The sequence below is a fragment of the Lampetra fluviatilis genome, chromosome 52, assembly GCF_964198595.1.
Source record: "Lampetra fluviatilis chromosome 52, kcLamFluv1.1, whole genome shotgun sequence".
Taxonomy (NCBI): Eukaryota; Metazoa; Chordata; class Hyperoartia; order Petromyzontiformes; family Petromyzontidae; genus Lampetra; species Lampetra fluviatilis.
Window position 1 is genome coordinate 8,411,710 of NC_136326.1, and position 71,430 is coordinate 8,483,139.

The 71,430-nt window shown below is 55.3% G+C and overlaps 1 protein-coding gene across 3 annotated transcripts; it reads right to left on the bottom strand.

Moving 5' to 3' along the window:
* Positions 1–4,700: 4,700 nt before the first annotated feature.
* LOC144949140 (leucine-rich repeat transmembrane protein FLRT1-like) lies at positions 4,701–46,993 on the bottom strand. Of its 3 annotated transcripts, none has more exons than XM_078879016.1 (5): positions 46,627–46,993; positions 44,940–45,400; positions 17,637–19,860; positions 16,740–16,991; positions 4,701–9,370 (listed from the first exon to the last, which is right to left on the bottom strand). In XM_078879016.1, exons 3-5 carry the CDS (start codon positions 18,186–18,188, stop codon positions 7,244–7,246), a joined length of 2,931 nt encoding a protein of 976 aa, XP_078735142.1. In that variant the 5' UTR covers positions 18,189–19,860; positions 44,940–45,400; positions 46,627–46,993; the 3' UTR covers positions 4,701–7,243. The 3 variants fall into 3 exon arrangements, with proteins under 3 accessions (XP_078735142.1, XP_078735141.1, XP_078735143.1); XM_078879015.1 differs by having other exon boundaries at positions 17,637–18,630; positions 18,705–19,860; positions 44,940–46,993; XM_078879017.1 differs by lacking the exon at positions 44,940–45,400.
* Between the last annotated feature and the right edge of the window lie 24,437 nt (positions 46,994–71,430).

Below are 71,430 nucleotides of genomic sequence, written 5' to 3' on the forward strand. Positions count from 1 at the left end.
GATCATTCAATCCAGGCTGACTAAACAGAGACATTTTATCACAATCTGCATCGGATGGCGTATATTCGATCTGCGCATCATCATCATCATCTGTAGAAGCAGGTAAACTGAGGGATTCAACATCAATCTCTGGTAACTCAGTAAATACAGGCACAGGTATTTCCTCACAGTGCTCAACTAGTCGTCTGGCAGATGGGATATCTGGGTATTGTAAGTGTGGTTTGTTTTTCTTATTGAAACCTTTTACATTGACAAGGCAGAAAAGTAGCAGTTATCCAAATGGTTTGTAGGTTCTCTCCAAACCATTGGCACACCAAACTTCAGCTTAGCATTCTTTCCTTTAGACCATGATCGCAAAGTTTCAACACAGGTTTTACACACTTTGTGAGGAGCCCAATTTTTGTCTTGGTCTCCAAGTCGTACTTTAAAGTAGGCAAGATAAACCTTCTTGATAGAGGTATTGATGTTGCGCCTTTGATCCTGAAAAGTGAAGCTGCCACAGATGTAGCAGAAGATATCTGGGTCATTACTGCATTTCCTTCTTTCGGATGTTGTAGCCATTGTTAGATCACGCCCTGCAGAAGAAAAATATTAAATAAATGTGGATATCTACATTAAACCATATTTTAACACTAAAGCAGTCACTGACTCGCAACAACTTAATTTGACTCGCAACAACTTAATTTCGGGTAAAATGAATGAAAATGGGGTATGCCTATAGCATAAAAATGAGATGTGATAGAGCAAATTTGAGATCAGATTTGGAATCAGAACCCTGAAATTAGTCTAAAACAGCTGCAAAAGTCCAGGCCAGAATCTTGTTTTGTTGACCAGTGTAATGCTGCTGATGCTGATCCTACTGATGATTCTGCTGATGATTCTGATTCTGCTGCTGATGATTCTGCTGCTGCTGATGATCTTGCTGCTGCTGATGATGTTACACTGACGACGATTATTATTATAATAATTGTTATTAACGACCTCGCGATGCCCCTCACGAAACTCGTGACGGGCGGACTGGTTGGGTGGAGGGCGAGAAGGGAAGTGTAAAAAATTGAATCTTCCCGCACGACCCGAATGGCAAGAAGCGACTAACTCGGAGAGAAAGCAGAGGAGGGAGCGAAAGAAGTAAGGAAGGAATTAAGTAAGGGAGCAAGTAAGAAAGAAAGTAAGGAAGTAATGGAGGAAGTAAGAAAGTAAGAAAGGTATGGAGGAAGTAAGAAAGTGATGGAGGAAGTAAGAAAGTAAGAAAGTAAGAAAGTAATAGAGGAAGTAAGAAAGTGATGGAGGAAGTAAGAAAGTAAGAAAGTGATGGAGGAAGTAAGAAAGTAAGAAAGCGATGGAGGAAGTAAGGAAGTAACATATAAAGTAAGGAAGTAATGGAGGAAGTAAGGAAGTAAGAAAGCGATGGAGGAAGTAAGGAAGTAATGGAGGAAGTAAGGAAGTAAGATATAAAGTAAGGAAGTAATGGAGGAAGTAAGAGGAATTTAACTGGGGACGTGGCACGAGAGGAGTTATTGACGCGTGGGAGAGGGTAGGGCGCGAGTCCCGACCGCGACGTGGTGATGCCTCGCTCGGTTCCTATAACGGAGGAGGAAGTGAGACATTGGGGTGGGGAGGGTGGAGGTGGGAGGGGTGGTGGGGAGGGGGGTGCAAAGTGCTGGGGGGGGATATCAGAGTCATGGTAGGTTTTGGTAGCAGAGGAAGACTGATTTTGAGATGGAAGCTTTAACATGGATAGGGGTGGGCGAGGAGGGGGGGCATGACAGTGGTAGGGGGCTGTTGGAAGGAGGGGGTCTGGGGGGAGAGGAAGGGAGGGGGGGCCCCGTTCACAGATAGAAGTGGCGGAAAAGGACTGACCCCCCGGCACCCCAAAAGCCACGTGGGAATCACTGCGACCACGAGACGACTATGGGGAGGGAGGGATGCGATGAGGAAGATTACGGGGGGGGGGGGTGGCGGGGGGGGGAGGTGGTAGATTTGGGGGGTGCCAGGGAAGGTAGGTTACCTGCAGGCAGCTGGAAGAGTAACGTCACCCCACGCCCCTGTTATCAATATGATAACATCCACAACACACACACAGTGAGAGCCGCCCCACCCCCACCACCGCCCCCCCCCACTACCAGCACCGACCCAGAACTCGGCTTCTCCACAGGCTGCCGGCAATCGGCTGGATCCAATCTGATAGTTGCCCCCACCCCGCCCCCCCTCCTCCATCAATCATCACCACCGCCACCACCCACAGCCGTTGACACTGCTGAGACCATACTTCACCGCGCTGGTCAACACGGGCGTTTGGATGAAGGCGGGCAGCGTCGGTGACATAGGTGCGCAGCGGTGCAGTACAACGGCGGCGAGTGTCGCTTGTCTGCACGTCCCTGCGTTGTATTGGCCATGATCGCATCCCGCTGAGCCTGGCCACCAAGGTCTGGCGAGGTTGGGGCGCGTCGCGGGACGCGAGGGGTTGGTGGCTCACACACGGATGGTGTTTGTGAAACTCCCTTCTTGACCCGTGGGTGGGGGTCGAGGAGGAGCCGCCCCCCTGGCTCTGACAGGAGAAGGCGGTAGGGCAGAGAGTGTGGGCTAATCTCCATCCGTTCCATCCATCTGTACACGGCGGAGGGATAGAGCGTTGCACCCTCGTACGTGGCGGGGGGTTTCCCTCCGGGGTTGCTGCGGTTTCTCTCCTCCCCACGTGAATAACAAACGCGACCTCGTCATTCGTTGAGGTCTGAACGCATCATTACAAATAAAATAATAAAACACCAATGTAGTGGTGGCAGGACCCTCTTGAATAAGAGTCTTTACGGCTCGCCGTTGCCTCTACCAGGATACATAACTAAGTAATTACGTAATATAGTTGTTATAATCGAACTCGACCACCAGTGGCTGCTGGGTGAAATTCACCCCCCTCCCCCCAACACCCCCCATCACCACCAGCCTCGTAATCGATTCCGCGGTCGCGATCCGATTCGCCATCTCGTTCAGCGTCGCCGGTCCCGCCGTGCCCAATCCAGTGTCGCGTCTCATTTGCATCTCATTTGCATACGAATCGATTCACTCGGAAAGGTTTGCAGGGGAATCGGATCTCAAGAAGAGGAAGAGCCGTTGTAGATGATGGGAGGGTGGGAAAGGGAACAAGGGGGGGAGAGTAGGGAACGGAGGGAGGGGGGTTAGGGAGAGGAGGCAACATTGGACGAATTCCAGAAATCTACTGCCCCCAGCGGAAGCGACGTCAATTGCAGGTGACGTCACGGCTCCTGCAATGTGGCCAACGCGGGGGGAGGGGGTCTGCGTTAACCACGTGCGCGTGCGTTAACCACGTGCGCGTGCGTTAACCACGTGCGCGTGCGTTAACCACGTGCGCGTGCGTTAACCACGTGCGCGTGCGTTAACCACGTGCGCGTGCGTTAACCACGTGCGCGTGCGTTAACCACGTGCGCGTGCGCGCGTGTTTAAGGACAGAACAAAGCAACCACGAGGACTTCCCGAATGGCCGATCTGCAATGGCGGAGCCAGGATTTTCAGGTCAGGGGGGGGGGGGGGGGGGGCAACCCCTCCAGCAATGAAAAATGATGGAGGAGTTGTTAGTAAGTAAGGACCTGTCCTTTGATTTTTATTTGACGCGTGTGCGGCGATGGCGCAGCCATCGATCGAGGGTCGAATTGGAACCGCGTTGTGTGATCGGCATCGCGCTCGCTGAAGGTGAATGCCTTCAGGGAAGTCGTGTCCTGTATGCGCAACTGCGCACAATTCTGTGAGTCACTTATAACTGCTTTGCCGTTACTTATTGCCTATTATGGACTCAGACTATTGTCCTATCATCTCATCGAGTCCCTGGCACATAATAATAATATGCTACACAGTGGCAGTGGGGGTCGCAAAATGCCGCTTTATTACTAATAAACCCCAATGATCTGATCGAAATCCCTAATTTCGATCGGATCATTGGGGGGGGGGGTAACGTGCCACCCCACCCCCCGCTGGCTCCGCCAGTGCCGACCTGGCCCATCGGGAACTCGTTGTTTTTAAATAAACCCTGCGCTTGGTGTTGGCGGTGGCCATGTTGGTGATCCGATAGGTCACGTGGTGAGCCCCCCCCCCCAGACCACCTCCTCGCACCCCCCTCACCCCCCATTTGTCCCAGGGAGGAAGTGAACGAGCGACTCCAGGAAGCCCCTCCCTCCTCCCACGTGCTATGCTCACGGAAGCGTCTCCCCGACTACCAGAGTCACGTGGTGTACAGCGTCACACACTCAGTCGTCACGATCCGCCAGGTGTGCTGTGTCCGCTACCCCCCCCCCGCTCCCCCCCCAGGTGACCTGCCCGAGCCGATGTCCCAGTGGCGCCGCGAATCGCGTTTGTGCATCGTTTTTTTTCAATTCGTCACTCCGTGCGTTCGGTGCAGTGGTCGTCGTTGTAGCAATATCTGTATTTGTTGTTAGTTCTCTCCCGTCGTTTTGGTGGGCTGGTTCACTCGACCGGCTCTTGCTTCATGATGGACGACGCTCGTCCCGGCCCCTTAAGAGTCCTCACTTTTTCACTGTGGGTGCCTGTGTGTGTGTGCCTGTGGCTGCTTGTGGGTTTGTGTGTAGGTGCCTGTGTGTGTGTGCCTGTGGCTGCTTGTGGGTTTGTGTGTGGGTGCCTGTGTGTGTGTGCCTGTGGCTGCTTGTGGGTTTGTGTGTGGGTGCCTGTGTGTGTGTGCCTGTGGCTGCTTGTGGGTTTGTGTGTGGGTGCCTGTGTGTGTGTGCCTGTGGCTGCTTGTGGGTTTGTGTGTGGGTGCCTGTGTGTTGATGACTGTGGGCGCCTGTGGGTTTGTGTGTGGGTGCCTGTGTATGGACGCCTGTTTGTAGGTGACCTATGGATTTGAATGTGGTTGCCTGTAGGTTTGTGTGTGGGTGTCTGTGGCTGCTTGTGGGTTTGTGTGTGGGTGCCTGTGTGTGGATGACTGTGGGTGCCTGTGGGTTTGTGTGTGGGTGCCTGTGTATGGACGCCTGTTTGTAGGTGACCTATGGATTTTAATGTGGTTGCCTGTAGGTTTGTGTGTGGGTGTCTGTGGCTGCTTGTGGGTTTGTGTGTGGGTGCCTGTGTGTGGATGACTGTGGGTGCCTGTGGGTTTGTGTGTGGGTGCCTGTGTATGGATGCCTGTTTGTAGGTGACCTCTGGATTTGAATGTGGTTGCCTGTAGGTTTGTGTGTGGGTGTCTGTGGCTGCTTGTGGGTTTGTGTGTGGGTGCCTGTGTGTGGATGACTGTGGGTGCCTGTGGGTTTGTGTGTGGGTGCCTGTGGGTTTGTGGAAGGCATCCGGTCACCCGGGTGAAGCCCACACACAACACAAAGCGTAATCAATAGTCAACACAAATATGCTGCAATAACCTATTTGTTGCACTGTCTTCTACAGGCATTATCACGTAACCCTGCAGAGTAATTCAAGTTATACATCATTATTGTAAAGGTTGTATTCTTGTAAAGATGATCATCCATTCCTCTCTAATACCAAGAATGGGTCTGTCCGGTGACCTCCTGCCAGCAGAGAGCCTTCGGGCACTTGACGTGGCCTCAAGGTGCACCCAGCCTGGCACACGCGCTGTGGTCACGTCACCACCACTTAGTGGCAAACGGCGGCGGAGTTACGCGCGTGTGTGTGGGATGATGCTTCCGTGGGGAGCGCTAGTGTAGCAGTTAGCGCGCTGTGCTACGAACCTGGTGGCCAAGTTTGATTCCCGCTCACGGCCAACACCAGTGACGATTATCTTAACCGGCCCTGGGCCTCCCCTAGATTGACTCAGCCTCAAATGAGTACCTGGTGTGGTGTGTAAACATCGCCACTAGGGAGACAAAGGCGGCCGGGGGTTGTGTTGGCCACCCACCCCCTCGTGGTCCGTGCCAGCCTTCATAGGTGCTCGCGAACAGCACTTGCCCCAACAGTCTGTTCAGGGTATACGGAGGATCTTTGTCTTTGATGACGCGTAACTCCGTTTACAAGAAGGGGGACCGCACCTGCTGGGGCATCTCCCTCCTCAGTGTGAGGCCGGGAAATGTTCTGGCAAGGATTATTCAACATCGCCGCCCTTGCCAGGCAGCGCGCTGAGGAGAGGCTTGCGGAGGCCCCGCTGTGGTTTCAAGACGGTGATGCCGCATTCTCTGTTCCGCTGCTACAACAGAGTTGTCAACAAGACGGATGTCTCTTCTGTATTGACCTGACCAGGGCCAGGGCTCTGGGTTATTCTTTGTGCTTTCGGCATCCCTCAATCTCACAGTCATTACGGACCTTCATGATGGTGGTGGGCAGGCCCAGGTCAAGCTGCGTGGCCGGGAGTCAGAGCCATTTCCTGTTCACCTTGGGGTTGCGACAGGGGATGTCCTCTGGCCCCTACATTATTGAACGTCTTCTTTGACCACGTAGTGGGAGAAGTTTTCCATGGCTGTAGCAGAGGAATTTCCATCTGGAGCAGCAGATACAAGGGGAGGCTGATCGATGCCCGGGTGCGGTTAAGGAATGACTGCCCTGCTCGTCAATCATAGAGTATTATGTATGATGATGAGCTGCCAAATCCTGCTCATTCTGAGGATTTATAGCATCTTCTGAAGCTGGAGCGTGTTACTAAGAGATTGTTCGCGTGTGTATGTTTGCGTGCGATTATTTGTATGGGCATCCGAGAACGTGTGAACATCTATTTGCGTGTGTGTATTCATGTGTAAGTCTGCACGTGCACATATGCCTGTGTGTGTACGTTTCTTATGGACTTCGAGTGTATGCACACCTGTATGTCCGTACGTTTATATGTACGTTTATAACATGTATTTCTCCAGCCTCTGTGCACACCATGTGTATGCATACACTGTGTGTGTGTGAATGCATGTCTGTACACTGTGCCTTGCCGACACAGTGGGGAGCACAGATGATTGCATCATCCCAGTCAGTCAACCCATGGCACCTGGGTCTGTCCCGTGACTTCATCCCACCAGCATCAGCGACAACCTTCCGCACTTCTCGTGATGGCCTCTGGGGCGCACCTAGCCTGGCACAAGCACTGTGGCGACGTCACCGCCACTTAGTGGCGAACGGCGGTTGTTGTGAATGATATAGATGCACTTGTGCATGACGAGCGCGTGAGTGCGCACTGCCTCTAACTATTCCAGAGCTGCCCACGCACGAATTTAAATTCACCAGAGATTCAGCCTCAACAACCTCCTCCACCTCCCCAACCTCGGCCCACCAACAAATCCCCGTCCGCCTCTCGTCACGTCAACCTCGCCATACCCATGTCGCCCACCGCCCCTTCATCCATGAACATCGCTCTGCTGACCGCGCCGCCGACTCCTCCGTGTCCTCCGCTGCCACCTCCTCCTCCGTTGCGCCCGTCGTTCTTATACAGGATGGTCCCGTTTGTGGGGAAGATCGTCCGGATGGCCACCGCCTCCTTGTGCAGGCCGCACCGCTCTCCATGCCGGCAGCAGCAGACCCCGACCCCGGACACGATGTGGGGCCTCCCGCCACCCACGATGCCGGTGGCGCCGGTCGCTGCCGATGTCAGCGGGACGATTTGGAAGTTGGCGCGAGGGCCGATCTCCAGGATGGAGTTGTCTTTCTTGGTGCCGCTCTCCACGTAGTCATCGGCTTGCTTGCGCGGGCGCCCATAGCCTCGCGCGGACCCAATGCCACCGCCACCGCCACCGCCGACACCGCTGCAGCCACCAGCGAATGAACCGGCTCCGAGCCCGAGTCCGTCCTCGCCTCCCAGCCTACCGACCGCCGTTCCCCCAACCGTTGCCCCAATTCTGCTTCCTTCTCCTCCTCCGGCACCACCTCCTCCTCCCTTCCTCCGCTTCCCATGCGGCCTCCCGGTCCGGTGCACGAAGCAGCAGGCACTGGCGAGCAGCGCCACGAGGAGCACAGAGGCGGCCGCGCCACCGACGATGGCGGCGAGGGGCAGCGTCCAGCCCTGCGAGGGCTCGCCGCCACCTTCCAGGCCCGGCCGCGGGCCCGCGGGCCCTTCCCCCTTCTTCTCCTCCTCCTCCCCCTCTGCCTCCTCCCCCTCCTCCTCCGTGCCTCCTCGTCCTCCCTCGCCACCATCGCCGCCGTTGGGGAACTCGGCGATCCTGGCGGTGACGGGAGCCATGCCCGCCGTGGCATTCACATCCGCGCACGTCCTGCGGGACGGCGGCGGCGGCGCCCGCGCCCGGTGTGGCCGCCGCAGCGGTGCCAGGCACAGCGTGTAGAGGGCGGCCCTCTCCAGGCCCGTGACCACGTAGCGCGAGCGGTCGGCCGCCACCAGGGCCTCGCGCACCGGCGCCGCCGCCGGCCTCCCGGGGCTGCCGTCGCCTTCCCGGTGGCCACGCGGCGATGGTGGCGGCGGCGGCCTGCGCTGCGGCGGCGATTTGGACCACGTGAGCTGGTAGGCCGTCACGTCCGGAGGGCCGTGCCAGCCCACCACCACGCTGCCCTCGCCCGCGGGGTGGACGGTCATGGTGAAGTTCCCACCGCCAACACCGCCGCCGTTGTTGCTGAACGCGGCACCTCTTCTTCCGCCACTTCCACCGACTTTACCGCTCGCTCCACCTCTCCCGCCACCAGTACTGGCACCGGCACCGGGACTACCAGCACCGCCGGTAGCGGTGGCGGACTCGGTGAGGGACTGCGATGGCAGCGGTTTTGCGGTGGCCGGGGCCGATTCGGCGCCATCGGATGGCGAGGGGCGAGACGCCTCCCCGGACAGCCTTGGCCCCGACGGCTGCGGCTGCTGCTGCTTCGTGAGCCGCGACCGATGCCTCCCGGCTCCCCCTCCGGCGCCGTCGCCTCCCGAGCTCGCGGAGCACGAGAGCGACTCGGGTGCCAAGTCCTTGATGGACATCCCGCGCACCTCGTCGGGCCCCTGGCACATGAGGCCGCGGGCGTTGACGGGCCGCGAGTTGAGCCAGCGGCGGACCCACTCGATGGAGCAGTCGCAGCGCCACGGGTTGTTGCGCGCCAGCAGCTGCACAAGCGAGTCGAGGCCCTCGAAGGCGCCGGGCTGCAGGTGGCTCAGGTTGTTGCTGGAGAGGTCGAGTCGCCGTAGCTGCCCGAGGCCCGCGAAAGCGCCCGCGGGGATGCGGCTCAGCTGGTTCTCCTGCAGGTGGAGGCGCTGGAGGCTTGCGCCGGGCAGGCCGGAGGGCGGCGCCGCCAGGGAGTTGCGCGTGAGCGAGAGCTCAGCGAGCGAGCCGAGGCGGCGGAAGGTGTCCGCCGCCAAGGCGCCGTCGCTCAGCAGGTTGCCGTCGAGGACGAGGCGGCGGAGGCTCGCCAGGCCCGCGAACGCCTCGCCGTCGATGTGGCCGATGCGGTTGTCGTCGAGGCGGAGCTCCTCCAGGCCGGTGGGGAGGCGCTCCGGCACCTGGTGGGGGAGGGGGGGGTGGAGAAGTGTGGTTCGCTCCGTTAGCGGCGGTGGTGGTGTTGGGGGGGGGGGTTTGTTTGTTGTTGGTTAGTCTGTCACGCGCTAGACCCACGTTGTAGCGAGTAGTCCATCACACGCTAGACCCACGTTATAGTGAGTAGTCCATCACACGACAGACTCGCATTGTCACGAGTAGTCCGCCATGCGTTAGACTCGTCGCGTTACAGCAGGCGTGGTGTGCATTAAGCAAAAACTTTGCATGAAAGAAAAACCACGATAAAGCGAAAACAGGGAGTTACTGTTTAGCACCGCATCGCGTGCAATAATTAACTTTCACGTGACCGTGATCTATCAGACAGAACATGATCATTACGTCAAACTCGGGCGTTGATTGGGTCATGAAGATACGAGGGGTGGCGTAGGGAGATAAACGGAGGTGAGCATGTATGTGTGTACAGACACAATACCCATACACAATACACACATCAATGCACACAATACACGTAATACACGCACATATACGATGCACACAATACACAAGACACACACCACACACACACACACGATGCACATAATACACAAAATGCACACACCACACAATGCACACACAATAGAGACTATACACACCTCGAATTATCACGGTTGGCTACGTATAGTGCAAAAGAAGTACAGAAGACACAGTACACACACACATGATGGACACAATACACATACAATACACAAAATATATACATACACTTTACACAAGACAATATACACACAGTACACACACTACACACATAAATACACACACAATACACACGCACCTCCGATTGGCACGCTTGGCTATGTGCAGTGTGAAAGAAGTTCAACATATAGTACATGCACAATACACAATACACACACGATACACACACAATACACACCACACGCCAAACACACACAATACACACATATATACCGAACACAATACACACGATGCGCAAGCACAATACACACACCACAAACACTCAACACACGGAGAGCGACTCATCACCCTTCATCACGTTAACAGGGCGCTCATTTGTAACCGAGACGGGGTTATCTCGCTCGCGTGCTCTGTGGGCCCGACGAACTCGATCAACATCGTCCGAGATCGTGACCTCGTCCGTGATGTTTACTCACGGAACTTTGCATCAAACGTGATCACCGCATCGAGCAGCACTTTCAGATGCGCTTCTGCGGCCGACTGGAAGCCACTGAAGCTACGCACTTTAAATTCATTATCTCGATTGACAAACTCGTTCCTTTAGAACATCTCTTTGTATTTAGTTTGTTGTGCTTGCCGTCCGCACCTCAGGTTAGCACGGTTGGCTATGTTTCAAGTTTCAAGTTTCATTTATTAGGTATAGCCCTGTGAGCCATTCGGCTCTTGGAAGAAGTTCAACATCCATGCATAAAAATGAGACGGATCAATCAAACAACTTCTCGTGAGAATTTATTCCCTCTCTTTCCTCAGGCAGCTAGATTCGAGAGCCTCGACCCTAAACACAACCCTTGACCCTAAACACAACCCTTGACCCTAAACACAACCCTTGAACGTAAACACAACCCTCGACCCTAACACAACCCTCATCCAAAAACACAACCCTCAACGCTAAACACAACCCTCAACCCTAAACACAACCCTCGACCCTAAACATGGCCCTCGACCCTACCCACGGCCCTCGAGCCTGAACACAACCCTTAATCCTACACATGGCCATCGAAGCTAAACACGACCCTAGACTCTGTACACAGCCCTCGAACATAGACAAGGCATTTGCCTGAAACACGGCCCTCGACCCTAAACATGGCGCTAGACCCTGAACACAACCCTTGACCCTGAACACAACCCATGATCCTATCCACAACCCTCTACCCTAAACAAGGCCCTCTACCCTAAACAAGGCCTTTGACCCGGAACACTGACCTCGACCCAGAACAAAACCCTTGACCCTAGCACAGCCATAGACCCTGAACACAGCCATAGACCCTAGCACAGCCATAGACCCTGAACACAGCCATAGACCCTGAACACAGCCATAGATCCTGAACACAGCCATAGACCCTGAACACAGACATAGACCCTAGACATGGCGCCCGGCCATAAACATGGCCCTAGACCCTAAACATGGCTCTAGACCTTGAACACAACTCTTGACCCTGAACATGGCCCTTGACCTTACACATGGCCCTCGCCATGAACATGGCCCTTCACACTAAACAAAGCCCTTGACCATGAACACAGCCCTCGACGCTAAATACGCCTCTTGGCCCCAAACACGGACATCGACCCTGAACACGGACATTGACCATGAACTCAACCCTTGACCTTGAACATGGACCTCGATTCTAAACACAACCCTTGACCCATAACACAACCCTTGACCCATAACACAACCTTGCCCCTATACACAACCTTCGACCCTAAGCACGGCCCTCAACCCTAAACACAATCCTCGACCCTAAACACACCCTCGACTCTACACAGGGCCCTCCATCTTGTACATGACCCTTAACAGTGAACACAGCTCTCGAACCTATACAAGGCCCTGCACCCTACACACGGCCCTGAAACCTAAACACAGCTCTCAACCCTGAACATGGCCCTTGACACTAAACACGGACCTCGACCCTAAACACAGCCATAGACCCTGAACACAGCCATAGACCCTGAACACAGCCATAGACCCTGAACACAGCCATAGACCCTGAACACAGCCATAGACCCTGAACACAACCATAGACCCTGAACACAGCCATAGACCCTGAACACAGATCTCAATCCTGAACATGGCCCTCAACGCTGAAAACGGATCTCGACCCTGAACACAGCCAAAGACCCTGAACACAGCTATAGACCCTGAACACAGCCATAGCCCCTGAACACAGCCATAGACCCTGAACACAGCCATAGACCCTGAACACAGCCCTCGACCCCACACACGGCCCTTGGCCATGAACATGACGCTCGACCCTAACATGGCCCTTGACCCTAAACAAGCCCTTTGACCCTAAACACGGCCCTCTACCCTAAACACAACACTCGATGCTAAACACAATCCATGACCATAAACACAACCCTTGACCTTAAACACGGCCCTCAACCCTAAACAAAAACCTTGACCCTTAACACAACCCTCGACCCTTAGCACAATCTTCTACCCTAAACACAACGCTCGACCCTTAGCACAACCTTCTACCCTACACACAGCCCTCGACACTGAACATGACCCTCGCCCTACGCACTGCCCTTGGCCTTAAACACGGACCTCGACCTTGAACACGGTCCTCAACTCTAAACACAACCCTCGACTTTAAACTTGACCCTCGATCCTAAAGATGACATTCGAATCTAAAAACAACCCACGACCCTAAACACGACCCATGACCCTAAACACGCCCCTCGACCCTAAAAACAACCCTTGACCCTAAACACAACCCTCGACCCTAAACGCGACCCTTGACCCTAAAAACGAACCTCAACCCTAAACACAACCCTCGACCCTCCACATGACCCTAGACCCTAAACACAAACCTTGACCCTAAACACAACAGTTGAATACACAACCCTTGATCATAAACACAACACACGACCCTAAATACGGCCCTCCACCCTAAACATAACCCTCGACCCAAAACACCACCCTTGATCCTAAACACGACACTCGACCCTAAAAACAACCCTTGACTCTTAACACAACCCTTGACCCTTCACACTGCCCTCAACCCTGAACACAACGCTTGAACGTAAACACAGCCCTCCCCCCTACACACGGCCCTCGACACTGAACATGGCCCTCGACCCTACGCATGGCCCTTGGCCCTTAACACGGACCTCGATCCTAAACACGGACCTCGATCCTAAACACAAGCCTTGACCCTAAATACAACCCTCGACCATGAACACGACCCTCGACCATGAACACGGCCCTGGACCCTAAACATGACTCACGACCCTAAACACGGCTCTAGACCCTGAACACAACCCTCGACCCAAAACACCACCCTTGACCCAAAACACACGACACGACTCTAAACACAACCCTCAACCCTAAACACAACCATCAACCGTACACAAGGCTCGCGACCCTGAATATGGCCCTCGACCCTCAAATTAAGAATTGACCATGAACACAACCTCGACCCTTCACACAGCCCTCGACCCTGAACACAACACTTGAACGTCAACACAGCTTTTGATCCGACACATGGCCCTCCACCCTACACACAGCCCTCGACGTTGAACATGGCCCTTGAACCTAAACACAACCCTTGACCCTAAATACAGCCCTCGACCATTAACACGACCCTCGACTATGAAACAGCCCTGGACCCAAAACATGACTCACGACCCTAAACACCACCCTTGACCATAAACACAACCCTCGGCATTAAACACAGCCCTCAACTATACACATGACCCCCTACCCTGAACACAGCCCTCAACCCTAAACGCAACCCTCGACTCTAAACAGGGCCCACAACCCTTGACTCTAAACACAACCCTCGACCTTAAACACAACCCTCGGCCCTGAACACGGCCCTTGACCCTAAACCCCGAACTCCATGACTCTCTGCTCGCCATTAGTCGCCTGCCCCCTGACCAGAGTGCTACCCACAAAATGCTGCCTGTAGGTGACCCTGCTAGGCATGACCGTGGTGACCCTCGCGGTGAGCCTCACGGTGACCCTCACACTGACCTTAACCCTCACGGTGACCCCAACCCTCACGACGACCCTTGCATTGACCCTATCCCTCACGGTGACCGTCACGGTGACCTTAATGCTCACAGTGACCCTAACCCTCATGGTGACCCTAACCGTCACGGTGACCCTCATGGTGACAGGAGACAAAGGCGGTCGGGCGTGGAATTGGCCACCGACCCCTCGTGTGGCATGCCGGCCTGCATAGGTGCTGCTTGTTAACAGCACTTGGCCCAACAGTCTGTTTAGGCTATACTGCGCAACTTTGTCTTTGGGGTGTGTGAGTGGATTAGTGAGTGGTTGAGTGGTTGAACAAGTTCGTGGTTGAGCGGGTGGGTGAACGAGTGAGTAGCTTAGTGGGTGGTTGAGTGGGTGACTGAGTGGGTGACTGAGTGGGTGGCTGAGTGGGTGGCTGAGTGGGTAAAAGAATGGGTGGTTGAGTGGGTGAACGAGTGGGTGGTTAAGTTTCATTTCAAGTTAAATTTATTAGGTAGAGCCCTGTGAGCCATGCGGCTCTTGAGTCGGGTGCAACCGCAACAAACAAAATTTGAACAGAGAACATCTTAAAGCGACGACACGCAACAGAAACATCCTGGATAAACCAGCACATCTTCCAGAAAAAAAACACCGTATTACAACGCTGTGTGCAAAAATCCCAGTGTGATGCAAGTCAAACAATAACAACCATAACACAATTTAGATTACAGTTTTCAGGCCAACTCCGCACTTCCGCAAGAAACATGGCTTCACCAAATGTTTTCGAAATCACCAAAATAAAGTTATAAAAACAATGTAACAACAGTAGTCATAGGAACTGTGATTCAAATTTCACAATAAACGATATACATGACATGTACGAGTGGAGTAGCTGGCAGCATGACACTCCCAGTGTATGATGTATGAGTGAGTCAGCGTATGATGAGTGAGTCAGTGTATGATGTGTGTGTGAGACAGTGTATGATGTGTGAGTGAGTCAGTGGTTGTGTGAGTGAGTGTATGATGTGTGAGTGAGTCAGCGTATGATGAGTGAGTCAGTGTATGATGTGAGAGTGAGTCAGTGGTTGTGTGAGTGAGTGTATGATGTGTGAGTGAGTCAGCGTATGATGAGTGAGTCAGTGTATGATGTGTGTGTCAGACAGTGTATGATGTGTGAGTGAGTCAGTGGTTGTGTGAGTGAGTGTATGATGTGTGAGTGAGTCAGCGTATGATGAGTGAGTCAGTGTATGATGTGAGAGTGAGTCAGTGGTTGTGTGAGTGAGTGTATGATGTGTGAGTGAGTCAGCGTATGATGAGTGAGTCAGTGTATGATGTGAGAGTGAGTCAGTGGTTGTGTGAGTCAGTGTATGATGTGAGAGTGAGTCAGTGGTTGTGTGAGTGAGTGTATGATGTGTGAGTGAGTCAGCGTATGATGAGTGAGTCAGTGTATGATGTGAGAGTGAGTCAGTGGTTGTGTGAGTGAGTGTATGATGTGAGAGTGAGTCAGCGTATGATGAGTGAGTCAGTGTATGATGTGAGAGTGAGTCAGTGGTTGTGTGAGTGAGTGTATGATGTGTGAGTGAGTCAGCGTATGATGAGTGAGTCAGTGTATGATGTGAGAGTGAGTCAGTGGTTGTGTGAGTGAGTGTATGATGTGAGAGTGAGTCAGTGTAAGATTATTGAGTGTATCACGGCCTCCTCCCCAAAAATCACGACCTCCTCCAAGCCATCACGGCCTCCTCCACGCCATCACGGCCTCCTCCACGCCATCACGGCCTCCTCCCCCCCTTCACGCCCTCTTTCACGCAATCATGACCTCCTCCACGCCATCACGACCTCCTCCACACCATCACGACCTCCTCCACGCCATCACGGCCTCCTCCCCCCCTTCTCGCCCTCTTTCACGCAATCATGACCTCCTCCACACCATCACGACCTCCTCCACGCCATCACGGGAAAACCCGTCCCGAGTTGACGCAGAAAAAAACCGCGCGCAGGTGAAGGACGCGGCGCGAGGTCGAGCGCGACGCTGAACGCCGCCCGCGCGGACCCCGGCGTGAAGTGGTTGAGTGGGTGGCTGAATGGGTGGCTGAGCGCGTGAAAGAGGGGTGGTTGAGTGGGTGAACGAGTTGGTGATTGAGTGGGTGGTTGAGTGGGTGGCTGAGCGCGTGAAAGAGTGGGTGGCTGAGCGCGTGAAAGAGTGGGTGGTTGAGTGGGTGAACGAGTTGGTGATTGAGTGGGTGGTTGAGTGGGTGGCTGAGTGGGTGGTTGAGTGGGTGACTGAGTGAGTGGCTGAATGGGTGATTGAGGGAGTGGTGGCTGAGTGGGTGATTGAGTGGGTGAAATAATGGGTGGTTTAGTGGGTGGACGAGTGGGTGGTTAAGTGGGTGAATGAGTGGGTGGCTGAGTGGACGAAATATTGGGTGGCTGAGTGGGTGAACGATTGGGTGGCTGATTGGATGGCTGAGTGGGTGGCTGAGTAGATGGCTGATTGGGTGGCTGAGTGGGTGGCTGAGTGGGTGGCTGAGTGGGTGGCTGAGTGGGTGGCTGAGTGGGTGGCTGAGTGGGTAGCTGATTAGGTGGCTGAGTGGATGGCACAGCGGGTGGCCGAGTGGGGGGTGTCCGAGTGGGCGCGTTCGAGGTGGTGGCTGGGGGGGGGGGGGGCAGGTGTGCGGGGTTGGTGGCACCTGGCTCAGGTGGTTGCGGGAGAGGAAGAGGAGGCGGAGGGAGCGACACTCGAGGAAGGCGCCACGCTCCACGCCCACGCTCGAGATGGAGTTGTCGTCCAGGTGGAGGCGCTCTACCCTCTGGAGGTGGGCGAGCGCCTCGCGCGACACCGTCTGGATGTTGTTCTCCTGCAGGTGGAGCTCGCGCACGTTCCGCGGCAGGTTCGAGGGGAAAACCTCCAGCTCGTTGCCGTACAGGTAGACCATGTCTACCTGCAGGGGCAGGGAGGGAGGGGAGGGGGGATGTGAACGGGCGGCAGCCCTCTGCGCGCATCGAGCAATCCGCTCAGACAACCGTCCACTCGCTCGGCCACTCGACCACCCACTCGCCCACTCGCCCACCCACTCGACCGCCCACTCGTTCACCCATTCAACGACTCAATCAACCACTCAGTCGTTCACACACTCTTTCGCCCACTCGTTCACCCACTCGTTCACGCAGTCAACCACAAACTCAGCCACTTTGTCAACCATCAATTCACCTCGCCCCTCCCCCACCCAGCCTCCTCCATCTCCCTCTCACCACCACCTCCCCCACCACCACCTCCCCCACCACCACCACCTCCCCCACCACCACCACCTCCCCCACCACCACCACCTCCCCCACCACCACCACCTCCGCCACCACCACCACCTCCCCCACCACCACCACCACCTCCCCCACGACCTCCCCCACCACCACCACCTCCCCCACGACCTCCCCCACCACCACGACCTCTCCCACCACCACCACGACCTCTCCCACCACCACCACCACCTCCCCACCACCACCACCTCCCCCACCACCACCTCCCCCACGACCTCCCCCACCACCACCTCCCCCTCCCCCCCACAAGCCCCCCCCCCACCCCTGCGCACCTGCAGCAGGCTGCTGAGGTCGGCGGGCAGCCCGCTGCTGTTGACGAGGTTGTTCTGCAGGTAGAGGGTGGTGGCGCCCCGCGGCAGCCCCGACGGGATGGCGGCGAGGCCGCGGTCGTTGCAGTAGACGAAGCTGCGGTCGCAGCGGCACGGCGCGGGGCACGAGGAGGCGGCTGCGGCTGCCGCCACCGGCCCGCAGGACACGTGCGGCAAGCGGAGCAGCAGCAGCGGCAGCACGAGGAGCGGCAGCAGCTGCGGCAATGGGGAGTGGAGAGCGCGGGGCCGATGCCGGTGCAGCTGGTGGCTGTGGAGTTGGTGGTGGTTGTGCTGCTGGTGGTTGTGCTGCTGGTGGTGATGTTGGATGTGGTGGTTGTTGTGGTGGTCGTGTTGGCTGTGGTGGTGGTGGTGATGGTTGTGCTGGTGGTCGTGTTGACCGTGGTTGTGTTGTTGGTGGTGTTCGTGGTGGTTGTGTCGGTGGTGTGGATGGTGTTGGCTGAACTGTTGTGGCTTGGAAGCTGCGTTGGGTGTTGTGGCTTCGACTGGAGATGTCATTTTTGTTGTTGGTGTTGTCGTTGATGTTGGTGTTGTCGTTGATGTTGTTGTTGGTGGTGGTGTCGATGTTGTTTCTGAGACTGATCGCTATCCGGCTGTGGCCGATATCCGCTGACAGAGCGCACAGAACAACGACCCATCCGCTGCTGCTGCTGCCTGGCGATAATGATCTTGATGATGTCGATGATGTTGATGATTAATATTCGCACTTAAGACGGCTGCAACAGCAACAGCAGTGACGCGACTGCCAAACCTCATCATCGCCGCGGCTTGCACGAATTCTCTCTGCGCAGTGCATCGTCTTGCCGAGCAGCCTTCTCTCGAGTGGTCGACATCGCTCGCGAGGAAGACGAAGTTCGTCAGAAGGTGCTGGGACATGGGGCCACGCGGGTGACAGCCTCCTCCTCCTCGTCGACGTGGTGACCTTGAAGTGACTGGGGACCTCGAAGTGACTGATGACCTTGATGTAGATGTTATTAGTGACCTTGATGGGATTGCTGCCCTTCAAGTGATGACCTCGAAGTGACTGATGACCTTGATGTTATTAGTGACCTTGATGGGATTGCTGACCTTGAAGTGATGACCTCGAAGTGACTGATGACCTCGAAGTGACTGATGACCTCTGTGCGTCTGGGGCCAAAGTGAAAAAGGGCCCAACAGCTTCAAGCCCGCCCAGCCATCGCGACGTCTTCGCCGCCACAAATCTCGAGGCGCAGCCCCTGCAATCGCCCTCGCTCACCCGCCTGCTGGCGGAAGCGGGGGGACCTCCATCGACTCTCGACCAGACGGTGGGGGGCTCACAGCCCCCCTTCCTCCCCACTCCTCTAGCCTCGACCACAGTGGCGTCTGTCTCGCTGACGACTCCCACCCGCCCTGTCCTGTCTGTCTGTCTGTCTCCCTCCCTCTCTCTCTCGCTCGCGACCAAGCTGACGTCCAGTAAACGTCGGGATGACTGCAGTTGCCCCCCCCTCCCCCACACTTTACACCGCCGCAAGCGACAACAGCTGCTTTGCAGAGAGAGTATTACTTCACCTATTTGTGGCGGTGCCGATCGATGTCTGTCGGTCTCTGTATCTCTTTCGCTCTCTCTTGGTCTCCCTCTGTCTCTCCCTCTGTCTCTCTTTGCTTTTTATCTGTGTGTCTCTCTCTGCGTCTCTCTCTGTCTCTCTCTCTATGTCTGTATCTGTGTCTCTCTATGTCTGTATCTGTGTCTCTCTCTCTGTCTGTATCTGTGTGCCTCTCTCTGTGCGTCTCTCTCTCTCTCTCTTTGTCTATCTCTCTGTCTCTCTTTGTCTCTTTCTCTGTCTCCCGACGCGGCCTCCCTCTCCCCGTCACTGCAGGGACGAGCTGTCTGCCGTCTCCTCGTCGTCTCCACCACGGAGCGAGCTTCCTCGAGACGTCCCACGTCGCCTGGCGTCTCCCCGTGCTGCAGGTGGGCGGGCTACTCACCTCGGTCACACGCAAGGGGCTGGTGACACGAGTCGAATTGTTTGAGGATGACAATAAACGGATTATAACAAGGTTGCTTTTGTCGTTATCTTCTAGCGTCGTGTGCACATTTGAGTGGCCGAGTTCAAATTCTCAGCCCCATCACCCCCACGACCCCCATCGCCATCATCATCGCCATCATCACCATCATCTTCCCTCGTCCGCCACTCCTCAGCGTCAACACCTGACGACAAGGGGACAAGGGCTCAGTGTTATTGTTGTTGTTTATTAGTCGCAGCGATATGCAGAGAGGCTGGTTAGGTCATCAATTGATGTTTTCACACGGAAATGTATACATTTTTTTCATATATATGGGAAGAAAACACAGCGTCAAGAAATTAAATGGCAATGACTCCCAGCCTCGCCAGCGCGTTCCCAAACCCCCTGCGTGACGTCACCAACCCCTGCGTGGCGTCACCAACCCCTGCGTGACGTCACCAACCCCTGCGTGGCGTCACCAACCCCTGCGTGACGTCACCAACCCCTGCGTGACGTCACCAACCCCTGCGTGGCGTCACCAACCCCTGCGTCGAGATCCTTGTTTTTGTTTCAGAAGCGACCTGGCGATCACAAATGACAGCTCAACTAAGTGGGCCCATCATCATCGTCGTCATCGTCATCATCATCGTCATCATCGTCGTCGTCGTCGTCATCATTGTCGTCATCATTGTCGTCCATCATCATCATCATCGTCGTCGTCATCATCGTCATCATTGTCGTCATCATCATAATTATCATCGTCATCATTGTCGTCATCATCATCGTCGTCGTCGTCGTCATCATCGTCATCATTGTCGTCATCATCATCGTCATCATCATCGTCGTCGTCATCATTGTCATCATCATCGTCATCATCATCGTCGTCATCATTGTCGTCATCATTGTCATCATCATCGTCGTCATCATCGTCATCATCATCGTCATCATCATCGTCGTCATCATTGTCATCATCATCGTCATCATCATCGTCGTCATCATCGTCATCATCATCGTCATCATCATCGTCGTCATCATTGTCGTCATCATTGTCATCATCATCGTCATCATCATCGTCGTCATCATTGTCATCATCATCGTCATCATCATCGTCGTCATCATTGTCGTCATCATTGTCATCATCATCGTCGTCATCATTGTCATCATCATCGTCATCATCATCGTCGTCATCATTGTCATCATCATCGTCATCATCATCGTCGTCATCATCGTCATCATCATCGTCATCATCATCGTCATCATCATCGTCATCATCATCGTCATCATCATCGTCGTCATCATTGTCGTCGTCGTCATCGTCGTTCGAAGAAAATAACAATAAAAGAACAAAAAAACGACGACGTTTCGATCGCAACACAAGCGGTCGTCCTGCTGATGACGATCGCTTGTGTTGTGATCGAAACGTCGTCGTCGTTTTTTTGTTATTCTCTTTGAACCTATCCACGTTACTTTACCGAAAGACCCAAAGATTGTGAACCTCGCCCCAATCTCGCGTGACGTCGATACCGGCACCCCCCCCCCGCGGTTTTGACGTCAAAAACCCCTCCCCCTCCCCTCCACCTGGCCCCAATCTCTCGAGTGACGTCATCCCGGTGCGTTACAGACAAAGATACCCCACCCCCCTCCACCCGTGTAGCCTCAACAGACTGTCGGGGCAAGTGCTGTTAGCGAGTAGCACCTCTGAAGGCCGCCACGGGCAACACGTCTCCCCGGTGGCGATGTTTTGACAGACTGCAGCAGGCACTCATTTGAGGCTGAGTTGACCTAGGGTAGGTCCGGGACCGGTTCAGATAATTATCGTGACCGGGTCGCCGGGTTCGTAGCGCAGCGCGCCAACCGCTCCTCCACCGCTCCCTACTCTCTGCTACACACGCACACACACGCACCGTGTTTATTTGGGCAAAGACGGTATGAGTCTCAAGAATCAGACGAGTTTTGGGACGCCACGGTGGCGATGAGATGTTAACTCCCTCCTCGCCTGGTGTGCAGGAGGTCGTGGGTTCGATCCCGACCCTGACGCCTGCTGCTGTATATTTGGAGTTCGCGTGTCTCTCTCTCTCATCATCATCATCACGGTGGCTATGATATGTTAACTACCTCGCCTGGTGTGCAGGAGGTCGTAGGTTCGATACCGACCCTGACGCCTGCTGCTGTATATTTGGAGTTTGCGTCTCTCTCTCATCATCACCACGGTGGCTATGAGATGTTAACTACCTCGCCTGGTGTGCAGGAAGTCGTAGGTTCGATTCCGACCCTGACGCCTGCTGCTGTATATTTGGAGTTTGCGTCTCTCTCTCTCCCTCCACGTGGTAGCGTGGATTTTTCTCCGGGTCCTCGGGTTGTTCCCTCCACATGTAGAATGAACATCGCCACGCGTTCCGAGTGTTTGGCTGCTATGAATGTCCACACAGATGATGATGATGAAGAGTCCACTTCGTTGAGCTATCATTTGTGATGGCCAGGTCGCTTCTGAGAAAGAGCTACACAGCTCAGTGGGGCCTTACCTGGTAAAATAAAAAGTTGGAATAGTTTAGTTTAGTATGCATATGGATATCCTGTATGTTGAACTCCTTTCGCACCGTACGTAGCCAACCGCACTAATCGGAGTTGCGGTGAAAGGACAACAAACTAACCTCAACATCGATCAGTTCTAAAGAAATGACTCGTCATCTCGATGATGGTGATGATCATGATTTCAAAGTGCCAGAGCTCCACAGTAGCTTCCTAATATCGGAAGGGAAGAGCGTTCCAGACGGCCGCTGGAGCAGCGCCTCTGAAATCGCCGAGCGATGATGATGATGCGGTGGTCACCGTCTTTGTTCCGATAGTTTGATAGTCGAGCCCAACGCCGCTGCTGCTGCTGCTGCAGCTGCTGCTGCTGCTACTGCGAGGTTGTCGGAATGGTGCCGCATCTCCGATGTGCACGCTCGTCTATGTACGGTGCCCAAGAAGTCCAGCTGACACGCATCAGCGGCGTAGTCAGGACATGAGTGGTGGAGTGGCCGATTGATCAGCTCAGGGGGTGGTGTGGCAATCGGGTCCGGCGAGGCTTTCCCACATCGCGGCCTCCGCTTTGCCCAACTCGCATCATCGTCATCGTTCCGCTCACGGGTCTCTCTTTGTGTCTCTCTCTGTCTCTCTGTGTGTCTCTCTCTGTGTCTCTGTGTGTCTCTCTGTGTGTCTCTCTGTCTCTCTGTGTGTATCTTTGTGTGTCTCTCTGTGTGTCTCTCTCTGTCTCTCTGTGTGTCTCTCTCTGTCTCTCTGTCTCTCTGTGCGTCTCTGTGTGTCTCTCTCTGTCTCTCTGCGTGTCTCTCTCTGTCTCTCTCTGTCTCTCTCTGTCTCTCTGTGTGTCTCTCTCTGTCTCTCTGTGTGTCTCTCTGTGTGTCTCTCTCTGTCTCTCTGTGTGTCTCTCTGTGTGTCTCTCTCTGTCTCTCTCTGTCTCTCTGTGTGTCTCTCTGTGTCTCTCTGTCTCTCTCTCTCCGTTGTTGCGTGGTTTTTTTCCGGGTCCTCCCAAGTGTTGATCTCCCCCCACACCTAAAACCGACATCATCATCACCGCGTCCAGAGTGTTTGGCTGCTGCTCAACATTTCCACACGACGACGACGACGATGATGGAGACCCGCCACTTCGTCGAGCTACCACATCCGTGACGGCCACAGCCGCTTCTGAAAGACAGCTACACAGCTCACCTGCCAGAATAAATGAAAAAATAGATTTTAGTTTGTATTTATCTCGTGGTGATTGTCGGCGGAATGGGGGGGGGGTGCAAGGCACCACCCCTCCCCCCACCACTTCTGCTACGCTGCTGATAGGGCAGTGGGGGAGTCCACGCGTGACCCTGGGACACTCGCGTGGGACGGAGGAGGGACCCCCCCTTTCACTGTCCAGCAGAGGGCGCCAGACTCCCACGGCGACGGGGGAGAGGGGGGAGAGAGGGGGGAGAGAGGGGAGAGAGAAGGTGTGGGAGAGCGTGGGGGGAGAGAGAGGGGAGAGAGATGGTGTGGGAGAGCGTGGGGTAGAGAGGGGGAGAAAGATGGTGTGGGAGGAGAGAGAGGGGAGAGAGAGGGGAGAGAGATGGTGTGGGAGAGCGTGGGGGTAGAGAGGGAAAGAGAGAGGGAAGAGAGAGGGAAGAGAGAGGGAAGAGAGATGGTGTGGGAGAGCGTGGGTAGAGAGCGGGAGAGAGGGGAGAGAGATGGGGGAGAGAGATGGTGTGGGAGAGCGTGGGGTAGAGAGGGGGGGAGAGGGGGAAGAGAGAGGGAAGAGAGATGGTGTGGGTGAGCGTGGGAGGGCGTGGGGGGAGAGAGGGGGGAGAGAGGGGGGGAGAGGGAAGAGAGATGGTGTGGGAGAGCGTGGGGGGGGGGGGGAGAGGGGAGAGAGAGGGAAGAGAGATGGTGTGGGAGAGCGTGGGGAGAGAGGGGAGAGAGGGGACAGAGAGGGGAGAGAGGGAAAGAGAGATGGTCTGGGAGAGCGTGGGGGGGGGAGATGGGGAAGAGAGATGGTGTGGGAGAGCGTTGGGTGGGGAGGGAGAGAGAGGGAAGAGAGATGGTGTGGGAGAGCGTTGGGGGGAGAGAGAGGGGGGAGAGAGATGAGTGATGGGGAGTCCGAGCGAGAGGGAAAAGCGATAGAGGAGAGAGGGCGGCGGTGGTTGTGGTGTGGAATAGATGAAAGCGGGAAGAGAGATTTTTAGGGGAGAGTTAAGGGGGAGGGGAGGGGAGAGAGAGTGGTGAGTGATGGGGAGAGATGAGAGCAGAAGTGACAGAGCGGGGAGGAGAGAGAAACAGAGCGGGGAGAAAGGAGAGGGAGACGGAGGGAAGAGAGAAGAGAATTCAATAGTGGAGTGACGGAGAGAGGGGGAGATTGCAGGGAACTCGCATTCATCACGTTATTCATCGATACTCGAATTGCGACGGAAATTTTTGATCATTTATCGAATCGGGGGGAGGGAGGGTGGAGGAGGCGGGGGGGGGGATAGTCACACATTTAACCCGGCCGCCTTTGTCTCCCCACTACCCACAGACAAAGACATGTCTTTGTACAAAAAAGCCCGGACGCTTTAAGAGCCATTCCCAGCACGTTCCCGCTACGAGAACATTGGGATGCGTTGGCCATGACAATGTATCAGTTCGTTATAATGTATTACTACTTAATTTTATTTGACCAGTTAATGCCCAGTGAGCTGTGTAGCTCTTCAGAAGCGACCTGGCAGTCGTAGATGATAGCTCAACGGAGTGGATTAAGATCATCATCTCGTGGACATTTATAGCAGCCAAAATACTCTGAACGAGTGTAGTCAATTATAAATGTGGAGGGGAGAAAACCCGGAGGACCCGGAGAAAAATCCACGCGGCCACGGGGAGAGAGACACTCAAACTCCAAATATACAGCAGCAGCAGGCGTCGTCAGGGTCGGGATCGAACCCACGACCTCCTGTATACCAGGCGAGGTAGTTAACATTGCATAGCCACCGTGATGATGAGAGAGACACGCAAACTCCAAATATACAGCAGGCGTCGTCAGGGTCGGGATCGAACCCACGACCTCCTGTATACCAGGCGATGTAGATAACATCTCACCACGGGGAGAGAGAGACACGCAAACTCCAAATATACAGCAGGCGTCAGGGTCGGGATCGAACCCACGACATCCTGGATACCAGGCGATGTAGTTAACATCTCACCACGGGGAGAGAGAGACACGTAGACTCCAAATATACAGCAGGCGTCAGGGTCGGGATCGAATCCACGACCTCCTGCACACCAGGCGAGGTAGTTAACATCTCACCACGGGGTGAGAGAGACAGGCAAACTCCAAATATACAGCAGGCGTCAGGGTCGGGATCGAAGCCACGACCTCATGTAATGAAAACAATTAATTAGAATAATTAGAATCATGTATTATTTACGCAGGAGAGCCGGGAGGGTACCGCTGCTGCCGCTACGTTGGGTATTTATTTTACGTTTATATTTATTATTATAATATATGTATTTATTTTAAAGACGAGTTCAGCCCCAATCAATGACGAGGACGCGTTTATAATTCACGTGCAACCCCGGAGAAAACCCCACGGCTCGCGCGAGGGAGCAACACTCAGAGCGTGGAGAGAGAGCGTGGAGAGAGCGTGGAGAGAGCGTGGAGAGAGCGTGGGGAGAGAGTGGAGAGAGTGGAGAGAGCGTAAAGAGAGAGAGTGGAGAGAGAGTAGAGGGAGAGTGGAGGGAGAGAGAGAGGAGAGAGCCCAGTACAATGGGAGATGGGCTTCAGAAGGAGGGCTCAGAGTGAGGGGAGCGTTTCAAGACGTTATCACACACACGCCATGCCCATCACCCCGGCTTAATGTGGGACATTAGGAGGGCGGGGGAAGGGGGGGGACCGTTTGATGTGGACGCATGAGAACGTGGTGCAGGGTGCAGGAGGAGGGGGAGGGGATTGGTGGCGTGGGGGCTGTGGGCAGGAAGGCAGGGAGGGAGCTGTGAGTGAGTGATGGCCTGCGTGGGTGAGTGGATTTGCGGGTGAATGTGTGGGTGGGTGGGTGTGTTGGCGTGTGAGTGGAATGATGTGTGTGTGTGAGTGGGGGGGTATAGGTGAGGAGCGGTAGTGTAGTAGCGATTAGCGCTGCGCTGCGCTAGGAACCAGGCGACCCGAGTTCGTTCCTGCTCACGGCCACCACCAGTGACAGTCCTGGGCCTCCCCTAGGTCGACTCAGCCTCAAACGAGTACCCGATGCGGTGTGTAGTAAACATCGCCACTGGGGAGACAAAGGCGGCCGGGCGTGGTGCTGGCCACCCACCCCCTCGTGTGCCGTGCCGTCCTTCATAGATGCTCGCTTACAACACTTGCCCCTACAGTCTGTTAAGGCTACACGGGGGATCTTTGTCCTTCTGTTGTGAGTAGAATGATGTGTTGGCGGATGGGTTGTGTTGTTGGGTTGCTAGGTGGGTTGTTGAGGGGGAGGTGGATGTGTTAGTGGGTAGATGGATAGGTGGGTGGGTGCGTGGATGGGTGGATCGGTGGTTGGGTGGGTGGATCGATGGGTGGATGTGGAGTTGGTTAGATTGGCGGATGTGTGTATGGATGGATCGGTGGGTGGGTGGATGTATTGGTGAGTTGGTGGGTGGGTAGATTTGTTGGGGGGGGGGGTGGATAGGTGTGTGTGTGTGGTTGGAAATTTGTGATAGGGTAGTTGTTGAGAGAGTGGAGAGTTTCCCCTACCTGGGCAGTGTGCTCATGACCGGCTCCGGTTTAACAGCAGAGGTCTCACTCCGAATCAGTCGAGCGGCATTATCTTTTTATCGGTTGCGTAACGCTGTGTGGAAGCTACCTGGTCTGTTGCTCCGCACGAAGCTTCAGGTCTTTTCGGCCACGGTTATTCCCTCCCTTCTTTACACTTGCGAAACGTGGACCCCCCCCCCTAATAGAACATCTTCGCCGGTTAGAAACATTTAGGCTGGCCCCCCGACGATCCATCCTGGATTTAACCTGCAGGCTGGGTTGTGTCAGGAGCTCACAAATCCTTGAAAGATCTGGACAAAGTCCCATCGGCGAGCTCCTACGGCAGGCAAGGCTGCGTTGGCTGGGTCATGTTACTCATGTAGCCCGCATGCCCAGCCACCGCATGCCTAAACAGCTTTTGTTTGGCCGGATCGAGGGGGCGAAACGGGCGCGGCACGTGCTAGAGAAGAGATGGAGTGATGTGGTACAGGAGGATGTGGAGCTGAGTGGACTTGCCGATGACTGGTAACAGCGGTCTCAAGATCGGCCTCAGTGGAGGAGGCTCGTGAAGGACGCTACTGGGCAGTTGGAGGCAGTCGCCCTCCAACAACAACGGAGGGCGGAGGAGCGACGCTCACAACAACGAGCGGAGCGCCGGGTGACTACAGCACAGCACGTTGGCACAGTAGGGGCACAGGTGGTGCATCAGCCAGTTATCTCGGTCATCTCGGTCAGTCGACTGGGCCATCTAGGTCTGCCCCGTGACCTCCTGCCAGCGGGCGTTCGACACTTCACGTGGCCTCAAGGTGCACATAGCCTTGCACAAGCATCGTGGTGACGACACCGCTACTTAGTGGCGAATGGCGGTGGTTGTTGTTGGCTAGATGGGTGGGTGGATGTGTGGGTGGTGGATGTGTGTGTGGATGGATAGGTGGGTGGGTGGATGTATTATTGAGTTGGTGGGTGGATGTGTGGGTAGGTGGTGGTTGTGTGGGTAGGTGGTGGTTGTGTGTGTGGATGGATAGGTGGGTGGATGTATTTGTGAGTTGGTGGGTGGGTGGATGTGTGGGTGAGTGGTGGTTGTGTGTGGATGGATAGGTGGGTGGATGTATTGGTGAGTTGGTGGGTGGGTGGATGTGTGGGCGGGCGGGCGGCAAGGGAATTGCGACCAACAGAAGCGAGGTGGGGAGGGAGGAATCCAATTTTCGCCGCCCACCGCGGGCGCCGTGGGTCTGCGAGAGGCGCGGGAGAGGCGGACAACACCGAGAGGTGGTGGTGGTGGGAGTGGTGGTGGTGGGAGTGGTGGTGGTGGTGGGAGTGGTGGGAGTGGTGGTGGGAGTGGTGGGAGTGGTGGTGGGAGTGGTGGTGGGAGTGGTGGTGGGAGTGGTGGTGGTGGGAGTGGTGGTGGGAGTGGTGGTGGTGGGAGTGGTGGGAGTGGTGGTGTGAGTGGTGGTGGTGGGAGTGGTGGTGGGAGTGGTGTGAGTGGTGGTGGTGGTGGTGGGAGTGGTGGTGGTGGTGGTGGGAATGGTGGTGGGAGTGGTGGGAGTGGTGTGAGTGGTGGTGGTGGTGGGAATGGTGGTGGTGGGAGTGGTGGTGGTGGTGGGAGTGGTGGTGGTGGTGGAGTGAGTGGTGGTGGTGGTGGGAGTGGTGTGAGTGGTGGTGGGAGTGGTGGTGGTGGTGGTGGTGGGAGTGGTGGTGGGAGTGGTGGTGGGAGTGGTGGTGGTGGTGGTGGTAGTGGTGGGAGTGGTGGTGGGAGTGGTGGTGGGGGGAGTGGTGGGAGTGGTGGTGTGAGTGGTGGTGGTGGGAGTGGTGGTGGTGGTGGGAATGGTGGTGGGAGTGGTGTGAGTGGTGGTGGTGGTGGGAATGGTGGTGGTGGGAGTGGTGGTGGTGGTGGGAGTGGTGGTGGTGGTGGTGGGAGTGGTGTGAATGGTGGTGCTGGTGGTGCGAGTGGTGGGAGTGGTGGGAGTGGTGGTGCGAGTGGTGGTGGTGGGAGTGGTGGGAGTGGTGGTGCGAGTGGTGGTGGTGGGAGTGGTGGTGGGAGTGGTGGTGGGAGTGTTGGTGGTGGTGGGAGTGGTGGGAGTGGTGGTGTGAGTGGTGGGAGTGGTGGTGGTGGTGGTGGGAGTGGTGGGAGTGGTGGTGGGAGTGGTGGTGGGAGTGGTGGTGGTGGTGGTGGGAGTGGTGGGAGTGGTGGTGGGAGTGGTGGTGGTGGTGGTGGTGGGAGTGGTGGTGGTGGGAGTGGTGGTGGTGGTGGGAGTGGTGGGAGTGGTGGTGGGAGTGGTGGTGGTGGTGGGAGTGGTGGGAGTGGTGGTGGGAGTGGTGGGAGTGGTGGTGGGAGTGGTGGTGGTGGGAATGGTGGTGGTGGGAGTGGTGGTGGTGGTGGAGTGAGTGGTGGTGGTGGGAGTGGTGTGAGTGGTGGTGGTGGTGGTGCGAGTGGTGGTGCGAGTGGTGGTGGTGTGAGTGGTGGGAGTGGTGGTGCGAGTGGTGGTGGTGGGACTGGTGGTGGTGGTGGGAGTGGTGGTGGTGGTGGGAGTGGTGGGAGTGGTGGTGGTGGGAGTGGTGGTGTGAGTGGTGGTGGCGGGAGTGGTGGTGTGAGTGGTGGTGGTGGGAGTGGTGGTGGGAGTGGTGGTGTGAGTGGTGGGAGTGGTGGTGGTGGTGGGAGTGGTAGTGGTGTGAGTGGTGGGAGTGGTGGTGGTGGGAGTGGTGGGAGTGGTGGTGGTGGTGGGAGTGGTGGTGGGAGTGGGAGTGGTTGTGGGAGTGATGGTGGTGGGAGTGGTGGTGGTGGTGGGAGTGGTGGTGGTGTGAGTGGTGGTGTGAGTGGTGGGAGTGGTGGTGGTGGGAGTGGTGGGAGTGGTGGTGGTGGTGGGAGTGGTGGTGGGAGTGGGAGTGGTTGTGATGGTGGTGGGAGTGGTGGTGGTGGTGGGAGTGGTGGTGGTGTGAGTGGTGGTGGGAGTGGTGGTGTGAGTGGTGGTGGGAGTGGTGGGAGTGGTGGTGTGAGTGGTGGTGTGAGTGGTGGTGGGAGTGGTGGGAGTGGTGGTGGTGTGAGTGGTGGGAGTGGTGGTGGTGGTGTGAGTGGTGGTGGGAGTGGTGGGAGTGGTGGTGGTGTGAGTGGTGGGAGTGGTGGTGGTGTGAGTGGTGGGAGTGGTGGGACTGGGAGTGGTGGTGGTGGGAGTGGTGGTGCGAGTGGTGGTGGAAGTGGGAGTGGTGGTGTGAGTGGTGGTGCAAGTGGTGGTGGTGGGAGTGGTGGTGTGAGTTGTGGTGGGAGTGGTGGGGCGAGTGGGAGTGGTGGAAGTGGAAGTGGTGGTGTGAGTGGTGGTGCGAGTGGTGGTGGTGGGAGTGGTGGTGTGAGTGGTGGTGGGAGTGGTGGGGCGAGTGGGAGTGGTGGTGGTGTGAGTGGTGGTGTGAGTGGTGGTGTGAGTGGTGGTGTGAGTGGTGGTGGGAGTGGTGGGGCGAGTGGGAGTGGTGATGGTGTGAGTGGTGGTGTGAGTGGTGGTGTGAGTGGTGGTGTGAGTGGTGGTGGGAGTGGTGGTGGAAGTGGTGGTGGTGGGAGTGGTGGTGGTGGTAGTGGTGGTGGGAGTGGTGGTGGTGTGAGTGGTGGTGCGAGTGGTGGTGGGAGTGGTGGTGGTGGTGGGAGTGGTGGGAATGGTGGTGGGAGTCGTGGTGGTGGTGTGAGTGGTCGTGGTGTGAGTGGTGGTGTGAGTGGTGGTGTGAGTGGTGGTGTGAGTGGTGGTGTGAGTGGTCGGGCGAGTGGGGAGACACAATGCTCATGTGGCGCTGGCCGTGACGACCTTCACAGGGGCTGCTGCTGCTGCTCACGGCACTCGCCCCAGCAGTCTGTCCAGGCTGCACGCGGCCTCGTGGTGTGGTCTAGGACTGTCGGTGGGGAGCGGTAATGTCGTGGTTAGTGGCCTGCGCCACTAACCCAGCGGTCATAGTTCCAATACATCACCACTAACATCACCATCATCCATATACGACCATCATCATTATCATCATCATCATCTCTCGCACCACCAAAGACAAACATCCCCTGTATAGCCTTAGAAGACTATAGGGGCACGTGCTGTTTGCGAGCACCTATTAAGGCCTGTACGGCAAACGATGGGGGGGGGGGTTATTGCCGTCTTTGTGCGAGGTCTGTGTGAGTAAAGTCACAGGCGAACTCTGTCCGGCCAAACAGAAGCTGCTTGGCCATGCGGTGGCACAGCATGCGGGCCGCGTGTCCCAGCCAACGCGGCCACGCCCGTGCCAGAGGAGCTCCCTAATGATGGGGACAGTGTCCAGAACTTGTAAAACATTCGTGAGCTCCTCACACGGCAATCCAGTCTGGTTCAACACGGGGCGAATGTTTCAAAGGGGGATGGGATTCTCCTTGAGGAGGGGTCCACTTTTAGCAAGCGCAGAGAACGGAGGGCATGCCCGTGGCGGAGAAGATCCGAAACTTCGTGCGGAACGATCCTAACCAGGTGGCGTTCCAAAGAGCAGCAGCGCTACGCAGAAGATGAAAATATAATCTCGCCCCACCGATTCGGAGTGAGACCTCGTGCTGGTGATAAGCACACGACCCACGGCAACTTATTCCGCTGTCTCCAAACGATTGCCCGGTCACTCACGGGGGGACCTGAGCGGGTTGCAGTGTTTGACGAGACTAAACACCCAGGCAGGCTGCGTCGCCTCGGTGCGGCTGGTGGCGATGCTCGAGGTCTGAGCGGCAGGTTCGGCAGCGAAGCCTCCAACTCCATCTCAGAGCGGGCAGATCCATCGGCGTGCGAAATTGTGATTGCCCAATAAGGGATCATCCCTTGGCGGCACCTGGGCATCGATGAGACTCCGATTGTCAGAATCCGGATATTCATTTATACGGCACAAATCCGATAAACCATGAAGCTCTTTCATTCCCAGATGTCCAGTAGATTGCATCTCTACTCTTTGGTTCTTTGGGTAAAGTCACGTAGTTATTTTTGTTTTATTTAATTTCTACCTACGCCACTTTACCGAAAGAACCAAAGAGTATGGATTCCTGCAGTCACGAAAGCTTGAAATCAAGATCGCGTCTCCTGAACCGGATGGAATTCCTCCGTTACATCTGTGGAGATCATGGGTGGTCAAAGACGATGTCAAACCGTGTAGGGGCCAGAGGACATCCGTGCCGCACCCCGAGGTGGACGGGGAATGACCTCCTCCCGGCCACGCAGCTTACACCCGGGCCTGCCCACCACCATGAAGGCCTTCAATGATTGTGAGCAGAGTTCGGGACCACCCCCCCCCCCCAGAAAGCACGAAGAGCAGCTTCGCCCGCGCATGACCTCCGGCATGGAGATTGCCCACGCTCCCACACAAAGACAAAGACTCCCCGTATAGCCCCTAACAGAAAGTTCGGAAAAGTGCCGTTCGCGAGCACCTATTAAGGCCGACACGGCACAAAAGGGTGGGAAGGGGAAGTGGCCAACACCACGCCCGCCCGCCTTTGTCTCCCTCGTAACGATGTTTACACACCGAACCAGCTACTAATTTGAGGTTGAGTCGACCTAGGGGAAGCCCAGGTACCGGTTCAGATAATTGTCACCGGTGTTGGTGGTGTCCGTGAGTGGGAATCGAGTCGCCGGGTTCGTAGCGCAGAGCGCTGACCGCTCTACGGGGCCTGTGCCAGGCTAGGTGCACTCTGAGGCCACGTGAAGTGTCGACGGCTCGCTGCTGGCCGGAGGTCACGGGACAGAGCCCAGGTGCTACGGGTTGGCTGGCTCAGATGACCGGCGGACGCAAAGACTCACACTCACGCACAAACAAAAAGACAAAGATCCCCCCCATAGCCTGTGCACCGATGAAGGCTGGCACGGCACACGAGGTGGTGGGTGACCGACACCACGCCCGACCGCCTTTGTCTCCCTAGTGGAGATGTTTACACACCAAACCAGGTAATTTATTTAAGGCTGAGTCGACCAAGGGGAGGCCTGGGACCGGATCAGATAAGCGTCACTGGGTGTTGGCCGTGAGCGGGAATCGAACCCGGGTCGCCAGGTTCGTGGCGCGGCGCGCTAACCACTACACCACCGCTCCCCACTCACACACACCCTCCTTCTCACACACACACACACTCTCATGCACGCACACACGCGCTATCATGCAGACACACACACACACGCTCACACACACCAACGCACACACGCGCTCTCTCACACACCCACGCTCTAACGCACGTACGCACACACATACACACACGCTCGCACACACACACGCACACACACGCTCGCACACACACACACGATCTAAAACACACACACAAACGCACACACACACACGTACATACACACGTACATACACACGTACACACACTACGACATACGCACACACACACGTACACACACACTTACACGTACACACACCCACACACACACCCACGCTCTCACACACACGCTCTAACACACAAACACACCACACACACGGACACACACACACGCACACACACACGTGTACACACACACGTACACACACACACACGTACACGCACACACGTACACACACACGCACACACGTACACGCTCACACACACACACGTGTACACACACACGTACACACACACACGTACACGCACACACGTACACGCACACACACACACGTGCTCGCTCTCCCTCTGCGCGGACCACGACCCTCTCCGTGCCGAGTCACCCCGAGCCATTGGCGCACGAGGGGTCCTCAATTCGCTCCGCCAGTCCGCAGGTGAATTCGGCTGAGAAATTAGTCGCAGACGGAACGCAAATTCAGAGCCCACGCTTCTCTCCCCTCCAGCCAATCACATTGTCTATTGTTTTTGTACGCTGATTAATTCATCATCATCATGATTATTAGTGTTGTTGTGTGTGTATATGTTAAGGTAAATACACGGATGCATGTTGCTGGTGTAGCCCACGCTGGCTTTGGGGCAAGTGCTTCGTAGCGAGCACGTGTGCAGAAGGCCGAGGTCGTGGGTGGCCGCGTGGATAACACCCGCGCCCGGTCGCCTTTGTCTCCCCAGTGCTGATGTTTACACTCGTTCAAGGCTGAGTCGACGTAGGGGAAGCCCAGCACCGGTTAAGATGACGGTGGTAGGTGGTGGTGATGGTGTAGGTGGTGGTGGTGATGGTGTAGGTGGTGGTGGTGGTGGTGGTGGTGATGGTAATGTAGGTGGTGGTGTAGGTGGTGGTGATGGTGTAGGTGGTGGTGGTGTAGGTGGTGGTGATGGTATAAGTGGTGGTGGTGATGGTGTAGGTGGTGGTGGTGGTGGTGATGGTGGTGGTGATGTAGGTGGTGGTGGTGTAGGTGGTGGTGTAGGTGGTGGTGATGGTGGAAGTAGTGGTGGTGATGGTGTAGGTGGTGGTGATGTAGGTGGTTGTGGTGGTGTAGGTGGTGGTGATGGTGTAGGTGGTGGTGGTGATGGTGTAGGTGGTGGTGATGGTGTAGGTGGTGGTGGTGATGTAGGTGGTGGTGGTATAGGTGGTGGTGATGGTGTAAGTGGTGGTGGTGATGGTGTAGGTGGTGGTGGTGATGGTGTAGGTGGTGGTGGTGATGGTGTAGGTGGTGGTGGTGGTGGTGGTGATGGTAATGTAGGTGGTGGTGTAGGTGGTGGTGATGGTGTAGGTGGTGGTGGTGTAGGTGGTGGTGATGGTATAAGTGGTGGTGGTGATGGTGTAGGTGGTGGTGGTGGTGGTGATGGTGGTGGTGATGTAGGTGGTGGTGGTGTAGGTGGTGGTGTAGGTGGTGGTGATGGTGTAAGTAGTGGTGGTGATGGTGTAGGTGGTGGTGATGTAGGTGGTTGTGGTGGTGTAGGTGGTGGTGATGGTGTAGGTGGTGGTGGTGATGGTGTAGGTGGTGGTGATGGTGTAGGTGGTGGTGGTGATGTAGGTGGTGGTGGTATAGGTGGTGGTGATGGTGTAAGTGGTGGTGGTGATGGTGTAGGTGGTGGTGGTGATGATGTAGGTGGTAGTGATGGTGTAGGTGGTGGTGGTGATGGTGTAGGTGGTGGTGATGGTGGAGGTGGTGGTCGTGATGGTGTAGGTGGTGGTGGTGTAGGTGGTGGTAGTGATGGTGTAGGTGGTGGTGGTGATGGTGTAGGTGGTGGTGGAGGTGGTGGTCGTGATGGTGTAGGTGGTGGTGGTGGTGTAGGTGGTGGTAGTGATGGTGTAGGTGGTGATGGTGTAGGTGGTGGTGGTGGTGATGGTGGTGGTGATGTAGGTGGTGGTGGTGTAGGTGGTGGTGATGGTGTAAGTGGTGGTGGTGATGGTGTAGGTGGTGGTGATGTAGGTGGTTGTGGTGGTGTAGGTGGTGGTGATGGTGTAGGTGGTGGTGATGGTGTAGGTGGTGGTGGTGATGTAGGTGGTATAGGTGGTGGTGATGGTGTAAGTGGTGGTGGTGATGGTGTAGGTGGTGGTGGTGATGGTGTAGGTGGTCGTGATGGTGTAGGTGGTGGTGGTGATGGTGTAGGTGGTGGTGGAGGTGGTGGTGGTGATGGTGTAGGTGGTGGTGGTGGTGGTGGTGTAGGTGGTGGTGGTGATGTAGGTGGTGATGGTGTAGGTGGTGGTGGTGGTGATGTAGGTGGTGGTGGTGATGGTGTAGGTGGTGGTGATGGTGTAGGTGGTGGTGGTGTAGGTGGTGGTGATGGTGTAGGTGGTGATGGTGTAGGTGGTGGTGGTGATGGTGTAGGTGGTGGTGATGGTATAGGTGGTGGTGGTGATGGTGTAGGTGGTGGTGATGGTGTAGGTGGTGGTGATGGTGATGGTGTAGGTAGGTGGTGGTCATGGTGTAGGTGGTGGTGATGGTGTAGGTGGTGGTGATGGTGTAGGTGGTGGTGATGGTGTAGGTGGTGGTGATGGTGTAGGCGGCAGTGGTGATGATAGTTGTCATGACGATGTTCCGTGTAGTGGTTGTGTATGGATGTGGTTGTGGAGAGCGGTGGTGCAGCGGTTAGCGCCACGCTGCGCTACGAACCTAGCCGCCCGAGTTCAATTCCCGCTCACGGCCAACAGCGGTGACGATTGCCTGAATTGGTCCTGGGCCTCCCCTAGGTGGACTCAGTCTCAAACGAGTACCTGGGCCGATTTGTAAATATCGCCACTCGGGAGACAAAGGCGGCCGGGTGTGGTGCTTGTCACCCACCCCCTCGTTTGCCGTGCCGGCCTTCATCAGAGGTGCTGCTCGCTGACAGCACTTGCCCCTACAGTCGGTAAACACAAAAAAGGCTACACGGGGGACCTTTGTATTTGTTTGGTGCGTTGGTTGAGGGGATTGGGGGAGTACTGGGGGAGGGGAAAGGAGGTGGAGAGGGGGGGGTGGAGAGGGGGAGAGGGGGGGGTGGAGAGGGGGGGGTGGAGAGGGGGGGGGGGTGGAGAGGGGGGGGTGGAGAGGGGGGGTGGAGAAGGGGGTGGAAAAGGGGGGATTGGAGAAGGGGGGGTGGCGAGGGGGGGTGGAGGGGGGGAGAGGGGGGGTGGAGAAGGGAGGGTGGAGGGGGGGTGGAGGGGAGGAGAGGGGGGGTGGAGAGGGAGGGGTGGAGAGGGGGGGGTGGAGAGGGGGGGGTAGAGAGGGAGGGTGGAGAGGGGGGGGGTGGAGAGGGGGGGGTGGAGAGGGGGGGGTGGAGAGGGGGGGTGGAGAAGGGGGTGGAAAAGGGGGGATTGGAGAGGGGGGGGGTGGCGAGGGGGGGGTGGAGGGGGGGAGAGGGGGGGTGGAGAAGGGAGGGTGGAGGGGGGGTGGAGGGGAGGAGAGGGGGGGTGGAGAGGGAGGGGTGGAGAGGGGGGGGTGGAGAGGGGGGGTGGAGAAGGGGGTGGAAAAGGGGGGATTGGAGAGGGGGGGGGGTGGAGAGGGGGGGGTGGAGGGGGGGAGAGGGGGGGTGGAGAAGGGAGGGTGGAGGGGGGGTGGAGGGGGGGAGAGGGGGGGTGGAGAGGAGGAGTGGAGAGGGGGGGTGGAGAGGGGGGGGGGGTGGAGAGGGGGGTGGAGAAGGGGGTGGAAAAGGGGGGATTGGAGAGGGGGGGGGTGGAGAGGGGGGGTGGAGGGGGGGAGAGGGGGGGGGTGGAGAAGTGAGGGTGGAGGGGGGGTGGAGGGGGGTCGAGGGGGAGTAGAGAGGAGGTGTGGAGGGGGGGGTGGAGAAGGGGAGGTGGAGAAGGGGGGGTGGAGAGGTGGGGTGAAGATGGGGGGTGGAGGGGGGGTGGAGAGGGGGGGTGGGGAAAGGAGGGTGGAGGGGGGGGTGGAGGGGGGGTGTTTGCTGACGAGGATGTTTCTCAGTTGAACTCTCACAATGCAGAATCTATTCGGCCAAAGCAGCTGAACAAAAAAGAACAACCCATGGCTGCCCCCCCCCACCAGCCCCCACCCTCCACTCCCCCCTCCTACCCCCCCAACTCCATCCGCCACAACGCTGTCATCATCGCCGCCAGGTCGATAAAATTGCTACCGCGTTGTTAAACGCGTGGCGTTCTGGGTGAGTGGACCTCGGAGGAGCGTTAGGATGCCGCGTGTGTCACAGTGTGTGTGTCAGTGTGGGTGTGTTAGTGTGTGTGTCAGTGTGTGTGTCAGTGTGTGTCAGTGTATGTGTCAGTGTGTGTGTATGTTAGTGTGTGTGTATGTTAGTGTGTGTGTCAGTGTGGGTGTATGTTATGCCCAGCCACCGCATGCCTAAACAGCTTTTGTTCGGCCGGATCGAGGGGGCTAAACGGGCGCGGCACGGGCTAGAGAAGAGATGGAGTGATGTGGAACAGGAGGACGTGGAGCTGAGTGGACTTGCCTATGACTTGTACCAGCGGTGTCAAGATCGGCCTCTGTGGAGGAGGCTCGTGAAGGACGCTACTGGGCAGTTGGAGGTAGTCGCCCTCCAACATCAACGAAGGGCGGAGGAGCGACGCTCACAACAATGAGCGGAGCGCCGGGTGCCTAAAGCACAGCCAGTTGGTACAGTAAGGGGCACAAATGGTGCATCAGCCAGCCATCTCGGTCATCTCGGTCAGTCGACCCGTGGCACCTGCTGGGTCTGCCCCGTGACCTGCTGCCAGCGGGCGTTCGACACTTCACGTGGCCTCAAGGTGCACATGGCCTGGCACAAGCGTCGTGTTGACGTCACCGCCACTTAGTGGCGAATGGCGGTTGTTGTTGTTATATGTTAGACTGTATGTCAGTGTGTGTATGTGTTATTGTGTGTGTATCAGTGTGTGTGTCAGTGTGTGTCAGTGTGTGTGTCAGTGTGTGTGTATGTTAGTGTGTGTGTCATTGTGTGTGTCAGTAGAGAGAGGTAGTATAGCGGTTAGCGTGCTGCGCTACGAACCCGGCGACCCGAGTTCGATTCCCGCTTACGGCCAACACCGGTGACAGCACTTGCCCCTACAGTCTGCTAAGGCTATACGGGGGATCTTTGTCTTTGTCATTGTGTGTCAGTGCGTGTGTCACTGTGTTCGTGTCACTGTGTGCTCATGACCGGCTCCGCTTTGACAGCAGAGGTCTCACTCCGAATCAGTCGAGCGGTAATATCTTTTCATCGGTTGCGTAACGCTGTGTGGAAGCTACAGGGTCTGTCGCTCCGCACGAAGCTTCGGGTCTTCTCAGCCACAGTCATTCCCTCCCTTCTCTACGCTTGCCAAAAGTGGACCCCCCTAATGGAACATTTTCGCCGGTTAGAAACATTTAGGCTGGCCTGACTACGATCCATCCTGGGTTTAACCAGGCTGCATTGTGTGAGGAGCTCACAAACCCTTCAAAGATCTGGGCAGTCCCATCGGTGAGCTCCTCCGGCAGGCAAGGCTGCGCTGGCTGGGTCATGTAGCCCGAATGCTCAGCCCTCCGCATGCCTAAACAGCTTTTGTTCGGCCGGATCGAGGGGGCTAAACGGGCGCAGCACGGGCTAGAGAAGAGATGGAGTGATGTGGTACAGGAGGATGTGGAGCTGAGTGGACTTGCCGATGACTGGTACCAGCGGTGTCAAGATCGGCCTCTGTGGAGGAGGCTCGTGAAGGACGCTACTGGGCAGTTGGAGGAAGTCGCCCTCCAACAACAACGGAGGGCGGAGGAGCGACGCTCACAACAACGAGCGGAGTGCCGGGTGGATAAAGCAAAGCAAGTTGGCACAGTAGGGGGCACAGGTGGTGCATCGGCCAGTCACCTCACTCAGTCGACTCGTGGCACCTGGGTCTTCCCGTGACCTCCTGCCAGCGGGCGTTCGACGCTTCATGTGGCTTTAACGTGCACCTAGCCTGGCACGAGCGCCGTGGTGACGTCACCGCCACTTCGTGGCGAATGGCGGCTGTTGTTGTTGTGTAGCGGTTAGCGCTACGCTGCGCTATGAACCCGGCGACCCGGGTTCGATTCCCACTCACGGCCAACACAAGTGACGATTATCTGAACCGGTCCTGGGTCTCCCCTAGGTCGACTCAGCCTCAAATTAGTACCTGGTGCGGTGTAAACATAGCCACTGGGGAGAGAAAGGTGGTCGGGTGTGGTGCTGGCCACCCACTCCCTCGTGTACCGTGTCGGCCTTCATCGGTGCTACCCGCTTACAGCACTTGCCCCTACAGTCTGCTACAGGCTATACGGGGGACCTCCGTCTTTGGTTTGTAACGTCAATGCGCATTTTATTATGATTTGTGTATGCATGCGTGCAGTGCATGTGTCCCTGTGTGTGTGTCCCTGTGTGTGTCCCTGTGTGTGTGTCCCTGTGTGTGTCCCTGTGTGTGTGTCCCTGTATGTGTGCGTTAGTGTGTGCGCGTGTCCCTGTGTGTGTGTGCATTAGTGTGTGTGTCCCTGTGTGTGTGTTCCTGTGTGTGTGTCCATGTGTGTGTGTGCGTAAGTGTGTGTGTGCCCCTGTGTGTGTGTCCCTGTGTGCATTAGTGTGTGTGTGTCTCTATGTGTGTGTGCGTTAGTTTGTCTGTCCCTGTGAGTGTGCTCGCTAGCAGCACTTGCCCCAACAGTCTGTTACAGGCTACACGGGGGATCTTTGTTTCGTGTGTGTGTGCGTTAGTGTCTGTGTGTGTGCGTTAGTGTGTGTATCGATTTCCTGTACTATATATTTATAACGCGATGTAATGGGAATTACATCGGGAGAGACGGAGGAACACGCGGATTAGAGAGCGCCTCGTCAAGTCGGGGAGAGACAGAGCGAGCGATCGTTGGGACTGGAGACTCATTCCCATCGGCGACGGAGCTGAACGTCAATCCGCACGAATTTCTTGAGAACTGCTTGTTCCTGCGTTTAGTTTGTGGCCCTTGGTCCGCACACTCCGATGAGCACGGCTGGCTACATACGGTACAATACGCAGACTCACGCAGAGACCCATAGACTCACACAGAGACCCATAGATTCACACAGATACCCATAGACTCATACAGAGACGCATAGACTCACACAGAGACGCATAGACTCACACAGGGACCCATAGATTCACACTGAGAACCATAGACTCGCACAGAGACCCATAGACTCACACAGAGACGCATATACTCACACAGGGACCCGTAGACTCACACAGAGACCCGTAGACTCACACAGAAACCTATAGACTCACACAGAGACCCATAGACTCACACAGAGAATCATAGACTCACACAGAAACCCATAGACTCACACAGAGACCCATAGACTCACACAGATACCCCTAGACTCACAGAGACCCATAAACTCACACAGAGACGCATAGACTCACACAGAGACCCATGTGAGTCTATGGATCTCTGTGTGAGTCTATGGGTCTCTGTGTGAGTCTATGGGTCTCTGTGTGAGTCTATGGGTTTCTGTGTGAGTCTATGATTCTCTGTGTGAGTCTATGGGTCTCTGTGTGAGTCTATGTATTATGTTGAATGTTTGCCAACCGCGCTGGTTGGAGGAAGTTGGTTCGGCATGAGGGACCCACGCCCACATCATACTCAGACTCACAACAACAGCAGCAGCCGCCATTCGTCACTAATTGGCGGTGACGTCACCATGGCTATTGTGCCAGGCTAGGTGCACTTTGAGACCACGTGAAGCGTGGAAGGCTCGCAGCTGGGAAGAGGTCACGGCACAGACCCAGGTTCCGTGGGTTTACTGGCTGAGATGGCTGTCTGATGCACCACCTGCGTTCCCTACTGTGTCTACTTACTTAATTTATCCGCAGGCGCTCCGCTCGTTGTTGTGAGCGTCGCTCCTCTGCCCTCTGCTGTTGTTGAATGGCGACTGTCTCCAACTGCCCAGCAGCGTCCTTCACGAGTCTCCTCCATAGATGCCGATATTGACACCGCTGGTACCGGTCATCGGTAAGTCCACTCAGCTCCACATCCTCCCGCGCCGCATCAGCTCCATCTCTTCTCAGTGCCGCGCCCGTTTAGCCCCCTCGATCCGGCCAAACAGAAGCTGCTTGGCCATGCGGTGGCTGGGCAATGCGGGTTACATTACCCAGCCAACGCCAACTCGCCTGCCTGAGGAGGCTCGCTGATGGAAACATGTCCAGATCCTTCAAGGACCAGTGCATTCGTCACACAATCCATCCTCGTTAACACCCAGGATGGACCGTAGGCAGGCCAGCTTAAATATTTCACACCGGCACAAGATATTCCTCGTTTCGCAAGCACAGCGAAGCGGGGGCATGACCGTGGCCGATGAGACCCGGAGCTTCGTGTGGATCGACAGGTCAGGAAGCTTCCACAAAGCAGCGTCACGCAGCTCCACGTGGTGGCTACGCCGCCACACAGACACACAGATCCCCCGTACAGCCTGCTCAGACTGTTGGGGCAAGTGCTGTTAGCGAGCACCTATAAAGGCCGGCACGGCACACGAAGGGTTGGGTGGACAGCACCATTCCCGGGCCGCCTTTGTCTCCCCAGTGGCGATGTTTGCACACCGCAGCAGGTTACTCATTTGAGGCTGAGTCGAACTCGGAGAGGCCCGTTGCCCGTTCAGAAAATCGTCGGCCGTGAACTCGGTTCGCCGGGTTCATAGCGCAGCGTGCTAACCACTCCACCACCGCTCTCCACACACATTCACAATAGCCTACACACACACACACCTACACACAATAGACTACACACACCGACACACAATATCCTACACACACACACACTGACACACAATAGCCTCCACACACACCGACACACAATAGCCTACACACACACACACCGACACACAATATCCTACACACAATAGCTTACACACACACACACCTACTCACACCACACACCACACACACTTACACGACGCACATACCCTACCCACACCACACACAGACACCTGCCCACACCACACACCACACACACACCTACACCACACACACCACACACACACCTACACCACACACCTACCTACACCACACACATACATCACACACATACCCTACCCACATCACATACAAACCCACCCCACACACACACCTACATCACATAGATACCCTACCCACCCCACACACACTTACATCACACACATACCCACACCACACACATGCATACACACGGCGCTTATATAAACTAACACACAAACGACAAACATACATGACACACACATGGAACAAGTGCGCACACACGCTCCTAATCACACAACGTGTCTATCACAACATCCAACGCACACCATGCAAAGACAAAGATCCCCCGTATAGCCGCAACAGACTGTTGGGGCAAGTGCTGTGAACGAGCACCTATGAAGGCCGGCACGGCACACGACTGGGAGGTCGTAAGTGGCCAGCACCACGCCCGTCCGCCTTTGTCTCCCCAGTGGCGATGTTTACACCCCGCACCAGGTTACTCATTTAAGGCTGAGTCGACCAAGGGGAGGCCCAGTGCCGCTTCAGACGATCGTCATTGACGTGGATGGAATCGATCTCGGGGTCTGTGCCGGGTTCGTAGCGCAGCGCGGCGCTAACGCTACATCACCGGCAGCGCGCACACACCACAAAGACAAAGGTCCCCCGTGTAGCCTTAACAGACTGTTAGCGAGTAGCAGCGCCTATGAAGGCCGGCACTGTGGCACACGAGGGGGTGGGTGGCCAGAACCACGCCCGATCACCCGGGCGCCTTTGTCTCCCCAGTGGCGATGTTTACACACGGCACCAGGTGATCATTTGAGGCTGAGTCGACCTAGGGGAGACCAGGACCGGTTCAGATAATGGTCACTGGTGTTGGCCGTGAATCGAATTCGGGACGCCGGGTTCGTAGCGCAACGTGGCGCCAACCGCAACACCCGTACAGCCTCAGCAGACTGTAGGAGCAAGTGCTGTTAGCGAGCACCTATGAAGGACGGCACATAGACCCACACACACACACCCACACTACACCTCCCACACCCACCCATACCACATACACACACCACTCCTCACACACCACATCACATACACACACAGACACACCACACCTCACACACACCCACACACACCACCCACACCACACCTCACACAACCCACACACACCACCCACACCACACCTCACACACACCGACACACCATATACACATACACCCACACACCACACTACACACACACCGACACATCACACACACACACCGACACACACACACACCATACACCGACACACCACCCACACCACATACACACACCACACACACACACCTACACCACACACACACACCCACAACACACACACCACACACACTGACACACCGCACACACCCACACCACCGCTCACACACCCACACCCCCACACACACACCACACACACACCACACATACAAACCACACACACACACACCACACACACCCATCCACACACACCGACACACCACACACACACACACATCCACCCACACCACACACACCCCCACACACCACACACACACCACACACACCGATACACCGCACACACCACACACCCACACCACCCCTCACACAGCCACACCCCCACACACACACCACACACCCCCACCCACACCACACACCACCCCACCACACACACCGACACACCACACACACCACACACACACCACACACACACACCTCACACACACACACCCACCCACTTCACACACACCACACACACACACCCACCCACACCACACACACACTACACACCACACACACCACACAGCCTTATTATAGACATTCACGCGCCTAGTTTCGTAGGCAGGTGGCTGGCAGCTACGTGGTCGATACCTTTGCAGGTAAGCGATGTCGGCGGGTTTGTCGCTCGGCAGCTTGCTGCGTTGGTAGCTAGGCAGGTAGTAGGTGTCCAGGTAGTCAATTGATATGCAGAGACGCTGGTAGTTGATAGGTCGGTAAGCGCGTATGGAGGTTGCCGGGCAGGTAGATTGCCCTGCAGGTGGGAGGCTAGGCAGGTAGGTCGGCAGGTAAGTGCCGTGATGGGCTACAAGGTACATCGGTAGGCAGGCAGGTACGTCGAGTTGCTGGCACGTCGGCTGATCGGTAGGCCCCTCCATACTCGCTGGCTTGGCACACTCGAATCCCCGTCATAGCCTAAAGAGACTGTTGGGGCAAGTGCTGTGAGCGCCTCTGATGAAGGCCGGCACTGTGGCACACGAGGGGGTGGGTGGTCAGCACCACGCCCGGCCGCCTTTGTCTCCCCAGTGGCGATGTTCACTACGCACCGCACCAGGTACTCAATTGAGGCTGAGTGCACCTAGGGGAGGTCCAGGAACGGTTCAGACGATCGTCACCGGCGTTGGCCGTGAGCGGGAATTTAACTCGGGCTGCCGGGTTCGTAGCGCAGCGTAACGCCAACACACACACACACGATGTATACACACACACACGATGTGTATACACACACACGATGTGTATACACACACACGATGTGTATACACACACACGCTGTGTATACACACACACGCTGTGTACACACACACACGATGTGTATACACACACACGCTGTGTACACACACACACGATGTATACACACACACACGATGTGTATACACACACACGCTGTGTACACACACACACGATGTATACACACACACACGCTGTGTACACACACACACGATGTATACACACACACACGATGTATACACACACACACACGCTGTGTACACACACACACGATGTATACACACACACGCTGTGTATACACACACACGCTGTGTATACACACACACGGTATTCTACTCGAGTATTGACACGTACCTGGACGTCGTGGGAAGTTGACAGCAGTGGCGTAAGGCAGGCGGCGTGAGGAGCCCCGCCTGGGCAGGCGGCGTGAGTAGCCCCGCCTGGGTCCCCACGCTCGGGGACGTGTCTGGCGCAGTGGCGGGCACGGCGCCGACCAGCACGTGGCGAGTGACCGCCTCGCAAGAATCTTTAAAATCCCGGTGGGTCGCGGCGTAATCCACAGAACAGCAGCAGCGGCAGTAGCCTGGCAGTGTTTGATGGTGATGGTGGTGGTGATGGTACCGGGGTTTGTGGTGGCACCAGAGGAGTGAGTCGTGCCACGGACTCAGTCTAGAATCTCGTCTTTCTCAATCGCCATCAACTCGGCGGCGTCGCGTGTCGCCGCGTCGCTCCGCTAGAGATGGGCACCGCGCGATGTCTCCTTGGTGGCGGTGGTCGTGGCGATGGCTCACGTCACGTGGAGAGTCTTGGCAAGGCTGTCGGAGCCGGGGCGAGAATTGTAACGATGCCGGATGATGATGATGATGATGGTGGTGACGGTGGTGACGGTGGCGAGGTGGATAACATTTAGTTCGTAATTAACGAAAGGCTGAGCAAGACACGGACCGCGTGCTGGAAATCTCCCTCCGTGTCACTCTGCACGAGATGGGCTCACACCGCTGCTGCTGCCTCCCTTAATAGGAGCTCGCTAACAGCGCCTGCCCCTACAGCCGGCGTAGGCTACACAGGGGATATTCGCCTTGTGCGTGAGTTGATGTGAGTGTGTGTGAGTATGTGTGTGTGTACACGTGGGTGTCTGCCTATGTACGCGTGAATCTGCGCTGTGTGTGCAGCTACGTGAGGAGCGGTGGCGCAGTGGTTAGCACAGCGCGCTACTAACCACGGCTAAAGCGTCAGCGGCGAGTCATATCGGAACCGGCCCTAGGCTCATGCCTTAGGTCGACTCAGCCTTAAATGAGTTCCTTGTGCTGTGTGTAAATATCAGCGCCGGGGAGACAAAGGCGGCCGGGCGTGGTGCTGGCCACCCACCCCTCGTGTGCCACAGTGCCGGCGTTCAGAGGTGCTACTCGCTAACAGCACTTGCCCCAGCAGCCTGTCAAAGGCTATACGGAGGATCTTTGTCTATATGTATGCGTGTGTCCACCTGCAACGTGTCAACGTGTGTCTATGCGTGAATGCGTGTGGATGGAGAGGCGTCTGTCTCTATGTGTGTCTGTGTGTCTGCACAGACACGCGTGTGTGTCTGTGTGTCTACACGTGTGTGTCTGTGTGTCTGCGTGTCTGTGTGTCTACACGTGTGTGTCTGTGTGTCTGCACAGACACGCGTGTGTGTGCGTGTGTCTACACAGATACGCGTGTGTGTCTGCACGTACACGCGTGTGTGTCTGTGTGTCTACACGTGTGTGTCTGTGTGTCTACACGTGTGTGTCTGTGTGTCTGTACACCTACACGCGTGTGTGTCTGTGTGTCTACACGTGCACGCGTGTGTGTCTGTGTGTCTACGCGTGTGTGCCTGCACGTACACGCGAGTGTGTCTGTGTGTCTACGCGTGTGTGTCTGTGTGTCTGCACGTGTGTGCGTGTGTGTTTGTGCGTCTGCACGTATATGCGTGTGTGTCTATGGATACCGGCAACACACACACACCGTCTGTGCGTGTGTGCGTGTGCGTGTCCAACAGACGCACTGCTCGCACAAGGCTCACGTTCAACAAATACCGGTCACGTAAAAAAATAAATCAACTTGGCAAAAATGGTGAACTCCACGTTCACAGGGCGGGTCCCGATGGCCCACCACGCCTCGTTGTGGTCGAGTCTCCACTGCTGGATGACGACGACGACGACGACGATGACGACGACGAGTCAACGATGTGGAGATGGGCCGCTCGCGTCGTGTTCGACGTCGCGCTGCTGTTAATTCCTGGCGGGAGACGCTGCGAGAGGCGCGGCGAGACGAGGGATCTCATGCCCCAGCTCGCGGACTCCTTGCTCCGCAAGCCTCCCCCCTCGCTCTCTCCCCGCTCTCTCCGCCGACTCCGTCTCCCCTCCTCTCGCTGTCTCTCCCCCCTCCTCTCTCCCCACCCCCTGCTCCCTTCGCTTTCTCCTCCCCCTCCTCCTCATCCGCTCTCTCCTCCCTCTCTCTTCCCTCGGCGTCTCTCTGCTCCGCTGTCTCCTCTCTCTGCTCGCTCCCCTCTCCCTCCCTGGCGCTGTCGTTGCGTGTTCGGCCTCCCCCCCCACCTCTTCCTCCGCCTCCTCCCCGCCTCGCTCTCTCCCCCTCGAACTCTCTCCTCCAGCGTTCGATTCTCCCCTTTCTCTCTTTTTTTATGATCAGTGGAAACAAGAAGATGCTCAGTGTAGTCGGCACTTTGCTTCGTTCATCATTTCGTATTTTTTTTAAAAATAACTTTGCTTTATGTAACCCCCCCCCCTCTCGCTCACTCTCTCGCTCTCTCAATGGGTCACTCTCTCGCGCTCTCTCGTTCTGCACGCAGCCCTTCTCGCAGTCCAACGGCCTTCGACTGGTAGCTGATAACTGCATGCAGAGCTCCCCGTCATCTGCCACCGAGTATACGGCTTCCTCCATCGCACACTGCTCCTTGAAGGCCGGCACGGCGTGGGTCAGCCGCGCATGGCGGAACTCCAGCCACACACCCTGGCTCCGACCAGAGCGTGGAAGATGCCCAGGCTGCTGGCCGGACGTGTCCCCTCCAGGGCCACCTTCCTCGCCCTGTGCACGGCGAGCTTGGCGTAGCCGATGAGCACGTTGACCAGCCCCTGAAGATGTTGGGGTCCGTCGCCCTTTTGGTATCCAAAGATGAGGACCGTCGGGGAGAAGTGGAGGCTGAACCTCAGGAGGATGTTTTTGACGACCTTGAACAACGAGTCCAGGCTCTTGCACTCCACGTATTGGTGCGCCATCGTCTCCACTTTACCGCAGAACCGGCACTCCGGGGACGTGTCGGTGAAGCGCGCCAGGGAGGCGTTGGTGGTGACGGTGCCGTGGGCGATGCTCCAGCTGAGGTCACCGACGCGGTTGTACGTCGGGCTGCAGTAGAGTTGCCTCCAGCGAGGCCTCTCCGGAGAGACGCAGGGCAGGGCTCTCCTCCAGGCATGGTCCTTGTGGTTCCTCAGGGTGTCCTGTTGGTGAAACCGGACCATGTAGGAGTAGAACACCTTCCTCTTTATATTTGCGAAGGCCACCTCCGGTAGGTCTTCCAGCCGGCACGGGTCGTGATCCGCCTTCGCGATACAGCGGCACGACGGAGAGCTCCGGTGGAGGGGAACCGAGAGGGGCCTCGTCATCCCCAACGTGGATGGGGGGCGTTCTCCCCGCTGCCGCTGAGAAGGCCCCCTTGGCTTCGGCCAGGATCCGGGCAGCCACCCGGAGCGACTGCAGCCCTGTCTTTGCGGCCATGTCTGCTGGTCCGAGCCACCGGCCCCGTGTTCCAGGCTCCAGCAGATCTCCCATCCTGGTGAGCCGCGCGTTGGCGAGGCGCCTCTCCATGCTGGGGGTGGCGGTGGTGGATGGCAGCTTTGTCTGCGGGTTCCTGAGGATCGGTTCGAAGACCAGATCTTCGGCCGATCGCTGCTGGTTCAGACTCCTGACGGCGAGGGAGCTCCATGTCTGCAAGACGCTCCTGTAGAAAGGTGGCAGCTGTCCCAGTGGGAGGCCCTGCAGGTCCGTGTAGAATAGTTGTTTGGAGCACTGCAGACCCCCCAGCTGTTTCAGAAGGAAGGAGGCCGTGATGCTCCAGGCCGGTGCAGGGGCGCGTGCAGGAACTTTTGTGCAGCCTGTAGTCGGAAGGTGGCCAGCTGACTCAGCACGCACACCAGCACGTGACCGCCCTCGTCCAGTGGCAGGGACAGGACCCCAGCCGCGACCCGGTGTCCTCCGCTCGACAAGAAGAATTCGAGGACTCGCTTCTGAAGCGCGTTGACGAGGCTCATTGGGGGGTGCAGGGAGAAGAGTCGGTGCCAAGGCATGGACGTCACCAGCTGGTTCACCACCAACGTCTTTGTCCTGAAGGTGAGGAACTTGCACAGGCGACTCCAGGTGGCCTAGTCGCTCCTTCACCTTCTCCTCCAGCTCGACCCAGTTCCTCTGCGGTGGTTCCTCCTCTGGTCCCAGGAACACCCCCAGGTGGTGCAGCAGCGATGATGTTGTGCTCCAATTGATGGTTTTTGCCTTCTCCGGACACTGGGTCATGTCCCACGCTCCAACCAGCAGGCCGCTGCACTTTTGCCAGTTCATTTTGGACGAGGAGGCCTTCGAAAAGACCTCCTGGCACTCGTGCAGCAGGGCAAGATCATCCAGGGAATGAAGGATGAGAAGGATGTCGTCGGCGTACGCCGTCAGGACCAACTTGACGCTTGGTTCCCTGAGCACCAGGCCACTGAGTCTCCGCCTTATGAGACTCAGGAAAGGCTCTAAAGCCAGGGCATGAAGTTGGCCCGACAATGGGCATCCCTGTCTCACTCCTCGCTCGAATTTGACCAGGGCAGTGAGGTTGCCGTTTACCTTGATCATGCACTCTCACTTGGTGTCGAGTAGGCGGATCGTTCGGATAAAGCCATCCCCAAAACCAAAGGTCTTGAGGGTTCCCAGCAGGTATTTGTGGTCCTCTCTGTCAAAAGCCTTTTCCTGGTCAAGGGCCAGAAAAGCGATTGGGATGCCCAACCTCTGGGACACCCCGATGAGGTCCCTGACCAGGAAGATGCCGTCATGGATGGTTCGTCCGGGGACGGTGTAGGACTGGTCCCTGTTTACGACTTGTGCAATCACCCCTTTCAGTCGCAGGGAGAGAGCCTTCGTCAATATGTTGTAGTCGGTGTTCAGGAGGGACTCCGGACGCCAGTATTGTAGGTGCCTCAGGTCTCCGTTCTTGGGAAGCAGAGTGAGCACCGCCCTCCTCCAAGACTGAGGTATCACCCCGGTCACTGAGGCTTCCTCCAGCACCTCTCTGTAGTCCTCCCGTGGGGATGGCCAAAAAGCGGCGTAAAACTCCCCTGTTAGCCCGTCTAACCCTGGGGATTTATTTGGGGCCAGACCTTTTACAGCTGCGTCAAGCTCATTCCTTGGGAGCTTTTGCTTTAGCAGCTCTTTCCCGTCTTCCCCCAGGGTGGGTAGACCACTCCATACCTCTGCCTGGGCCGCTCCCGATGTTTCTTCAGGGGAGAACAGGCTGCCGTAGAAGTCTCTGATGATGGTCGACTTCTGCTGGAGTTCGTGCGCCAGGACACCGTCACCATCAACGAGGCACTCCATGGATTTGCGTCTCCCGTTCTGCCTCCCGAGGGAGTAGAAAAGCGGGGATCCCGTGTCGAGGTCGGTGATGAGTTTCACCCGGGATCGCACAAATGCCCTTTGAGATGCTCCCTATTCTCCTCGTATTCTCGGAGAAGAGCAGGGTCACTGTCCTCGGCGAGGCGACTCTCCAAATCGAGGACTCGGGCTTCCATGTCGGTGATGTCAGCGTTCTTCAGTCTGGTGCTCCCCCAGGTGTATTGTTGGCACAACAGCGTGGTGTGTACTTTTCCCATATCCCACCACTGGGCCATCGAGTCGAACTGCGTTTTGGTTTTTCGCCACTCTTCCCAGAAATCCACGAACATTTTTATGAAGACGCCATCCTCCAGCAGCGAGTTGTTAAAATGCCAGTGGGACGCGCCCTCGCGGGCCCTCTCCAGCCTGACACGGAGCACGATGAGGTTGTGGTCTGTGAAGGGTGCCGCCTTGATGCCAGACGTTATGGCGCACGTCACAAAGTTCTTAGAGATGTAAAATCTGTCGAGCCTGGACTGCGTCACCGAGCCATCGCGCCTCGTCCTCGTGTACGTGAACTGGCGTCGGCCCGAGTGATGTATGCGCCACACGTCCACCAAGGCGTCGTCCTCCAGTAGTCCCTGCATCTCCCTCTTCGGCCCAACTCCCCCCGGCTGCCTCCCCGAACGATCCAGGGCACCGATTGTGCAGTTGTGGTCGCCCACCACAATCACGCACTCGTCGTCCGGGATCCCAGCCAGGTGCCTCCTCAGGAGGTGCAGGAACGGGATCTTCTCCTTGTTGGTGACCGGCGCGTACACGTTCAATAGGTGGGTGGTGACATCGCCCACCCTGACCGTTACCGCGAGCAGCCTTCCCTTCACCACTTCGGTCTTGGTGATGAGCTCGGGATGAAACCCTTTAGCAAACAGGGTCGCGACTCCACAGGAGGTGTTGTCAAGGTGGCTGTAGAAGGAGTCCCCTCCCCACTCCTTCCTCCAGTCATCCTCGTCCTCGACCGTGAGATGCGTCTCCTGAATGAAGAAGACAGAGGCAGCGTGTCTCCTCGCAAGAGACATTGCGGAAAACCTCCGCACTGCCTCCCTGCACCCGTTCACGTTTAGGGAAGCGATGTACATAGGCATTCCTTGTTCCTTGCCTCCGTGGCCTCCCACTTATTAATTTGTTTGCGGAAATATCTTAGCTTTGCCCTCTCCTTGCCCCGGGACTCGAGTCCCTGCTTGGCGAGAAGTCTCTCGGCTTGAGTGACAGAGGCCTGTATTGCCTTGCTGTCCTTCCATCGAGCCAAGGCAATGTCCGCTCTGTCCTTCCTCCCGTTGGTCTCGTCGAGGAAGTGCCAGAGATCTTCCGAGGAGACCAAGGAAGTCTGAGGGTCAAGGAGTGTAGACCCCTGGCTGCTCTCGTTCCCTATGCTGAAGCAGTCGTCCCGATCTGAGTCGATTTCCCCAGCGTCCGGCTCCGCTGGAAGAGCTGCAGCGGCTGGGCTGGCGCATGGCCCAGCGGCGTCTTCTCCCCCAGTGTCAGGGATGGTCTGGGATGGCTCCTGCTCAGGCTCTTCGTGTGGATGGCCCGGTGTGTCTCTTCCACTGGTTTTGGGTCAACAGTGGGACGGGGACCTTCCTCCTCATTCCCATCCATTTCGTCCTCGCCCTTGGCGAGTGTGCTCGATGACTCTCCACCGACTTCCTCCTCTTGGTCGAGGGCTGAGCAAATAGTATTTGTCCTCGCTTCATGCGCAGCTCGTGGGGAGTGAGTCTCTATGACCGCAGTAGACTGGTCGATTTCCGTGGCGATGTCGCCTTCATCGTCCACGATCTCCTGCTGCGGAAACCCTTCTCCAGACGTACGCTGCTTCTTCCTCTTGGCGTGTTTCTTCCTCGCCGCCCGCGCGTCACTCGGCGTGGCGTCTGGGAGGGCGAAAACCGCGTCTTCGGCGTCCGGCAGCTTTTCTACTTCCTCCCCTGGTGTGGGGGGTTTCACCGCTTCTTCCGGTTCTAGGTCTGGGAGGGGTTCCTCCTCTGAATTTGACTCTTGCGATCCGGGAGCGATAGTGTAGTGGTTCGCGCGCTGCACTATGAACCCGGCGACCCGGGTTCGATTCCCGCTCACGGCCAATACCAGTGACGATTATCTGATCCGGTCCTGAGCCTCCCCTAGGTCGACTCAGCCTCAAATGAGTACCTGTCGCGGTGTGTAAACATTGCCAATAGGGAGACAAAGGCGGTCGGGCGTGGTGCTGGCCACCCACCCCCTCGTGTACCGTCTGGCCTTCAGAGGTGCTCGCTAGCAACACTTGCCCCTACAGTCTGTTAAGGCTATATGGGGGATATTTGGCTTTGTATCCGTGTGTAGCAATGTGTATGTATCCGTGTTTATGTATTAGCGTGTATGTATCCCTGTGTGTCTGTATGTATCTGTATGTGTATGTGTCTGTATGTGTATGTATCAGTGTGTATGTATAAATACATATCAGTGTGTTTAAGTATGCATGAATCAGTGTGTATCAGTGTGTATCAGTGTGTATCAGTGTGTATCAGTGTGTATGTATCAGTGTCTGTCAGTGTTTCACAAGGCGAGGCTTCGTTGGCTGGGTCACGTAGCCCGCATGCCCAGCCACCGCATGGCCAAGCAGCTTCTGTTTTGCCGCACAGAGGGGGCTAAACGGGCACTGCACGGGCTGGAGACGAGATGGAGCTGATGCGGTACGGGAGGATGTGGAGCTGAGTGCTACTAGCGGTGTCAAGATCGGCCTCTGTGGAGGAGGAGGCTCGTGAAGGACGCTGCTGCTGGGAAGTTGGAGGCAGTCGCCCTCTAGCAACAACAACGGAGGGCAGGGGAACGACGCTCACAACAACGAGCAGAGCGCCGGGTGGATAAAACTCAGTACAGTCGGGAACAGAGCTGGTGCATCTGCCAGTGGTCATCTCAGTGAGCCAACCCATGGCACCTGCTGGTCCATTCCGTGACCTCCTGTTAGCAGCGAGCCTTCGACACTTCACGTGGCCTCAAAGTGCACTTAGCCTGGCACAGGCGCCGTGGTGACGTCACCGTGACTTAGTGGCGAATGGCTGGTATTGGTATCAGTGTGCATGTATCAGGATTGTCAGTGTGCATGTATCAGGATGTATCAGTGTGCATGTATCAGGATGTATCAGTGTGTATGAATATGTGTGTATGTACCCGCGTTTGTGTATCAGTGTGTACGTATGAGTGTGTATGTATCGCTATGTATGTATCAGTGTGTGTATGTACACGTGTGCATGTATGTATCAGTGTGCATGTAAACGTTTTTGTGTATGTATCAGTGCGTTTGTGTATCCGTGTGTGTATGTATCAGTGTGCATGTATCAGTGTGTATGTACACGTGTATGTATCATCATGTATGTATGAGTGTGTGTATGTACACGTGTGTGTATGTATCAGTGTGTATGTACACGTGTGTGTATGTACACGTGTGTGTTTGTATGTATCAGTGTGTGTATGTACACGTGTGTGTTTGTATGTATGAGTGTGTGTATGTACACGTGCATGTATGTATTAGTGTGTGTATGTACACGTGTGTGTGTGTGTACACGTGTGTGTGTGTACACGTGTGTGTATACACGTGTGTGTATGTATGTATCAGTGTGTGTATGTATGTACACGTGTGTGTGTATGTACACGTGTGTATGTGTGTATGTACACGTGTGTGTGTGTGTGTATGTACACGTGTGCGTATGTGTGTATGTATGTACACGTGTGTGTGTATGTACACGTGTGTGTGTGTACACGTGTGTGTGTGTGTATGTACACGTGTGTGTGTACACGTGTGTATGTGTGTGTGTGTACACGTGTGTATGTGTGTGTATGTACACGTGTGTGTGTACACGTGTGTACACGTGTGTGTATGTACACGTGTGTGTGTGTACACGTGTGTATGTGTGTATATATATGTACACGTGTGTGTGTATGTACACGTGTGTATGTGTGTGTGTGTACACGTGTGTGTGTATGTACACGTGTGTATGTGTGTATATGTACACGTGTGTGTGTATGTACACGTGTATGTGTATGTACACGTGTGTATGTGTGTATATGTACACGTGTGTGTGTATGTACACGTGTGTGTGTGTACACGTGTGTATGTGTGTATATGTACACGTGTGTGTGTGTGTACACGTGTGTATGTGTGTATATGTACACGTGTGTATGTGTGTATATGTACACGTGTGTATGTGTGTATGTACACGTGTGTGTGTATGTACACGTGTGTGTGTATGTACACGTGTGTATGTATGTACACGTGTGTATGTGTGTATATGTACACGTGTGTATGTACACGTGTGTGTGTATGTACACGTGTGTGTGTATGTACACGTGTGTGTGTATGTACACGTGTGTGTGTACCACTAACACTGACATCCAATGCGGCGGTGCAGAGCGCGGCGCGTGGCTGAGAGAGCGACCACTCCCCCTCCCCCCTACCCCTGCCCACTCCCCCTCCTCCCTCTCCCCCTCCCCCCTACCCCTGCCCCCTCCCCCCTCTCCCCTCCCCCTCTCCCTTCCCTCTCTCCCCCCTGACCCCTCCTCTCACTCTCCACACTCCTCCCTCCCTCCCTCCTCGCCTCCCTCCCTCCCTCTCTTTAATTTACCAGCGTCTCGCTCGAATCGAACGGAGTGGCAACCAGAACGTGTGTGTGTGTAGGGTGTGTGTGTCTATGTGTGTGTCTGTGTGTAGGGTGTGTGTGTCTATGTGTGTGTCTGTGTGTAGGGTGTGTGTGTCTGTGTGTAGGGTGTGTGTGTCTGTGTGTTGGGTGTGTGTGTAGGGTGTGTGTGTCTGTGTGTAGGGTGTGTGTGTCTGTGTGTTGGGTGTGTGTGTGTAGGGTGTATGTGTGTAGGGTGTGTGTGTGCATGTCTGTGTGTGTCTGTGTGTAGGGTGTGTGTGTGTAGGGTGTGTGTGTGTGTTGGGTGTGTGTGTGTAGGGTGTGTGTGTCTGTGTGTAGGGTGTGTGTGTCTGTGTGTTGGGTGTGTGTGTCTGTGTGTGTGTAGGGTGTGTGTGTCTGTGTGTAGGGTGTGTGTGTCTGTGTGTGTGTCTGTGTTTAGGGTGTGTGTGTCTGTGTGTAGGGTGTGTGTGTCTGTGTCTGTGTGTAGGGTGTGTGTGTCTGTGTGTAGGGTGTGTGTGTAGGGTGTGTGTGTCTGTGTGTGTGTAGGGTGTGTGTGTGTCTGTTTGTTGGGTGTGTGTGCAGGGTATGTGTCTGGGTGTGTAGGGTATGTGTATAGGGTGTGTGTGTGTGTGTGGGGTGTGTGTGTCTGTGTGTGGGTGTGTGTCTGTGTGTGTCTGTGTGTAGGGTGTGGGTGTGTGTGTGTAGGGTGTATGTGTGTGTCTGTGTGTGTATGTATGTCTGTGTGTAGGGTGTGCGTGTGTCTGTGTGTAGGGGTGTGTGTGTGTGGTGTGTGTGTCTGTGTGTAGGGTGTGTGTGTGTGTGTGTAGGGTGTGTGTGTGTCTGTGTGTAGGGTGTGTGTGTGTCTGTGTGTAGTGTGTGTGTATGTGTAGGGTGTGTGTAGGGTGTGTGTGTCTAGGCTGTGTGTGTGTGGGGTGTGTGTAGGGTGTGTTATTAGGGGGTGTTTGTCTCTCTGTGTGTAGTGTATGTGTGTTGGGTGTGTGTGTCTATGTAGGCTGTGTGTGTCTGTGTGTAGGGTGTGTATGTGTAGTGTGTGTAGGGTGTGTGTGTGTAGCGTGTATGTCTGTGTGTAGTATATGTGTGTTGCTGTGTGTAGGGTGTGTGTGTGTAGGGTGTATTGCTGTGTGTAGGGTGTGTGTAGGGAGAGTGTGTGTGTCTGTGTGTAGGGTGTGTGTGTGTCAGTGTGTAGAGAGTCTGTGTAGTGTGTCTGTATGGTGTGTGTGTCTAGAGTGTGTAGCGTGTTCTGTGTGTGTCGTGTGTGTAGCATGTGGTGTGTGTGTGTGTTGTATGTGTAGTGTGTGTTGTATGTGTAGTGTGTGTGTGTTGTGTGTCTGTGTCGTGTGTGTAGCATTTGCTGTGTGTTTGTTGTGTGTGTGTTGTGCGTAATGTATTTGTGTACTGTGTAATGTCTGTGTGTGTGTGTCTGTGTGTGTGTCTGAGTAGTAGTTAAACAAATATCACCGGTATTGCCTGAATAGACTTTTGGAGCGAGGTGGCCTGCACCACGCCCGGCCGCCTTTGTCTCTCCAGTCGCGATGTTTTCTACACACCGCACCAGGTAATCATTTGAAGCTGAGTCGACCTAGGGGAGGCCCAGGACCGTTTCAGATGCTCATGTGAACGGGAATCGATCTTGGGTCGCCGGGTTCGTAGCGCAGTGCGCTAACCGTTGCACCACCGCTCCCTGTGAACATCTCCGGAGCGGTGAGCGCACTGCGCCTCGGACCCGAGTTCGATTATCGCTCGAAGCCAAAATCCAGTGACGAAATATCTGAACCGGTTTTGGGCCTCCCCAAAGTCGACTCAGCCTCAAATAACAAGCAACAAAAACCCACCCCGCACATGTACGAAGCATTATCAGTCCTTCTGAAGGCTGTGAGTGAGTGAGTGCGTTTGTGTGTGCGCTCGTTAACAACACTTGCCACCAAAGTCTGCTGGGGCTATAGGGGGGATCTTTGTCTTTGTGTGCGTTTGCACACGTGTCCGTTATGGGGTTTTGTATGGCTACTGAAGAGTGCCGAGTGTAACCAGACCGGAACACGAGTGTGATGAGCTCACACATCCTTGAATGCTCATCAGTGAGCTCCTCAGGGCAGGCGAGGCTGGGTCACGTCGCCCGCATGGCCCAGCCACCGCATGCCCAGGCAGCTTCTGTTTGGCCGGATCGAGGGGGCTAAACGGGCGCGGCATGGGCTAGAGAAGAGATGGAGTGATGTGGTACAGGAGGACGTGGAGCTGAGTGGACTTGCCGATGACTGGTACCAGCGGTGTCAAGATCGGCCTCTGTGGAGGAGGAGGCTCGTGAAGGACGCTACTGGGCAGTTGGAGGCAGTCGCCCTGCAGCAACAACGGAGGGCGGAGTAGCGACGCTCACAACAACGAGCGGAGTGCCGGGCAGCTAAAATACAGAAAGTTGGCACAGTGGAGAGCACATGTGGTGCGTCTGCCAGTCATCTCAGTCAGTCGACCTGTGGCACCACCTGGGTCTGTCCCGTGACCTCCTGCTAGCGGGCTTTCGACACTTCACGTGGTAGCCTCAAGGTGCACATGGCCTGGCACAAGCGTCGTGGTGACGTCACCGCCACTTAGTGGCGAATGGCGGTTGTTGTTGTTGGTGTTAGTATGTGTGTGTGTTTAGTGTGTGTCTGTGTGTAGTGTGTGTGTCTGTGAGTAGTGTCTGTGTGTAGTGTGTGTGTGTAGTGTGTATCTGTGTGTAGTGTGTGTAGTGTGTGTAGTGTGTGTCTGTGTGTAGTGTGTGTAGTGTGTGTTTGTGTGTAGTGTGTGTCTGTGTGTAGTGTGTGTGTGTCTCTGTATGTGTGTTCGTGTGTGTGTCTGTGGGTAGTGTGTGTGTGTGTGTGTAGTGTGTGTGTGTAGTGTGTGTGTCTGTGTGTAGTTTGTGTGTGTCTGTGTGTAGTGTGTGTCTTGTGTGTCTGTGTGTAGTGTGTGTGTCGTGTGTGTCTGTGTGTAGTGTGTGTGTTTGTGTGTAGTGTGTGTGTGTCTGTATGTGTGTGGTGTGTGTGTTTGTGTGTAGTGTGTGTGTCTGTGTGTAGTGTGTGTCTGTGTGTAGTGTGTGTAGTGTGTGTAGTCTGTGTGTGTTTGTGTGTAGTGTGTGTATGTGTCTCTGTATGTGTGTTCGTGTGTATGTCTCGTGACCTCCTCTTCCTCCTGGGGAGCGGTGGTGCAGCGGTTAGCACTGCGCTACGCTACGAATCCGGCGACCCGAGTTCGATTCCCGCTCACTGGGCCTCCCCTAGGGCGACTCAGCCTCAAATGAGTACCTGGTGCGGTGTGTAGTAAACATCGGAACTGGGGAGACAAAGGCGGCCGGGCGTGGTGGTGGCCACCCACTCCCTCGTGTGCCGCGACGGCCTTCATCGGTGCTGCTCGCTAACGGCACTTGCCCCAGCAGTCTGTGGAAGCTACACGGGGGACCTTTGTCTTTGCTTCGAGAGTGGCTCAGGGCTCGCGCGAATGTTCCCACTCGGCCGCCGTTGCCTAACGCGAGCAGACACCGTACGTCTGTGTCAGTGTCACGTGGTGTGCGACACACTGTGTCACGTGATGTCAGTGTGTCAGTGTTGTCACGTGGTGTGTCACACTGTGTCACGTGGTGTGTCATTGTGTCAGTGTCACGTGGTGTGTCACACTGTGTAACGTGGTGTGTCAGTGTCACATGGTGTGTGTCAGTGTCACGTGGTGTGTCACACCGTCTCACGTGGTGTGTCACACCGTGTCACGTGGTGTCAGTGTTACGTGGTGTGTGTCAGTGTCACGTGGTGTGTGTCAGTGTCACGTGGTGCGTCAGTGTCACGTGATGTGTGTCAGTGTGTCAGTGTCACGTGGTGTGTCACACCGTGTCACGTGGTGTGTCACACCGTTTCACGTGGTGTCAATGTCACGTGGTGTCAGTGTCACGTGGTGTGTGTCAGTGTCACGTGGTGTGTGTCAGTGTCACGGTGTCAGTGTCACGTGGTGTGTCAGTGTCACGTGGTGTGTGTCAGTGTCACGGTGTGATGATTGGCTGGTCAGTTTCGATGTGGTCTCTCTGTTCACCATTGTAATCATTGAAGACTTGGTCCAACAGGGACTGAATCCTGATGTACCAACTTTGGTGAGGCACTGCCTAACCAACACTTACTTCACCTGGAATTGTATATTCTACAAACAATAATGAGGGTAGCGAATGTTTTCATGGATAAATTCGAGACAGATGCCATCCAGACATCCACCCTGCGTCCTTCCTTGTGGAAGAGATACGTAGATGACACGTTCGTCATCTGGCCACATGGCCTGCCAGCACTGAACCAATTTCTCAACCACATCAATTCCATACACCCAGCCATCAATTTCACCGTGGAAGTGGAAAAGTATGGCAAGCTACCATTCCTGGATGTTTTGATTGAGAAGAGACCTGATGGCTCGTTGGGACATTCTGTCTACAGGAAAGCCACCCACACGGGTGCCTATCTAAAGCCTGACTCCCACCACCATCCAGCCCAGAAGAATTCCCTCATCACAACACTACACCATAGGGCCCGTTGCATCTCCGACCAGCACTACCTAGCCAGTGAGTTGGAACACGAACACCTAGCATCAGGATGAACGGATACTCGGACCGTACAATCAGCAAAGCTGCCTCCCCAGCCATGCGGAAACAACCTTCTGAGGATCCAACCAAAGCCATCACTTTACCGTACATTGCAGGGGTTACCAAAACGATTTACAAAATCTTAAACAAACACAACACAGTACACACAATCCGTGATTTAATCCCATCTGTAAAGGATGTGATTCCTGACATGCAATACCCGGGTGTCTACAAACTGAGTTGTGGTTGCAGCAGCAGCAGTTACATTGGGGAAACGAAACGACATGTCTCGGACCGCGTTCGTGAACACAAGGCGAAGCACGGTAGGACCAATACCTCTGCCGTTGCTGATCATTGTTTTAACGCTGTGGGCTCACACGAAATTTATTTTTTCCAAGACGGAGGTACTCTGCAAACCTACCGGCTACCTTCAGAGATTTGTTCATGAAGCCATCCAGATATATAAACACAGACACAACTTCAACCGCGAGGATGGGTACAAACTGAGCAACCGTTGGAAGGACGTTATTAACCAGGTAAAGTCTTAACTGACTGTGATGTTTCCATCCTACCTGCCTATGTCAGCTGTTATTTCTGACTCTCTGTGTGTCTCTCTCTCTCTATGCTGCTCTCTTAAATCTCTCATGCTCACATGTCCTTTGCATTGCACTCTCACGCTCACGTGCCCTTTGGATTGCACCCGTTGGGTTGCACTCATGCCTTTGGATTGCACCACTCTTCGATTTCACATTAACATGCTAATCTCTCACATTAACATAGCCACTTCCGTGCCCCCGTCGAAGAGGCTGCTATCTTTCTATCTTACAGTTACATGCTAATTTCTCACATTAACATCACTAGCCCCGACCTCTTCTTTATGACCCTTCAAACCTTTTAAAACAGTCTGCCTCAGCAGAAGACCATGCTCTCCCACCTGATGACGGACGATAGTGTTGCGCCCGAAACGTCGTGATTTATTTTATTTAACCAAAGACTATAGATTCCTGCAGTCACGAAAGCTCCAAGTCAGGATTATACTTGACCAGGTAAGGTCCCGCTGAGCCGTGTAAGCTCTTGTTCGGATGCGATCTGGCTATCACAACTGATAGCTGCTCAACGCAGTGGCCTTCCATCATTATCGCGTGGACATGTATTCTAGCAGCCAAAATACTCTGAACGCGTGGTGTTGATTATAACGATGGGGTGGGAAGAGCATACGACCCAGAGAAAAAAAACTCCAAATATACAGCAGCAGGCATCGTCAGGGTCGGGATCGAACCCACGACCTCCTGTAGACCAGGCGAGGTAGTTGACATCTCACCATTGGGAGAGGGAGAAAGACACAAACTACAAATATACAGCAGATGTCAGCGTTGGGATCGAACCCACGACCTGCATACCAGGCGAGGTAGTTAACGTCTCCTAGCCACCGTGATGATGATGAGAGAGAGACACACACAGATTAGAAATATACAGCAGCAGGCGCCAGGGTCAGGATCGGACCCACGACCTCCTGCATAGCAGGCGAGGTAGTCAACATCTCCTCGCCACCGCGACGTCAAGCGGTGCGTGGCCTCCATCACGAGGGCGACCACCCTGAGCCCCGTGCAGTCTCCTGCAGCGGGTCACTCCCTGCCGAGTGGAGCGCCTCTCGCGCCTCGGGGGCTGAGGGGTGGGCACGTGCAGGGCTGCGCCTGTGTCTCGGGCTCGCGGTTCCTGGGGGGGGGGGCTGGGGGAGGCGTGGGGGGTGAGGAGGGGGGGCTGGGGGAGGCGTAGGGGGGGCTGGGGGAGGCGTGGGGGGTGAGGAGGGGGGGCTGGGGGAAGTGCGGGGGGGGGCTGGGGGAGGCGTGGGGGGGGGGGCTGGGGGAGGCGTGGGGGTGAGGAGGGGGGGGGGCTGGGGGAGGTGTGGGGGGTGAGGAGGGGAGGGGCTGAGAGAGGCGTGGGGGGTGATGAGGGGGGGCTGGGGGAGGCGTGGGGGGGGGGCTGGGGGAGGTGTGGGGGGGTGAGTAGGGGGGCGCTGGGGGAGGTGTGGGGGGGGTGAGGAGAGGGGGGGGCTGGGGGAGGCGTAAGGGGGGTGGGCTGGGGGCGGCGTGGGGGGTGAGGAGGGGGGCGCTGGGGGAGGTGAGGGGGGGGGCGCTAATTGGAGAGAGGCTGCGGGATGGAGGCTGCGAGGATGTCCGATACCGAGGCCGCCGCGCCGCTGATTAATTTTGGGCCATTGATTGGCGATGTGAGTCGGTGTGTGTGTAGGTGTGTGTGTGTAGGTGTGTGTAGGTGTGTTTGTGTGTAGTGTGTGTGTGTAGGTGTGTGTAGGTGTGTTTGTGTGTAGTGTGTGTGTAGGTGTGTGTGTAGGTGTGTGTGTAGGTGTGTGTGTAGGTGTGTGTAGGTGTGTAGTGTGTGTGTATAGTGTGTGTAGGTGTGTTTGTGTGTAGGTGTGTGTGTGTGGGTGTGTGTGTGGAGGTGTGTGTAGTGTGTGTGTAGTGTGTGTGTAGGTGTGTTTTGTTGTTGTGTGTAGGTGTCTTTTGTTGTTGTTGTTGTGTGTAGGTGTGTGTGTGTAGGTGTGTTTGTGTGTAGTGTGTGTGCAGTGTGTAGTGTGTGTGTGTAGGTGTGTTTTGTTGTTGTTGTTGTGTGTAGGTGTGTGTGTAGGTGAGCGATAGTGTAGTGGTTAGCGCTACGCTGCGCTATGAACCCGGCGACCAGCGATTCTTACTCACGGCCAACACCAGTGACGATTATCTGAACCAGTCCTGGGCCTCCCCTAGGTCGACTCAGCCTCAAAAGAGTACCTGGAGCGGTGTGTAGAAAACATCGCCACTGGGGAGACAAAGGCGGCCGGGCGTGGCGCAGACCACCTCGCCCCAAAAGTCTATTCAGGCTATACCGGTGATCTTTGTTTAACTACTACTCAGACACACACACAGACACACACACACACAGACATTACACACAACACAAGTACATTACGCACAACACACACAACAAACACACACCACATGCTACACACACGACACACAGACACACAACACACACACACTACACATGCAACACACACTACACATACAACACACACACCACATGCTACACACACACCACATGCTACACACACGACACACAGACACACAACACACAGAACACGCTACACACTCTAGACACACACACCATACAGACACACTACACACACACCCTACACACAGACACACCATACACACATACACACACAGTGGCGGCTCCTGCAAAATCTCTCAGGGGGGGCAAATGTCTGGATGATTGATAAGGATAAGGTCCACCCATGCAATGGATAAATTAACAGCTTAAGCATGTAAAGGCAACTTCACTTCTTTAATATTAATGAAAAATAAAGTGTCTCTTACAATACATCTTGTTTGTTTCTATACTCACTATTAAAACAAACCACTCAAGTTTCTTTTATTAAAGATTCCACTAGGTGGCGACAAATTATATTGTTGGATGAAACGTGCTTACGTATGATGACGTAAGCACGTATGATGACGTAAGCACGTTAGGGCGAGCCCTCCCGGAAGCCATAGAGAATGCATTGCAGCGCCCCCGTTCGAAAAAAAACATCTTTGAATGTAAGTTTATGGGACCACTCGGGGCGATTCTCAGCTGGAGGGAAATCGCCCAAAAAGAGGCGGTACTCCACAGAACGTAGCATGACGCTGATTGGACTATATCCAGAGGCACAGTGACGGCTAGCGTGACTCTGTGGTTGAATGACATTGGTGGTGCGTCGCCCAATCGCCCTAATGAAGAAACCGCCCCTGTACACATACACACCCTACACACAGACACACACACCCGACATACACACACCCTACACACAGATACACCCTACACACAGACACACCCTACACACAGACACACACACCCTACACACAGACACACACCCTACACACACCCTACACACCCATCCCCTCGTTTGCCGTTCCGGCCTTGATAGCTGCTCGCTAACAGCACTTGCCCCTACAGTCTATTAAGGCTACACGGGGGATCTTTGCGTTGTGTGTGTGTAGATGTTGTGTTTAGGAGAGCGGTGGCGCAGTGGTTAGCGCACTGCGCTCCGAAGCCGGCGACCCAAGTTCGATTCCGGGGTGTCCGTAGCCCCGTAGCCCAAGTGCGCTAAGCACTGCGCCACCGCTCATCGCACTCTCTGCCATTGGAGGCATCTCTGGCAGTCGCTCTCGCGGTGGCGAATGAGGGGCACGGGCGTGTTGGCAGTGTTGCACAAACAACAACAAACAACAACTTCAACAACGACGACACCACCGCCATTCCTCACAGCGCACGCGGAGAGCAGCAGCGAGTGAGCGGATGACACCGTGGGGTGACCTTGTACATTCAAAAATAAAGATCCGTACATGTAAACCCTGCATGTATGTTCGTATGTTTGTATGTCCTCTGTCAACAATATATATGACATATGTGGGCCTTTGTGTGAGTATGTTTTTGAAGCCCTTTGCATGCCGACGTTAACACACCGCACCAGGTACTGTACTCAGTTGAGGCTGAGTCGACCTAGGGGAGGCCCAGGACCGGTTCAGATAATCGTCACTGGGTGTTGGTGGCCGTGAGCGAGAATCGAACGGGGCGAGACTGCTTCTACTACACCACCACCGCTCCCCACGCAAGTGTCTGCGTGAGTGCGCGCGTGCACCGGCCACTCGTCTCGGGCAGGCGACCCCGTGGCACCTGCTGGGTCTGCCCCGTGACCTCCTCCTGCCAGCGGGCGTTCGACACTTCACGTGGCCTCGACGTGCACCTAGCCTGGCACGAGCGCCGCGGTGACGTCGCCGCCACTGAGTGGCGAATGGCGGTCGCGTTTGTTGTTGTTGTGACAATGATGGTGCTACTGCTGATGATGCTTCTGCTGATGACGATGCATGTATGTTTAACTTCTTTCACACCGTACGTAGCCAACCGTGGCTGTGGGAGCTGCGGGGGGAAGGATAACAAACTAAACATAAAAATAATTTCTAAAGATTTGAGCTTTCAATTTGGTGTAGCGGTTGCGTGCATAGTAGTGTAGTGTGTAGCGTTGTGTGTATTGTAGTGTATAATGTAGCGTATGTGTATTTAACTTCTTTCACACCGTACGTAGCCAACCGTGGCTAATCGGAGGTGCGGGATGGAAGCACAACAAACTAAACACACGAAGCAGTTACTCTTTGTTTCTTTCAGTAAAGTCACGTAGATGAGAAAAAAAAATAACTAAATTGAATCACGACGTTTCGGAGGCAACACAAGCTTCCGTCATCAGGTGGAACAGCCACAGCAACATTACTGTAGTGAGCAAATCAAGAAAGAACACAAAGCAGTTCTACAGGAATTAGTTTTGAGACTTGATTGAAAAGTGCCATCGCTCCAGTGGCTTCCTGATGGAATGTGACGGCAATGAACACAATGACGCCCCGTTTTACGTGGGGGATGCGTTCCTGAAAGGTGCGAAGACGAATATCGAAACGACGTCAAATCAAAGCGATTTACAGGCCAGGTGGAGGGGAAGGGCTGACAAGTGACGGATACTGAAACAACCGATAAACTAAACGATGTTATTACAACACGATTTCTATTCACTCACTCTGTCTGTGGTTGTTGTTGTCGTTGTTGTTGTCGTATCCTCAAATCTTGTAACTCAATTTTAACCCACTTCCCAATGTGGTATCGACTGCAAACTTGGTCTACTTATGTCATACTGATGACAATGCTATATTCTATCATTAAAAATAAAAATTCAATATTCGCAAAAATAATTTTGTATATGTTATATTTCGGCTTGGGTCTAATTGTCCACGCTCAACTGACGTTGGCTGTAAATCACCACGGCCCCTTACGCTATGGCAAGCTTCGGGGCCACTTCCTTGAGTCGTGGAGTTCTTCCATTACTCGTACGGTACATTTCATTAAAGCGTGTTTTTTTAAAAGTTTTTTTTAATATTACTTTTATTTTTCCAGATGTCAGGCCCACTGAGCGATGTAGCTCGTTTTCAGAAGAGACCTGGTCATCACAAATGATGGCTCAACGAAGTGGGCTCATCATCATCGTCACCATCACGTGGACATTTACAGCAGCAGCCAAAATGCACTAAACTACGCGATTGTTGATACTAATCGGGGAGGGAAAATCCCGGAGGACTCGAAGAAAAATCCACGTGACCACGGGGAGAGAAAGAGATAGAGATACACGCAGACTCCCAATATAAAATATACAGCAGCATGCGTCGTCAGGGTCGGGATCGAAACCACGACCTCCTGTATACCAGGCGAGGCAGTTAACATTTCATAGCCACCGTGATGATGAGAGAGAGAGACACGCAGACTCCAAATATACAGCAGCAGCAGGCATTATCAGGGTCGGGATCGAACCCACGACCTCTTGTATACCAGGCGAGGCAGTTAACATCTCCTAGCCACCGTGGACACAAGGGAGGACGGATGATTTTGCTAGCGACGTAAGTGCGGGCTGGCTGAGGCGACGCAAATCGATGGTCGTGGCATTTCATCACGTGACGACGTATTTGCGAAACAACGTAAGAAGTGGGGGGGAGGGGAGAAACGGAAATTGGGGCATGAGTGAGGTTTATGACGAGCGCTCTTACAGGCAGACCTGGCTTAGCATTCCTGGAGACGTGAGCGCGCTAACGGAATCAGCGCTCAACGCGTGCGTGTGTGTGTGTAGGTCGACTCAGCCTCAAACGAGTACCTGGTGCGGTGTGTAAAAACATCGCCACTGAGGAGACAAAGTCGGCCGGGCGTGGTGTTGGCCACCCACCCCCTCGTGTGTCATGCCGGCCTTCATAGGCGCTCGCTAACAGCACTTGCCCCAACAGTCTGTGAAGGCTACACGGGATATATTTGTCTGTGTCTTTATAATTGATTATCCCATTGTATTACAACACGCGGTTGGGTTCCCACCTGGCTAAAGAAATCGAATTTTTTTGTTCAACGGAATCGTGAACAAGGCAGGGCGCGTGTAAATTCCCTCTCACTCGTAAACGCTTCGTGGATTTTCTGGTTCAACTTTTTTTTTTTCGTCCCCAGACTAAAAGAGCGCTATAACGAATAGCGGCCTTCTCCAGGGATCGCGCTAAGCGAGGTGTTGCATGCGTTTCAAAGTTCAGAATGAGATTTTGTATTCACACTCGAGAAATCCGATGAGCTATGAAGCGTTGTCAAACATATCAACTCTCCACCATAGAAGTTCTCTGTGGGTTAGATCGCGTGAATATGAACGTGTCGTTCACCCCGCCACCACTCGCCGCAAGCATTGAGTAAAGTTTACTCTTTGGTTCTTTCCGTAAAGTCACGTAGAAAGAAGAATAAGTTAAAAAATAGCAGAGAAAGGAAACATAAATAAATAACAGCATAGAAAGAAAAATAAGTTAAATTATAGCATAGAAAGAAAAATAAGTTAAATAACAGCATAGAAAGGAAAAATAAATTAAATAATAGAATAGAAAGACAAATAAATTAAATAATAGCATATTAAGAAAAATAAATTTAATAATAGCACAGAAAGACAAATACATTCAATAACATCATAGAAAGAAAAATAAATTAAATAATAGCATAGAAAAATAAATAAATGAAATAATAGCACAGAAAGATACATAAATTCAACAACAGCATAGAAAGAAAAATAAATTAAATCATATTTCCTGCAGTCACGAAAGCTCCAAATCAAGTTTGAGTGAAGTTCGTCACGTCAACAGAACGTGCCAATTCGTCACTAGTACAGCAACACCGTCGAGTTGGAGAGAAATCCACATATTCTAAATGTAGATTTGCTCAGATTGTAAATTGTAAAAGGTACTCAGATTGTAAATGTTGTGGATTTGCTCTCCAACACACCGGTGTGGCTGTACTAGTGACGAATTCATATTCTTGGTTCTTTCGGTAAAGTCACGTAGAAGGGAAATACTAATATAATAATAAAATAAAACAATTAAATTCTGACGAAGTTTCAATTTCAACACAAGCAATCATCATCAGGTGTGAAAACCACAGCAATACTTTTTTCTTTTCAATTAAATAATAGCATAGAAAGAAAAATCAATTAGACAATATTTTTGAAAGACAAATACATTTAATAAATTTCTTTCCTTGCTGTGGTTTTCACACCTGATGATGATTGCTTGTGTTGCAATCGAAACGTCGTGATAATTGTATTGTTTTATTTTTATTATTTCATTATTTCCCTTCTACGTGACTTCACCGAAAGAACCAAGAATATGAATCCCTGCAGTCACTAAAGCTTTAAATCGACATTTAGTGACGAATTTTCACGTTCTGTTGACGTGACGAACCTTCCTAGTTGGCTGTGCCCGGGTGGTGGCGGGTTTAGCGACACATTCATATCCACGCGGTCTAACCCCGGCAGCACAAACCGCCGAGATTGTGGATGATATTTGTCGCGATTAGCCTCCTATTCGCGTGAAACGAAATAAACTCTCTCGCTGCCATCAAAGGCGCCACGACTCGAAACGCTCCTCGTGGGAGTGACACGCACGGCTCACGGAGTCGGCGGGAGCGGAAGAGATTGGGTAGAGGGGGGGGGGCAGGTGGGGGGTAGTGGGAGGGGGTGGAGGAGGGGGGAGGAGGGGGGTGGAGGAGGTGGAGGAGGGGTGGAAGAGGAGGTGGAGGAGGAGGGAGTGGAGGAGGTGGGGGTGGAGGAGGGGGAGGAGGAGGTGGAGGAGGAGGGGTGGAAGAGGAGGTGGAGGAGGGGGTGGAGGAGGTGGGGGTGGAGGAAGGGGGAGGAGGGGGGTGGAGGAGGAGGAGGTGGAGGAGGAGGTGGAGGAGGAGGGGAAGGAGGAGGTGGAGGAGGGGGTGGAAGTGGTGGAGGGGGTGGAGAAGGAGGGGGTGGAGGGGGTGGAGGCGGAGGGGGAGGTGGAAGAGGGGGTGGAGGAGGAGGGGGTGGAGGAGGAGGGGGAGGAGGAGGTGGAGGAGGGGGTGGAGGAGGAGGGGGAGGTGGAAGAGGGGGTGGAGGAGGAGGGGGTGGAGGAGGAGGGGGAGGAGGAGGTGGAGGAGGGGGTGGAGGAGGAGGGGGAGGAGGAGGTGGAAGAGGGGGTGGAGGAGGAGGGGGTGGAGGAGGAGGGGGAGGAGGGGGAGAATGGGGAGGAGGAGGTGGAAGAGGGGGTGGAGGAGGAGGGGGTGGAGGAGGAGGGGATGGAGGAGGTGGAGGAGGGGGTGGAGGAGGAGGGGGAGGAGGAGAGATGAGGACTTTCGTCCCCCCACCCACATCCCCTGAGTAGGTGACGCGCGTGTAACTCTAATCCCTACCCCTAACCCCTGCCCCTAATCCCTACCCCTGCCCATTAGCCCTCACCATGCCCCTGACTCTAATCCCCAAATCTCACCTCACCCCTCACCCCTAACCATTCGCAACCCATCAACCCTAACCTCTACATCTACCCCCTAACCTCTAACCCTGATCCCAACCCTAACCCAAGATGTAGCCCAGATGAGTGTCTGCTGCGGAGTGTAGCGAACACCGGGGGTGGAGAGGCAAAGGCGGCCGGGCGTGGTGCTGACCACGCAACCCACGCCCTAGTGTGCCGTGCCGAGGACTGCCGGTGGGGAGCGGTAATGTCGTGGTTAGTGCCGCGCGCTACGAAACCAGCGGTCATGGTTCCAGTACATCACCACTAACATCATCGTCATCATCCATATACGACCATCATCATCATCTCTAACACCACCAAAGATCCCCCATATAGCCTTAACAGACTGTTGGGGAAAGTGCTGTTAGCGAGCGGCACCTATGAAGGCCGGCACGGCACACGAGGGAGTGGGTGGCCAGCACCACGCCCGACCGCCTTTGTCTCCCCATCTGCGATGTTTACTACACACCGCACAAGGTACTCATTTGAGGCTGAGTCGACCTAGGGGAGGATTCCTATCACCCGTTCTGATAATCGTCACTGGGTGTTTGCCGCGAGCGGGAATCGAACTCGGGTCGCCGGGGTTCGTAGCGCAGCGTGGCGCTAACCACTACACCCACCGCTCCCCATCGCCACCATCACCTAACGGTCCTAACCCCACCCCACCTCACCCACCTCACCCACCTCACCTCATCCCACCTCACCCCACCTCACCCCACCTCACCCCACCTCACCCACCTCACCCCCACCCCACCTCACCCCACCCGACCCCCACCTCACCCCACCTCACCCCACCTCACCCACACGCAGGTCCATGCTGATCACGCCACCCGGACCCCCCTAACGTGATCACGATCCCCGCCCCAATTCTATTCGCAAGGCGCCTTCCCATCTGCCCGCATCGGCTGATTGCTTAACAACTCCCAAGCACTTGTCCGCTTAAATAAATCCACTCCCCGATATTCCACTGATGAATGCCTTTGATGTGCACACACACACACACAAAGACACGGCATCAACTACTCCTGTGTGTGTGTGAGGAGACACGCGCGCGCCCGTGTGTGTGGTGAGTGCACGTGAGGAGCGGTGGCGCAGCGGTTAGCGCGCCACGCTGCGGTCGACGCCTATGACGATGATCTGAACCGGTGCTGGGCCTCCCCTAGGGCGACTCAGCCTCAAAGTGGTACCTGGTGTAGCGGTGCGTAGTAAACATCGCCACTGGGGAGACAAAGGCGGCCGGGCGTGGTGCTGGCCACCCACCCCCTCGTGGTGCCATGCCGGTCTTCGTAGGTGCTCGCTAACAGCACTTGCCCCAACAGTCTGTTACAGGCTACACGGGGCATCTTTGTCTTTGCGTGTCTATGAACGCATCCGTGTACTCTCCACGCGGGGTGTGTGAGTGCGCGCGTCACAATGCTGCTGCTGCTGTAACTGCTGCTGCTGTGTGTTAGATGTGGGGAGCGGTGGTGTAGTCGTTAGCGCGCTGCGCTATGAACCTGGCGACCCGGGTTCGATTCCCGCTCACGGTCAACACCTGTGACGATTATCTGAACCGATCCAGGGCCTCCCCTAGGCCGACTCAGCCTCAAATGAGTACCTGGTGCGGTGTGTAGTAAACATCGCCACTGGGGAGACAAAGGCGGTCGGGCGTGGTGCTGGCCACCCACCCCCTCGTGTACTGTTCCGGCCTTCATAGCTGCTCACTAACAGCACTTGCCCCTACAGTCCTTTAAGGCTTTACGGGGGATCTTTGTCTTTGTGCGTGTGTTAAATGATTTCCCCACCGTACGTGCTAATGGGAGGTGCAGTAACATGGTAACGTAACGATGTTAACATGCTGATGATGACGATCATGTGGCTGCGGATATTGCTGCTGTTGAGGATGCTGCTGATACTACTGCTGATACTAGTGCTGCTGGTGCTCGTGCTGATACTAGTGGTGATGATGCTAGTGCTGCTTCTGATACTAGTGATACTAGTGATGCTAGTGCTGATGCTGTTGCTATTAGTGCTGCTGATGCTGTTGCTATTAGTGCTGCTGATGCTGCTGCTGCTACTAACACTGCTGCTGATGATGTTGCTGCTACGTGTGTCTCGACTGCACCGTGTGACCGCTCACACCGCAATAAGCTAATGGTCCCGGGGCGCCCCCCCCCGTGCCCCCCCCCCCCCGCTACGGCGTCCCCCCCCCCGCGGTGTCGCTTGACAGCAGCGGGGCGCGGCGCGCGTGCCCCGGGAGGTCGCGGGGTCACGGGAGGGGACGGGGGGGGGGTCTCCTGGCTGCTGCTGTTGATGGTCGTGATGGTGATGGTGATGGTGGTCATGGTGATGGTGGTCATGGTGATGCTGTTGATGGTCGTGGTGGTCATGGTGATGGTGATCATGGTGATGGTGATGATGCTATTGATGGTAGTGGTGGGTATGGTGATGGTGATGATGGTTGTGGTGGGTATGGTGATGCTGTTGATGGTCGTTGTGGTCATGGTGATGATGTTGTTGATGTTGTTGATGGTGTTGGTGATGCTGTTGATGGTTGTGGTTGGTATGGTGATGGTGATGATGCTGTTGGTGGTAGTGGT

Excerpts from the sequence above, each read along its gene's own strand:
- LOC144949140 (XM_078879017.1), bottom strand. The coding sequence starts at position 18,188 with ATGACATCTCCAGTCGAAGCCACAACACCCAACGCAGCTTCCAAGCCA. Across the intron at positions 16,992-17,636 it reads ACCTCAGCAGCCTGCTGCAG|GTAGACATGGTCTACCTGTA; the intron begins GTGCGCAGGGGT and ends CTGCCCCTGCAG. Across the intron at positions 9,371-16,739 it reads CCCGCAACCACCTGAGCCAG|GTGCCGGAGCGCCTCCCCAC; the intron begins GTGCCACCAACC and ends CTCCCCCACCAG.